The 72089-nt window shown below is 41.6% G+C and overlaps 2 protein-coding genes across 2 annotated transcripts in view; both read right to left on the reverse strand.

Moving 5' to 3' along the window:
- Positions 1-11290: 11290 nt before the first annotated feature.
- On the reverse strand, positions 11291-36830 carry TBX19 (T-box transcription factor 19; the record flags this gene model as incomplete). Its single annotated transcript, XM_082614610.1, has 8 exons — positions 11291-11676; positions 14695-14830; positions 17095-17286; positions 24563-24624; positions 25829-25890; positions 29088-29222; positions 30602-30866; positions 36634-36830. 8 exons carry the CDS (start codon positions 36828-36830, stop codon positions 11391-11393), a joined length of 1335 nt encoding a protein of 444 aa, XP_082470736.1. The 3' UTR covers positions 11291-11390.
- Positions 36831-59557: 22727 nt separating this feature from the next.
- The window catches only part of SFT2D2 (SFT2 domain containing 2), a 20606-nt gene continuing 8074 nt past the window's right edge, over positions 59558-72089 (reverse strand). The window contains exons 3-7 of the mRNA XM_082612267.1: positions 70777-70869; positions 69054-69089; positions 68908-68966; positions 66930-66959; positions 59558-65094 (exon numbers count right to left, since the gene is read on the reverse strand). Coding sequence (XP_082468393.1) covers positions 65055-65094; positions 66930-66959; positions 68908-68966; positions 69054-69089; positions 70777-70869 — 258 coding nt within the window. The 3' untranslated portion in view covers positions 59558-65054. The remainder of the gene's footprint in view (positions 65095-66929; positions 66960-68907; positions 68967-69053; positions 69090-70776; positions 70870-72089) is intronic.

The following is a 72089-nucleotide window of genomic DNA, read 5'->3' on the forward strand; positions in this document are numbered from 1 at the left end:
CATTGCAGGTTGACCAACTCATCCTGAGCAAACCCATGCTGTCTGGTTTCAAAATGAAGATCCCACATTCCAGGGAGGTCCTCAGTCCCAAGCAAACCAGGGTGGTCACCTTCCATGTTTGCCACTTCTATTTCCCAAGGACTCACTGACTTCCCTCTGGGACAAGAAGTTATCATTGGTGCCCTGTATCTCATCCTCCCTGCTGGGAGAGAAATTTATGGCCTCATCCTGCTCATGGACTTCCTGGCAGCAGACTTATCAAACAGTGGCATAACTGTGCCCCCAATTTGAAGTCTAGTCATTATAAAGGATTATAAAATCTTCTTCATCCATTTCATCACATTTGTGAATTTTAAAAATGCAAACTTAGTCCATCACTTCTGAATTCTTTTTTCAGTGCTTTGACTACAGCACATTTTTTTTCGATGTCAATACGTCTACTTTATAAAATCTATCCAAAATCAATGCCCTCTTTTTAATGACAATCAATATTTTTGAGACTTCATTAGACTTTGATGTCACATTTCCATTAATAATCCAAACTATAATAGATTCACACCTATATTCTACTTACTCCAGGAGATTCAGTCTTTTGCCAGACTCTGTCCCAAAAAGCTTTTGACAATCCCCTAGAGATGCTTCCCTGTCACCCAGTCCTTCCTGGAGGACAGCAATCAGCCAGCAGCACCCCTGGTCCTCGCTTGCCCCTGAGGCCCTGCTCATATCACAGTGTCCTTACCTCCTGCTTCTCTACTCCCTACCGCCAGCCTCCCCACAAGCGTGAGCACAGATCCCTTCCTTAATTGCCACAGTAGTCCTAGAGACCTGGTATACATTTGATAAGAAACCAAGAGGAAGCACAAGCAGAGCAAATAACTGCTCCTACTAGGTCCACTCTCAGTACAGTGGGGATATCGCATTGTGGATGGGAGCATGGTAGGGAGACCTACCATCATATGGTCTGAATTCCACCCTTTAGTAGTTGTGTGATACTGGGAAACCCATCTAAGCTCTCCAAGCCTGTTTCCTCATCTATAAAGAGGGGATAATGATAACATCTATCCAACATGAAAACTGGTACACAAATGTTCATAGCATCATTATTCATAATAGCCAAAAAGTAGAAACAACCCAAACGTCCATCAACAATTGAAAGGGTAGACAAATGGGGGTATATAGTGGAATATTACTTGGAACAAAAAGGTATGAAGTACTGATTCATGCTACAACATTGATGGACCTCAAGAACAATAGGCTAAGTGAAAGAAGCCAGTCACCAGGGACCATATCTTACCTGATTCCATTTAAATTAAATGTCTAGAAATCTATACAGAAAGAAAGTAGATTAGTGGTTGCCTAGGGCTAGGGATGGAAGGGAGCAGGAAGAAAATGGAAAGTGACTACTAATGGGCACAAGGTTTCTTTTTATTTTATTGGAGTATAGTTGCTTGACAATATTGTGTTAGTTTATACTATACAGCAAAATGAATCAGCTATACGTATACACATATCCCCTCTTTTTTGGCTTTCCTTCTCATTTAGGTCACTACAGAGCACTGAGTAGAGTTCCCTGTACCATACAGTAGGTTCTCATTAGTTATCTATCTTATACATAGTATCAATAGTGTGTATATGTCAATCCCAATCTCCCAATTCATCCCCTCCCCCCTTGGTATCCATAGTTTGTTCCCTATGTCTGTGTCTCTATTTCTGCTTTGTAAATAAGATCGTCTATATTTTTTCAGATTCCACACATATGTGTTAGTATACGATATTTGTTTTTCTCTTTCTGACTTACTTTACTCTGTATGACAGGCTCTAGGTCCATCCACCTCTCTACAAATGACCCAATTTCGTTCCTTTTTATGGCTGAGTAATATTCCATTGTATATATGTATCACATCTTCTTTATCCATTCCTCTGTTGATGGGCATTTAAGTTGTTTCCATGTCCTGGTTATTGTAAACAGGGGCACAAGGTTTCTTTGTGGAATAATTAAAATATTCTAAAATTAGATTATGATGATGGTTACACAACTCTATAAATAGAAAACCAATGAATTGTATGCTTTAAATAGGTAAATTTTATGATATGTAATTGGTTCATCATAAAGCTACTTAAAAATTAATAGAACCTACCTTGTAAGCTTATTGTAAGAGTTAAATTAGATAATGCATGTAAAGTGCTTAGCACAGTGCCTGGCACATATTAAGTGCTCAGTAAATGTTAGCAGTTATGGGCTTCCCTGGTGGTGCAGTGGTTGAGAGTCCGCCTACCGATGCAAGGGACGCGGGTTCGTGCCCCAGTCTGGGAGGATCCCACATGCCGCGGAGCGGCTGGGCCCGTGAGCCACGGCCGCTGAGCCTGCGCGTCCGGAGCCTGTGCTCCGCAGCGGGAGAGGCCACAGCAGTGAGAGGCCCGCGTACCGCAAAAAAAAAAAAAAAAAAAAAATGTTAGCAGTTATGATTAGCACACAGCAGTCCAACTCAAGACATTTCAGAGAGTCATTCTTAAATGGGACGGAGTGTAAACTACCATCGACAGTTGTGGGTAGGTTGTGCTGCAACAAGCCTGCCCAGTTTCTCTTTGGTTTGTTTGTTTGTGTTTACCACCCACCTCTTCCCCCAGGTAAGATGAAGGTCACGGCTTTATGAGCCGCTCCCCTCATCCATCATGGGGTGCTTTCATCAGCATCTGTAAGCAACACTTTAATAAAAGAGAGAAAGGAAAGAATGAAAGAGAGGGAAGAAGGAAGGAGGGAAAGTGAAAGAATCAAAGGAAAGAAGCAAGGTAGGAGGGAAAGCAGGATGGACAGAGGAACCTCCAAGGAAGCATGATAAGACTCCAGGTGAGTGGAGGTTAACAATATACAGACCAAAAACAAACCAAAAAAGTTCTGCCAAAGAGATATGATCTTACAGAGACAAAAACTTAACAAAAATATACACAAACAAACATGTTGCTTCCCCATCTAAATAATGCTAAGGATTATTTCTATAAATTCTGTGTTAATGTCTATGGAGTCCAACCATGTGCCAGGCACACGTGCAGGGTATTCGAGATATATCAGTGGAAAACAGTTTTTGTCCTCAAGTATAACCGAGACAATCACCCACCCTGGAACAGCAAAATAAATCATTTCTTTAATTTAAATCTCTAACTAGAGTGACTGTCAACATCTGCCAGCTCAAGTTAATAGAATTCGTAGGGGTGTCCTCACTTGTCTCATGACTGTCTGTGGTATGGCCCTGGACGCTCCTTCCCCAAGTATCCCACTCAGCAGTTTCAGCCCAGGCCCCAAACGTGGAAGCGCTTGAGGATCAACTCTTTCAACTCACACACCAGCCATTTTTCTCAGTACATACGAGTGTCCAGGTGGCTGCAGGAGTCCACATGGGGTCCAGAAGCATCTTTTACCTTTGATGGCTCTTGTGTAGAAACCAATCGTCCATTCAAGCCATCCCTCCCATTTGGTGCATTTTGTCTTAGAGGTCACACTATACTTTTCCTGCTGCTCAACCTTGGTCTGGGCTATCCCAGGCTACCCAATATATTTCACTAAATGTGAACCACAAAGAGAGAGTTAAGATCTGAATCCCTTTCCTTCTAAGACATCGATACATTCCTAACTACCTTTTTTTTTTTTTTTTTTTGCGGTACGCGGGCCTCTCACTGTTGTGGCCTCTCCCATCGTGGAGCACAGGCTCCAGACGCGCAAGCTCAGTGGCCATGGCTTACAGGCCCAGCCACTCCACGGCATGTGGGATCTTCCCGGACCGGGGCACGGACCCGTGTCCCCTGCATCGGCAGGCGGACTCTCAACCACTGCGCCACCAGGGAAGCCCCCTAACTACCTTCGTCCAATCTCTGCTCAACAACCTCCAAGCTCCACGTCATCCAATGGGTATGTGGGAGGAAAACCGCAGCTCCCCCTCTGGAACCAGCCGTGGTTCACCTGAAACTCCCTGTTATGCCCCTCCTCACAGCCCTGCTCCCCAAAAGTGCTCTTCTAGGACAGAGTGAGTCTGCACCAAAGGTTATTAACTTCTCCAGTAGGAACAGGAAACTCCCCGCTAAATAGATACACGGGTACATACACGTGCATGTAAACACACACCCAGTTACTCCCATGAAGCACTGCAAGTCAGAGCGGTCACGAACAGAAAAAGTGAATTTCAGATTTTTCCATGTTGAGAGCAAGAGTGTGACCAACGTCTCACTCCAGTCCCAGGCTGATTCTATCCAAGTCCTAACATGGGCCTGACAAGTTGTGCTGACCTCCAGGTCTCCCAGATTCCAGTTTTCTCTCGGTTGCCTGGGGTCCCCACCGCTGCTCTTTCTACACCCTCGTGCCTGTGAGAACAGAAGAGGGAGGGGCTTCTGTGCCTTCTCTTTTGGGATCACAGGCAGTTCCCTTGTTAACGATTCCTAGATTGACTCTCCGAGGACCAGAGGGCAGGTTTTTTCCACAGAGGGCTGGTGTCTCTACAATATTTTATTTGTTCCACATAAATAGTGCCCCAGGGATGTTCCCCCGGCTCTCAGAGGCTACAGCAAGGACAAGGAAAAACAAGCTCGGGTGCTGCGTTGGTTAGTTTAACGTGTAACTTGGCTAGGTTGAAGGTATTCTGTAGATGTGGCTAACATCATCTACAATCAATCGACTTTAAATAAAAGTGATTGTCCTCAGTGATGTGGATGAACCTCATCCAATCAGTTGAAAGTTCCTAAGAACAAAAGTGAAGTTTCCTTGAGGAAGGAGAAATTCCACCTGTGGACTGTGGTGTCCACACCTGCTTGAGCTTGCCTACAGAGTTCAAGTTTGCTTAACCCCCCTACAAGTGCATACACCAATTCCTTGCAGCCAATCAGTCCCCACATACACATATACATATACGATTTACTGGTTTTGTTTCTCCAGTAGAACCCAGAGCGTTGCAGATGCCTCATACTCTTTGTAAAATCTGCTACTACAGAATACTGTTTTATAGATGTGGAAACTGAAGTCCAGTAAGGTGTAGTAACTTGCTCAATGCCAAGGTGAGGTAGCTTGCTCGATGCCAGTGGCAGAACTGAATGTAAATTTCAGGTTTCTTCCTCTGTGCCCATTGCTCTCAATGCTCTTTCCTCTGTAGTTTTTAGACTGTCATCCATGAGAAGTGACACTGTATTGGTCTGCAAGAGCTTCACTACAGAGAATCCCTACTTTTTATAGCATTAAACGTCAAAATCTGCACAGGCCCAAACACCTACCTGTCAATGCCAAAAGCCCTACTGAGCTGCAGTGTCAAAGGCAGCCTATTGCTCCCAATCCAATTCCAGGTATTTGGTGGGTCTTGACACAGTAATTTAGAAATTAGGAGTTGGCTACCTGCTCACTTACCACGTCTGTCCCTGCTCCTCTCTGCCATCACCACCACTGCAGAGGAGTGAGAAGCACTGGGTCTTTGAAAAAAAATGATTGCTATAAAATGCCTTCCATATCTGCTGATTTTCTCCTCCCTCTGCCCTGCCACATATACTCTATGCTCTCTTATTGTCTCTTGGCTGACAAACATCAGCGAATTTTTATATGGTCATCAATAGTCTCTTCACCTCAGTAAGTCAGAAAGAGACAGACAAATACCATACGATATCACTTATATGTAGAATCTAAAATATAACACAAATGAACTTCTCTATGAAAGAGAAACAGACTCACAGACATAGAGAACAGACCTGTGGTTGCCAAGGGGGAGGGGGAAGGGGGAGGAAAAGATTGGGAGTTTGGGGTTAGCAGATGCAAACTATTATATATAGAATGGATAAACAACAAGGTCTGATTGTATGAGCATAGGGAACTGTATTCAATATCCTGTGATAAACCAAAATGGAAAAGAATATGAAAAAGTATGTATGTATATGTATAACTGAATCACTTTGCTGTACAGCAGAAATTAACGCAACATTGTAAATCAACTATACTTCAATGAGAGAAATTTTTTTAAGTAGTAATAATCTCTTCACCTCAGTAAAACTTACCTCTGATGTCCTTCTCTCAGGAACTCAATTACTAGCTAAATAATTTGATAATTTATATTGCCTGTGGTAATGTAGGCAACAAGTAAGTCAAACAGCTATTCTTCACAGATAATATTTACACAGTACGATGATTTTTCTTGTCTCAACCCAAAAGAAACACAAACTGGAAAAATAAGTTGGGGTAGGTCAGGCATCAGGAGATAAAAAGTCTTAGGGGATCCTAAGTCAGTGCCTTTCAAATCCTGTCACATACACTGTGACCTATTCCATTCATGGGTAATGTTAAACCAGTGTTTTCTCATCCCTAAACTGAATGGACAGCAATAAACGCTTTCTAAAGTCCTTGTAACAAAACAGTCCTTTAACTGCTAGAAGTGTTCAGAGGCTGAATTTACTATGCTGCCTTCTGGTGTAATTGTCCTGTGGAGGTGGGGAAAAAGTGAGAATCTACTACAAGAAGGTACATGTTGCCTCTGCCAGTCATCCAGAGAGAAGGTGGGAAACCTCAGAAAAGAAACTCCGACGCTTTTCTGGGCATCAGTCTCTTGGTTTGAACATCAAAGAATAGAATTGATATACTGAGGGTATTTCTACTAAAAGCTGAAAAGATGATCTGAATGGAGGGCTAGATGGGAGGTAGACAGAGTGCCAGAGACAGAGTTCCTACTATTTGATTCCATTTATATGAAGGTCAAGAACAGGTTAAACTAACATGCGGTGATAGTGGTCAGAGTAGTATTTATCTTGGGGGCAAGTATTGCCTGGGAAGGGGTACACGGAGCCCTCTAGGGTGCTGGAAATATTCTATATTTTGATCTTATTAGGAGTTTTACAAGTATGTACATATGTAAACATTCATCAAGCTTTAAGCTTTAAACATTAAGATTTGTGGGCTTCCTATCATATATGTCCATCTCAATACAAATAAAAATGTTAAAATCGATGCTAGTAAATTGAAGATGATTAACTTGAAAACCAAGTTATGTAGATGTATATAATATAATCCTTTCTGTTATCGAGTTTCCCTCTATAATCCTCTAGAAAAAAGACAGTACAACTTGGCTGGTGCATCCAAGTGGGGTGATCATGGGTCCACAGCTGAGGCAGTGATACAGCCCATTGCAGTGGAGACTGTAGTGATTTTGAGAGATTCCCCAGGAATCTAGAAGCTGCAAAATCTAACTGCCCCTCTCACAGAATATTCTTCCTCCATTGCCAACTGAGGAGGATCTGGGTTCACTTTGGTAACGGTGGTTTTCCTTGCAGCCCCTTCTGTATTTTTGTAATCATGATCCAAGATCCTAACCACAGCCTGAGAACCAAGATGTCGGTGGTGTTGCCAGGCAGACACGCTGACCTGCAGACGGCGGTGATTAGAACACACACACTAGGACCCAGCCACGTTACGGAGGTGACCTCCACTAGTCAACAAGGAAGAGCTGCATTTGCCCGAGTAGCTGTGTAACTAGTGCTTAGCACAGAATCCAGCCAGTACAGATCTGCAGAAACCATGTGTTGGATGCCCCAATGGGAGAAACTTCACTTAAAAGGAGCGTCTCAGTCCCTTTTCTAGGCGAGAATAGTCACATGTACTAACGAAGCTTGCTACTTGCCACAACTTTTAACCACTGGCCTTAACAGGTATTTCCAATTCCATTTTGTTTACGATAAATGCAAGCTCCACTGTTTCCATTTTTAAAGCATCTTCACAGGCCTAACATAGCCTGTAACATAGTGAAGCTTGGAATTCATGAGCCTGTGTGTGTTTGCCCATGTTGGGTGGCTTGTTCATCCCATAGCAGATGGGACTCTGGCAGCGAGTCCATCCAAACCAACCAGCTCGGCAGGATGGAGTATGGGCCTGGCAGCCCCCACTGCAGATGTAGTGAGCAGGTGGAGGGGAGGTAGTTCCCCCAAGTGCGTGGGAGGGGGTGTGGGAATTTGTACCCAGAAGGTTGGGGTACGTGGCAGACATCGTGGCTGTCTCTACAGCGACGGTAATGGGAAGGGTTTGGGATCTTCAGACCCCAGAGGCTCTTCCCTTATGCCTTTTCCAGCACTGCATACACCTTCCCTGACCTCTGCTCCCGGAAGCCCATATTCTGTTTACCAACCTGGCCAGGAGCCAATGAGTGGCTCAATGAGTGGAGAAAATAAAAGGGAGGGAGTTGAAACAAGTGCCACTGGGATGTCCCAGTTGCCCTTCCCCAACTTTGAATAACCTACAGTTCCATGAAACAGGACTAATAGTCTTCACAAATGTAACATGCTATTATTCACCCAAAGTTATTCCAGTCTTGGGGAAACGTGGCAAACATCTACCAGACTTCAGATATCCTTTACTGAGTTTTTCTCCTAATAACCCAGTGTTCTCACTCTCCTCATATCACACCTCCCCATCCCTTCATCCCAGGTCTAGGAGGTGCCAAAGGGAGTGAGCAGTGGCTGCAAACTCCTGGCCTAAATCCGGTGGGCAGAGGTGTTTGGTGATAAGTGGACAGGACACGGGAGAGCCACGGAGATGCCATGAGGTCCCACAAGGGGAGACACTTTCAAATAGATCAGGCCTTCAGGAGAGTTCAAATCTCTACCACCTGGCTAAAGGAATTGTATTAACTCTTTCTATCCAAGTGAGATTTAAATTTCTTTTAAATGTCATGTGATAGAAGAGGTGTAGAAGCCTAAAACCCTGAAGTGGCACTATTTTTGAGTCAGATAAAGAAGATGCATGAGCAAGGAAAAGATGTAAAAGGCTTCAAAGTCTGTCTAATATGTCAGAGACTCTATCATTTATTAAACTGACTTAAGCAATTAATCAGAAATTAGCCCTGGACAATCTGGAGAAAACACCAGAAAGTATATGACTCTAGCTGCATGGCTAACACCAAATAGAGATCCTCCATGTGGAACCAGCTATCACATTGTGTTTAAAAATCATCGCAAGTTCCAAGCTGAGCATCCAGTAAGACTGATAAGGTATAATCTCCCCAAACTCAGCTAACACTTACATTATTGCTTCACAGAGGCCCCAATTCACCTGAGCAATATAAATGAAGGAAGGAAGGAGGTTATTGGCTTCTTTCAGCTCTGTGCCTCTGGGCCACATCTTCTGGCTCCTCCAGGCTGGGAGGAGGCGCAGGAAGGTGAGACTAAACGTAGGTTTTCATAGACCTAATTGTACTTGCTAAGCACTTAGGTGTGTGACCAATCACTGCAGTGACTGGTGAAGAGGCCTAAACTTCTAACTTACCAAAATACCATCCTGCAGAAATGCTAGTATATTCATATCTTAATGGCCTCTAATGATATCGCAGAGGGACCAGGGAACCAAAAACAGTCCTGCCTCAGGGAGCTTTTCAAAGAGCAGTCATGTAGGTACATTGTGCCTTGGTCACTCGCACACCAGTTAGGGACCCAGAGCTCTGGCCAGGCAACCGTAAGTGTGGTCAAGTGACTTCCCAGGATACCATGTGTTGGGACTGGCATCATTTCTAGAGATCCAGGTCCAAAAATGGAATGGCACCAAAAGATCAGGGTAACCACAACATGTTAAAAGACCCTTCTCTGCAGAAAGAGCCATAGACTCAACAGGACGTCCCAGGCTAAGGCTTGGCCTGCGTGGGTTTACATGGGCTCCACTGATGGAATAGTGGTGGGAGCGGCTGAGCCATTGCCAGGCTCCGAGTGGACCCTCAGACTCCCTCAGGGATGACCCAAGAAGGCCACCCGTCAGTGCAGCGTGATGTTGATGATGGGAGAACCGCCCATCACCCAGGTCTGGAAACCTCACTCCTGTGGTGATCAGCACGTCCAGTGGCGGATAGAAAAGGAAAAGGAAAACCAGTGAAACCGTGATTCTGCTCATTGGCTACAGCAATGGTCTAGGCTGGGGCAGAGGTTGAAACTCTTATCTGATGAGGTTCCTGGAGTATTTATCATTCTCTTTCTCTATTCCAGGCAATCTGTTTCCAAATTTGGCTCTGAGGTCATTGTCTGGAGCACTTGTACGAAATGCAGATTCCTGGACTCCAGCCCCAAAGATTCTGACCCCAGAGGTATGCAGCATGCCCAGGAATCTGTTTCTAACAGGTGTTCCAAGTGATCCCGGCACAGGGGATCCAAGGCCCAGTGTTTGGGAATAACCGCTCTAGTCCACACCGACTCCTTATATCATCAATCACTGAGAACGGGCTGCATCTCATATATAACATCAAGCACGTCCCCGGGATCCCACTCTGACCTGCTGCCCTGTCTCGGGACACGTGTCTCTGAGCTCTGCCCCCTAGTGAGCTCCATAACTGTCCATTTAGCACATGCACTTCACACCCACACAACTCAACCAGTGTTTATTGGGCACCTACTATAGGCAAGGCACAGAACCAGATGCTGCTATGGGGAACAGAGACAAGAAGGCTGGGCCTCACCCTCGAGGGGCTCACAGTCTAGTGGGAGAGAGACACACGCACAGGTACTAAAAATACAAGGCAGAATGAGGTGAGCTCTAGAACAGAGGCAAAACCAGTGGGAGGTCAGGGAGCCCAGCAGATCGGATGCTTGATGCAGCAGATGGTGCTCTGGCCAGTCCCTGGGAGATGGGCAGGATTCGTACAGGTAGGACTGAACAGAGAAGGATATTTCAGGTACAGGAGTAGGTATAGAGCTGGGAGAGTACACTGAATGTTCAGAAGACAGGGGAAGAATGTATGCCTTGACTGAAATATAGGATGCTAAAGGGAAAACGGGTAGCTAAAGCTGGAAAAGTGGTTTGAGGGCAGATGGCAGAGGAGATCGACTTCAATCTGTAGGCAATGGTGAGCCATCGAAGGTTTCTAAGCCAGGGAGAGACATGATCTCAGTTCCTCAATTCTCAGTGCTGTAATATGTGATTAGCTCTATTTTTGTTAACTTCACTCCATGGACTTACACCCTTTCTTGGTCTCAAAGCAGAAGCTCTGTGGCCACACATACTTTCAGGGCTGCACAAAGCTCCAAAGCAGTGGCCTTAGGCTAAGTAAATTTTGAGCTCACTTAACAGCCTTGCACCACCTCCACAGAACAAGAAGGACAGCCTTCTAGAATCACTTGACAGTAAGGGGCAGGGCACAAGGAAAATACTCAACGAACTTTTGTTGCCTAAGCATAGCACGGATAAGTTGCAGAGAAAATGGGAGCACAAAAAGAAAATGGTGGAGAGATGCAGGTGACAAAATTAGCATCATCCAAACTAAACCACCTCCCTGTAGGCTTCTGGTATAACCCCGTTCACTGGGTGGGGAGACTGCAGTCTGACTCACTGGGATTAGTAGGTGAGACTTCTAAGAGCTCTACACCTAGCAGGTTCTCTGCTGACAACTTTCCTAAGATCCTGCTTAACTATCCAGTGAGGAGGGAGACTGGCGCCCACCCCCACCCGGGCTACCACAGCCTGGGAAGGGATGCGAGGTCACTGCTGTCCAGGTAGACACAGCGATGCTGGTCAGCGAGGGCTCCCCCAGAACCTCCACACCAGCCGAAGCAGGTGCCTGGGTGGAGAGGGGCGAAGTCACAGCTGGATTACCCAGGAGAAACGCTCCTGGGGAGCCGGCATGCACCTCTGAGCCCGACCCGGAAGGGCCCCCGCCACCGTTGCTGATGGTCCACAGGCACGGGTAGGGGCTGCAGAGAAACAGAGAGAGAGAGAGAGAGAGAGAGAGAAAATGCTTGTCAACACACCCAGGAAGGGTTGCCACCTGACAAGCATGAACACAGTGCTGAGAGGGGCACAGGTCTAGGAAGAGGGCATCTGACCATGGCGTTATTTCTAGCTCTGACACTCACTGGCCCAGTTTCTGCAGAGAAGCAGCAAGATGTAGTAGAATAAGCATATGATTAGGTGTCCTGAGACCTGCATTTTGATGTTGGCCCTACCTCTAGCAAGTTGTTCAGTTTTGAACATGGCATTTTATTTCTCTAGGCCTCACTTGCCACCTGTGTAAATGGACAGGGGAGTGAAAGGATGATATTTGGGCAGTATGATCTATGAGTAAGATCCCTCACTGACCAAGAGAGGTGATGTGGCCTAATAGCCAGGACACATTGTTGTCAGAAAACCTAGGTTTGAATCCTTGCACTACCACTTATTAGCTCTGTAACTTTGATCAAATTATTTAACGTATGAGCCTCAGTTTCCTCATCCTCAAGATTTGGAGTGATAATTAGACATACCTTACAGATGTGGTTTTGAGGATTAACTAAGAAAATGAGTATGTGATGTCTAACACATAGGACTCAGTTAATGATGGTTCTTATAATTAATTCTTCCATTTCAGGTTTCTACTTGTCAGCTCTGGTCCCTGGTAGAAAGGCTGGGGAGCTGTACCACTATCTTGGACTTCTCTTATCTTATGTCACTGGTTCACAAACTTGACTGCACACTGGAATCACTTAGCGAATTAAAAAAAAAAATACTGATGCCTGGGTTCTATCCCCCGAGATTCTGATCTAATTAGTCTGGCTTGTGGTATCAGAAGTTTTTAAAGCTTTTCTGTTGACTGTAACGTGCAGCCTATTTTATACCTTAACACAGAACTTAGATGAAAACGACCACAGCTGACACAGGCAGCATAACCTCCAGTGCTTTCGTCCTCACCATGTTCTGACTTTTCAGAGTCCCCATTTTGCCTGATACTGTATTGCTTGATCATAGGCTCATTACCTGATGTCAGTACTGAACACATTTGTTTTTCTCTAGCAAAACCTTTATAGCATCAGCAATGGCTTAAACATGCCACTGATGAAGCCAGAGGTAGCAATGCCAGCCTGCACTCTCTGCCGTATTTCAGATACCACAGACCTCACTGGACCATATGAAACCTGCAGAAACCCAGGCTTTGGGGTTTTGGTGTTTTTGTTTTTGTGTTTAGCCAGCTCAGCTTGCTGGGATTCTGACCCCAGTTCCCCAGTTTCCAGAAGAGACTCTTCTACAATATCTGTCAGAACCCCTTTCTGATGCCTCTTGGGCCGGTGGGTAAACCATGGGCTCTGAGTTACATTACTTACTGTATGCCCTTCAGGCAGTTTTTAATGCCTCTGAGCTTTAGTTTCTCCATCAGGAAAATAGGAATTTTAATAGCAGCCTTATGGATGTCTTTGAATCCTATAAATGACTTACATAAAAGATCTAGTACAAAACTTGGCACATGGTTGTTTAATATCTTCAAAGACACTCTCTCCCTCTCTTTCTACACAGTCCCAGTCAGTGCATTGCCCTGAGGTCCTCCAGTCAAGCACTGTCCAATAGGCTAAATTTTTGAGTAGCCACATTTTCCAAAAAAGAATGAAAAGAAAACAATGAACTTACTGCTAATAATATTTTATGTAACTGAGAATATTCAAAATATGATCCTTTCCAAAGCATTTGATATTAAAAAATTGTTGTGATTTTTATTCTTTGTTTTGTACTAAGTCTTCAAAATTCTGTATGTTACACTTACAGCACATCTCAGTTCAGAACCGCTGCATTTCAAGGGTCCAGAGCCAGAGGGGGCTGGGGGCTGCTGTACTGAACAGACCCTCAGGGGCCCCAGCAACATTAACATCAAAATCAAGATCACAGTTTACAGCAACATCAGCAACACCTGGAAGCTGGTTACAAATGCAGAATCTCAGGTCTCAACCCAAACCTATTAATCAGACTATACAGTTGAACAACATCCCAGGTGATTCTAATGCACATTAAAGTGTGAGAAGCACTGCTGTGGATCAAAGTTCTACCTTCCCCAAACTTTTTCTAGACCTGCAAGTCGTAAGTCATCTACCATCTTCCCCCTCCACCGCCAAAAAAAAAGGATGGGACGTCTTTTAATTTTGAATCCCTTTTTGGACCTTCTCAAAATTCCACATACTTATATTGAACATAACAGCTGACATGTATATATTGATAGAATGTTACTCCTTACAACGCATTGTAATGCTTTTTCTAATTTGGGTGCTCACCATACTCTACAGGGTAGCTCACGTTATTGCCATGTTACAGATAAGAAAGCTGAAGCTCAGTGAGGCTAAGAAAGTTGCCCAAAGTCACAAAGTCAATAAGAAGTAAAACTGGGGCTCAAGCCCACATTTGTCAGACTCCAGGTCCCTTCCCTTTCCCCTCCACCATGAGGATTTCCAGTCAGAACTGAATGCAGTCTCTGGTGTGAGATTTATGCCATGGGTCCTACAAGCTACACTCAGCCCTATTGCCTGGGTTGAGGCCCAGACACCCAAAATCTGTCCCCCTGTTAGAATGAACAGCTTGTAAGGATATGGACAATCAAGGGTCTTGAATTCTCAGTGTGTATTTACACTTTTCCCCTTCAGTTCCCCTATATTCAGTATCTATCTGCTACCATCGCAGTTCACAGTATTTCCTCCTGGTTCGAGATAAATGATTCCAGGCCATAATATCTTTTCCCTTCTAAAAATAAAATACGAAAGCTACAAAGAAAAGAGTACATGACTGAGCATGTGCTTTCCCACCACCCTTTCTCCAGGGATGAAAGGTTGATCCTGTCATTACTTTCACTTCCTAGTGGCTTAGAAGTCAGGACAATAGCTTAGACCAAGCCACCCCAGGAAGAAGAATGAACTCGAGTCCCCAGTGCTAAAGGAAACCCTCAAGACCAATGAGCAAGTTGCTGGTGTTGGTCTTACCTAGGCCCTGGATTGATTGGTCCGCTGGTGTGAGGTACAGACAGGATGCTGGCGTGGGGTGTGGAGGATAAGGAAGTCCAGCTGTCAGCTCCAGAGAAAACTTGCAGATTATTGCTGGAGCTTTCTATCAAATTCACTTTTGGGAAATAACAACAGTTCAATTGATGGAGCATAGAAAACATAAAGATGGTGACCAATGACATTATCCTAGGTCAAAATATAACTATGGCCTGTGCCACATGTGCCAACAGGTGTTAGTCCTTTCTGAAGGCCACAGAAAGGAGTGAGGAGCTTAGGTTAATTCAGTGTCAGCCATATGTCACGTACCGTTCATCTTTTCATCTTCACAACAATGACTTCTCATCTCCATTTTATAGATGAGGCTCAGATAGGTGGGAGGATTTTTCCTTTATGACACAGATCTAACTCATGTCACCACACTCACCTCCCCTTTAAAATGGGCCATGTCATCATCTCAAGACAAGCCTAAGGACCACCAGTGTCCCAGATGAGATTTCTGAGGACCAGGACCTATTTTCTCAGCAACCCCAAGGAGATGTAAACATCTCAAGAATAGTGCCTTCTGTCTTTGAATCGCCATTTGCATAAATAGTGCCTATACAATAGAGAGGAAGAAGGAAAAGAAGGAGGGGAGGAAGGAGGGGGAAAAGGAAACAGAGGAAGAGGATTCCATGTATATCCCTGGCCACATCACTCCTTTTCATGATGTGGCCCTTGCAACTTCCTCAGCCTCAGCTCCTTCATCCACCACCTTGTCCCCCCTCCCTCTACACTCTTTTCCCAAACTCTTCCCCAGACAACCTAGGTTCTCTCCTCCTTCTGTGTCTTTGCTCATGCCACTCTCTCACCTGGAATGCCCTTCACCTCTGCCTGTGTCCCATGTCATCCCTCTTTCACCCCTGCCCACTCCCACCCCTGTCCTTTTCTATTTATTCTTCAAATCTCAACTTAAACATTAGGCCCTCTGGGTAGATCTAGCAGCTCTTTTTCCTTCATTCCCATAGCACCTTGACTTGTGTGTTCTATAGAATGTTTCTCAAACTTTAATGTGCATAAGAATCACCTGGGGATCTTGTTAGACTGAAGACTCTTTCAGAAGGAGAACCTGAGAGCCTACATTTCTAACAAGTTCCCAGGAGATGCTGCAGGTCCGAGGACCACATTAGAGCTCCCACTACATTGTATTAGGATTAATTATTTATGTATTCATGTAGCACTGAGCTCCTTCAGGGAAGAAACTAGACCTTAATCACCTTCCTAACCCCATTGCCTAGAAGAGTGCCTGGTGCATAGCATTTGCTCAGAAGATGTGTTTTTTGTGCTGACCACGGGAAAGAACCAGAAAGTAGATGAGAACCCTGCTCAGTTTCTGATACATTAAGCTACATTTTCTCCCTTCCTGGCAGCTGCTGTCAAGGCTGCTGGGAGTAGCAGGTGATGGGGCACAGGGACAGGTAGCTGGTGACCAGCAAAGTCCTCTGCAGGTACAGAACTCAGGGTGTCTCTGAGGCTGGAACCTTAACACTCTCCTCCATCTCTCATGCCATGAACTTCACGTATTTGTTTCATTTAGTGTCAGTCTCCCCATATGAGAATAGAATCTCTATGAGAGGTAGGTATTAATCTATTTTGTTCATGGACAAAACCTGGCTCATAGTCGACCCTCAATAAATATTTGCTGCATGAATAACTGAATGAGAAATCAACCCTTGGTTTCATGTCTCCCTTCCTTCATACAAATCAAATAACCAGGCATGATCTGGGCTTACACAAGGCCAAGGCAGACAAGGCAGCAGTCAATGAGGAAGAAACTACACAAACAACAGCATCAGCTTAAAAAATAATCAGGCTGCAAAAATTATCAAGGTTGAATTTGCATGCCTCCAACTGAATCAGACCTAAGCAAGGATGTTGAGTCATCCACCTTCCCAGAGACCTTCCTAATAGCTCTCCAATACTGAGCCCAGTATTCCCTGGACTGAGCCATACACTACAAATGTAGAAAAGAGCCATGTGAGGGCAATGAGCTGAAGGTCTCAGAGTCCCACGACTTAACTTGGCTTTTAGAGATGCAGCCTGAAACTGCTCAGTACACCAGCGCCCTGGGAGGAGGACTTTCACAACCATTAGAAACTGGGTGTCTCCCAGTTTTTTTAATTATTTGAAATAATAATTAATACACTAATAATGTTGTAACTATATAATCAACTATTATTATATAAAATAAAAAATTAAAATATTAATACACAATAATATTACATATATTAGATGAAAGGGATTCTATCTTCAGATATTTCCCCATTTCTAGCTGTTTATCCATTTCTCACCACCACCACCCACACCCACACCCCCAAGGGTTTAATTAGCAGAGTCACACACCTGAGGGAGAATGGTTTCTGTGCATGTACGCAGAAGGGTATGGAGTCTGCCGGTGGTGTCCTCGGAGGCCAGGATAGTGCTCACAGCCATGGTGGGTGTGGGGAGCAGACAGAGGCAAAGGAGTAGCATACTGGTAATTGGTGTTTCCTGCTGTGCATACTCCATCCGGATTGGAAAAGATCCAGCCTCCCACTAGAAGAGACAAGAGGAAGACACAGAGAATGACTCTGTGAACTTCCACACCAAAATCAGGTTACCAGCCACTTTGCATAGTTTTGTTTCTGTGTGAATGACACAATGTCTGTCCATGTGGAGTTATATACCACCACCCCCACTGCCACTCCCCTTCTATGTTAGCAGCAAAGTTGGCTTCTTTGGAAGTGGATGACAGGTCCTATCACAGTTTGCAAAACCTCTTAAGAAATACTGTGGAATCACAGCTATGTAAAATATTATTTGAATGTATAAGTTAATAGAAGTGCAAAAGTTAAGTTGCTTCTGACTTAATTGGATTAAATTAAAAGTCAATCTAAGAAGGAGGTGTTAGATGTATAACCTACTCACTGATCTACAGCTACCGAATGTTTAATTTGGTTACCCAGAAAGAGTGAAGGCCTCCCTGTTTCTGCCCAGTGGGAAGGTATCTTTAGTTCTCACTCCAAGCATGAGGAGACATGATCCCTCCCATCACGACCCCACAAAGAGGATTCTGAAAGCAAAAAGAGAGGGAGCTGGCTAGACAACTTGACAAGAATCTTGTGACACATTTTGGAAAACTGCAAATATTTCACAGAAATGTGTTTGTGAATGACCATCTCAATTGATGCAGAAAAATCATATGACAAAAGTTAACACCCTATCGTAATAAAAACACTCAACAAACAAAGAATATAAGGAAATTGCCTCAACATAATAAAGGCCATATAGGACAAGCCCACAGCTAACATCATACTCAATGGTAAAAAAACTGAAAGCTTTTTCTCTAAGATCATGAACAGGACAAGAATATCCACTCTCACCACTTCCATTCAACATAGTACTGGAGCAAATTGGAAAAAAGGAAAAGAAAGAAAGAAAAGGCATCTGAATTGGAAAGGAAGAATAAAATTATCTCTGTTCACAGATGACACAATCTTATATGTAGAAAACCCTAAATATTTCACACAAAAAAACTTTTGGAACTAATAAACAAATTCAGCAAAGTTGCAGGATACAAAATCAACACACAAAAATCAGTTGCATTTCTACACCCTAACCATGAATAATCTGAAAAGTAAACTAAGAAAACAATTCCATTTAGAATAACATCGAAAAGAGGAAAGTACTTTGGAATAAACTCTACCAAGGAGGCAAAAGACTTGTACACTGAAAACTACTAAACATTGATGAAAGAAATTAAAGAAGATACAAATAAGTGGAAAGACATCCTATGTTCACGGATTGGAAGACTTAATATTATTAAAATGTTCATACTACCCAAAGCAATCTCTATCAAAATCCCAATTGCATTTTTTTCAGAAATGTAAAGCAATACTAAAATTCATATAGACTCTCAAAGAACCCCAAATAGCCAAAACAATCCTGAGAAATAAGAACAAAGCTGGAGGCCTCACACTTCCTGATTTCAAAACACATTACAACGTTACAATACTCTAAACAGTGTGGCACTGGCATAAAGACATATAGACCAATAGAAGAATAGAGAGCCTAGAAATAAACCCTGCTTATGTGGTCAAATAATTTTCAACAAGGGTGGCAAGATTACATGATGGGGAAAGGATAGTCTCTTCAGCAAATGGTGTTGGGAAAACCGGATGTCCACATGCAAAAGAAAGAAGTTTAACTCTTATATTACACCATATAAAAAATTTAACTTAGGGCTTCCCTGGTGGCGCAGTGGTTGAGAGTCCGCCTGCCGATGCAGGGGACACAGGTTCGTGCCTCGGTCCGGGAAGATCCCACATGCCATGGGGCGGCTGGGCCCGTGAACCATGGCCGCTGAGCCTGCGTGTCCAAAACCTGTGCTCCGCAACGGGAGAGGTCACAACAGTGAGAGGCCCACGTACCGCAAAAAAAAAAAAAAAATGAGAAAAGGACTTGAATAGACACTTCTCCAAAGATATACAAATGACCAATAAGTATATGAAAAGATGTTCAACATCACTATTCATCAGCGAAATGCAAATCAAAACTAGATATCACATCATACTGTTAAGATGACCATTATCCAAAAACCAAAAAAAACAAAATAGGAAACAACAAGTGTTGGTGAGAATGTAGAGAAATTAGAACCCTTATGAACTGCTGGTGGGAATGCAGAATGGTGCAGCTGTCATGGAAAACACTATGGAGTTTCCTTAAAAAATTAAAAACAGAAGTACTGCATGATCCACCAATCTCTTGGTATATATCCAAGAGAATTAAAGACATTTGCAAACCTTTTTTCACTGCAGCATTATTCACAGTAGCCAAGAGGTAGAAGTAATCTAAATGACCAACAACAGGTTATTAGATAAGCAAATTTGGTATATGCATGCAAGTAAATATTACTTCAGCCTTAAAAAAGAAGGAAATCCTGTCATATGACACAACATGGATGAGCCTTGAGGGACATTAGGCTAAGCAAAAGAAGCCAGTCACAAAAAAAACAAATATTGCATGATTCCTCTTACACTAGGTATCTAAAGGATATGCAAATAGAGATAGAAAGTAGAACAGTGGTAGCCAGGGGCTTTTGGAGAGGGAGATGTGAAGAGAGGTAGTTTGGTGAATATATGTAGTTTCAGTCATGCAGGAATGGGGGCGGGGTGTGGGCAGGTGGTTCTGGGAATCTGTTGCACTAAAATGTGCCTGTGGTTAACAATATTATACTGTACATGTGGAAATTGTTGTGAGGGTGCATTTTATGTCATGTTTTTTTGCCACAATAAAAAAAAATTTAGTGAACATTCTGAATAGAAGGCTCTGCTTCAAGTGAATTCATGGGAAAAGATTGAGACTTAGTAATACAGGCCCTGGAAAAAGAAGCACATCCTTCCACCGACTAGCTCTCAACTGAGGGGCCCACAGATAAGGATTCAGACACACCAGAGATGTTCCTTAAGAATGTTGACTAGGGATTGTCACCAGGGCTTCAGTAATATGGAAATGGAACTTTTATTAAAAACCATTTGCTTAATACTTTTTAAGTATAAGTAAGCAAATTGTACAGAATTCATATTATAAAATGTATATCAGTCATTCTCAACAAATCCTTTTGTTGTCTTCATTTTCTCATTTTTGTATAGACACATGGCCCAAGGGAGCCCTACCTGAATAACAGAATCAAGATTCAGGTGTCCAGTGAGCAAAGCTAGGCAAGTGGTCCCACAGAACTGGACTTTTGTCCATGTAGTTTGCCACATATAAGGTATATACCTTAAGAAGCTTACTGAGAAGACTGCAACATAGGAACTTTGAAAAGGTATGGTTCCACATGTGATCCTATCCTATACAAAAATGCTTTTTATTCCAGGTCACTTAAAAAGTGCTTTTTCTATGGATAAATTCCTAGAAATGTACAATCTCCCAAGACTGAATCAGGAAGAAATAGAAAATATGAACAAATTGATTACCAGTAATGAAATTGAATCAGTAATCAAAAAACTCCCAAGAAACAAAAGTCCAGGACCAGACCACTTTACAGTTTAATTCTACCAAATATTTTTAAAAGTTAACACCTATCCTTCTCAACTATCCCAAAAGCTGAAGAGGAAGGAATGCTTCTGAACTCATTCTATGAGTCCAGCATCACCCTGATACCAAAACCAGACAAAAGCACCACAAACAAGAAAATTACAAAACAAAACAAAAAGGAAAAAACAACAAAAAAGAAAATTACAGGCCAATATCTCTGATGAACATAGATGTAAAAATGTTCCAAAAAATTAGCAAACTAAATTCAACAATATATAAAAATGATTATATACCATGATCAAGTAGGATTTATCCCAGAGATGCAAGGATGGTTTGATATCTGTAAATCAATCAATGTGATACACATTAATAAACTGAAAAATAAAAATCATATGATCATCTGCATAGAGGCAAAAAAAAAAAGCTTTTGACAAAATATAACATCCATTTATGATAAAAACTTTTAATAAAGTGGGCATAGTGGGAACATACCTCAACATATTAAGACCATATATTGACAAGCCCACAGCTAACATCATACTCAATGATGAAAAGCTGAAAGCATTTTCTCTAAGATCAGGAACAAGACAAGTATGCTCACCCTTGCCACTTTTATTCACCATATTATTGGAAGTTCATAGCCACAGCCATCAGACCAGAAAAAGAAATAAAAGGAATTCAAATTTGAAAAGAAGAAGTAAAACTGTCACTGTTTGCAGATGATACTATATAATGAAAATCCTAAAGACACCACCAAAAAATTACTAGAACTAATAAATGAATTCAGTACAGTTGCCAGATACAAAAATAATATACTGAAATCTGTTATTTCTATACACTAACAATGAACTATCAGAAAGAGAAATAAAGAAAACAATCCCATTTATAATTGTAGAAAAAAGAATAAAATATCTAGGAATAAATCTAACTGAGGAGGTAAAAGACCTGTACTTGGAAAACTGTAAGACATTGATGAAAGATAGTGAAGATAACACAAACAAATGGAAAGACACACCATGTTCATGGATTGAAGTAATTAATATTGTTAAAATGACCATGCAACCCAAGGCAATCTACAGATTCAGTTCAATCCCTGTCAAAATACCAAAGATAATTTTCACAGAACTAAAACAAATAATTCTAAAATTTGTATGGAAACACAAAAGACCTTGAATAGCCAAAGCAATCTTAAGAAAGAAGAAAAAAGCTGTAGGTATCATGCTCCCTGATTTCAAACTAAACTGCAAACCTACAATAATCAAAACAGTATGGTACTGGCACAAAAACAGACACATACATCAATGAAACAGAATAGAGAGCCCAGAAATAAACCTACACTTACATGATCAATTAATCTATGACAAAGGAGGCAAGAATATACAATGGGGAAAAGATAGCCTTTTCAAAAAGTGGTGTTGGGAAAACTAGACAGCTACATGAAAAAGAATCAAACTGGACTACTTTCTCATATCATATACAAAAATAAACTCAAAATGGATTAAAGACTTAAATGGAAGGCCTGAAAGCATAAAACTCCTAGGAAAAAACATAGGCAGTACACTCTTTTGACATCAGTCTTAGCAATGTTTTTTTTTTTGGATCTGTCTTCTCAGGAAAGGGAAACAAAAGCAAAAATAAACAAATGAGACTACATCAAACTAAAAAGATTTTGCACAGAGAAAAAACAAAAAGGCCACCTACTGAATGAGAGAAGATATTTGCAAAGGATATATCTGGTTAATATCCAAAATATACAAAGAACTCATACAACTTATCATCAAAAAAGCAAACAAGCCAACTGAAAAATGGGAAGAGGAACTGAAGAAACATTTTTCCAAAGGAGACCTACAGATGGGCAACAGACACATGAAAAGATGCTCAACATCATTAATTATCAGATTAATGCAAATAAAAAACACAATGATATATTACCTCACACCTGTCAGAATGGCTATTATCAAAAAAATAATAAGCGTTTGTGAGGATGTGGAGAAAATGGAACCCTTGTGAGCAGTTGGCAGGAATGTAAACTGGTATAGCCACTATGGAAAACAGTATGGAGTTTCCTCAAAAAATTAAAAATAGGGACTTTCCTGGTGGTCCAGTGGTTAAGAAGCCACCTTCCAATGCAGGGGACGTGGGTTCAATCCCTGGTTGGGGAACTAAGATCTCACATGTCGCAGGGCAACTAAGCCCATGCACCATAACTACTGAGCCCACACACCCTAGAGCCCTCACGTCACAGCTAGAGAGAAGCCTTGTGCCACAATGAAAGATCCTGCATGCTGCAGTGAAGATCCTGAGTGCCACAACTAAGACCTGACACAGCCAAATAAATAAATTTTTTAAAAAATTAAATTAAAAAAATTAAAAATAGAACTACTGTACAATCCAGCAATTCCACTTCTCAGTATTTTTCCAAGGAAAACAAAAACACAAATTGGAAAAGATATATGCACCCTTATGTTCATTGCAGCATTATTTACAATAGCTAAGATATGGAAGCAACTTAAGTGACCATCAAGAGATGAATGGATAAAGAAGAGATACAGATATAGATCTATCTAGATCTATCTATATCTATATATAGATAGATAGAGATATAATGGAATATTACTCAGCCATAAAAAAGAATGAAATCTTGCAACAACATGAAAGGACCTAGAGGGTATTATGCTAAGTGAAATAAGTCAGATTAAAAAAGTTAAATACCATATGATTTCACTTATACGTGGAATCTAAAAAACAAAATAAATGAGCAAACACAACAAAGCAGAACAGACTCATAGATACAGAGAACAAACAGGTGGTTCCCAGAGAAGAGGAGGGTGGGGAGGAAATAAATAGGTGAGGGAGATTAAGAGGTACAAACTTCCAGTCACAAATGAGTCATGAGGATGAAATGTACAGCATAGGGAATATAGTCAATAATATTGTAATAATTTTCTATGGTGACAGATGGTAACTAGACAAAAAAAAAAAAAAAAGACTCCTGAGAAAAGTTTTTTTAAATGCTTTTCTGAGAGCTGCTTCTCTTCACGTGTCTATACTGCCACTTCTGCAATGAAAAATGAACTGAGGTTTAGGGGAAAGAGAGAGTAATGAATACCATAGCTGGAAAACTGCAGAAGGAATCCTAGCAAGCCACTCTCATCTAAATTAAAGAGTATCTCAGACACTGATGCCACTGACTTTGTGTTACTGTTGCAGGTTTAGAGGACCAGCTCCACCATGGGACCTTCTCTCTGATCTGAGACATGGAGAGAGTGGCACCCTGTCAGGAACATCCAACCTACCTGCAGAATCCCAGGTACATTACTCCACTAATACTGCAGCTTTCCAGTCAACAAATGCAGAAGCTTCCTCATATGCAAAGCGATGGCCTTCCAGAGGCATTGCAACAGTGACCAACTCAAAAACTAGCAAGTACTAAGAAGAAGGGAAATCCAAAACAGAGAGGCGAGAGCGGAGTGTGAGGGCAGGAGGTACACCCAGAATGCAATTTTATGAGCTCTTTAGCCTCACTGACACGAAAATGAGAGTCTAAGAAATTTACTATTTCCATTCTTCTCTCCTGCCTAGGATTTGAGTAAGCCGCCCAGGAGCACTGGTTCTCTCTGGGAATTCTTGCAAGGGAATATACTTGTCTTGAGTGGAAGAAATAACCTGTTGGGTCTTGATAAAAGATTTGGGACAAGCCTGAAGCAGTCATGACAGGTAAAAAGTCTGAGTGCGGTGGAGATGCTCCTTGTGTAGCCCCAGACCCCTCCCAGCCAGTGTTCACCCAACTCACAGTGAGAATAGGCCACATGCTGGCTCTCAGACATAGCTTCTGGAACATCTTTGAGGTGGTTCCTGAAAGAGTAATGAGAGTGCATCATGGCTGTCCAGCTTATTATACAAGCCTAGTATCAAGTACACCCAAGATTCTCTTTGGAAAGCAATACATTTCTTGGAATAAGAAAATCAAACACCTTTTTTTCCCTCAAAGCTATTACCTTTCACACAATATCCTTCTCCTACTTTATCTACTTGTGCAATTGCTATTTGAATTGCAATTTTATAGTCACTCCAGTTTACCTTATTTACACCTATCCCTATTTAGCTTGATCTTACTGATTTGTGGTCAGTGCTCCTGCTGACAAAATTCAAGCAACAATAACAATAGCTAAGATTTGCATAGGACTTCAGGGCACAATCACATCTGTGATATGCTAGATCCACCAATGATCCTGTGAGAGAGTATTACTACGCCCATTTCGCAGATTTAAAAACTGAGTCCCAGAAAAGTAAACTGACTTATGCAAGCCAGGAAATGGCAAAGCCAGGACTCAAAGCTAGGATCTCTCACTCAAAGTCCTAAATTTTTTTTTATTATACTACTTTTCTTATCTGAAAAAGTTATTTCTTCTACATCATCAAAATTAAATCAAGTATTGACAGGACAGACCCCTGTGACACATCACTGTAAATATCTGTCTATTAATCTAGAGACTCTAAGATGAAAAGGAAAAATTAGACAGTTATAAGAGTTAGTGTAAAGATTTGAAAACAGACAATAAAATCTGAACACTGCAAAGGAAATCATTCACACCCCCAAAAGTCTCTGACTTCTCTTCTCTCAGACCTGAAAGACATGAGCCTCTCACCTTTATGCATAACTCATATGAATTACTCACCTTTCCTAGGTGAAATCTAGTTTTTTTAAAAAAAACTATTGAAATCATATTATTCAGATAATTGTAGGAAAGACAGAGTGAATCATTAAAAATTTAAATCACTTATTTTTTTTTAATGGGATTGTACTACTTTTAAGAATCTGTAGTAAAACAGGGCTAATGAAACATGGCCAGTTCCGGGATCTCCTGGACCCATACTATAAGGGACAGGTAATTATGAGTTTGTTCTATTTTGGTGATTTTGTTGGACATTGAATTGAATATTAAAAACATGCTTCTATCAAAGGTAATGCAAGTGCTACTAGTTAGTTCCTTTCAAGATGATTATAAATTTCACATTTGCAGAAATCATAAGATTTCACTGAAATTTCTCTACTCACCTTTCCTTAGCATCCAAGAAGGCTTTGGCAAAAGGGTTGTACTTGATTTTGAGAGCTGTTATCTTGTGTTTACAAAGACAAGAAGTGTTAGTGAAAGTAGAACATGCATGGGCAGACAGAACCCTTTATCTTCACCTGTGAATTTCTGTAAAATCAGAATAATTCTCCTTTCTCTTTTTTTCTCCCTCTCCATGTTTCTTTGCTTACTTCTGCACAAAATCACTATTGCACTGTCCAACAAGAAACGTTTTATTGTCACATGTGGTAAAAATGCCAAATATAGTATAAAGTGAGCAAAGAAAGGACAAAGCATTAGAAATGCACAAGCCTTATGTGCCAAACCCAGCATTCATTCCATTACTCATTCATTCTTTTCAACAACAATTGAACACCTACCATCTGTCAGTTAGTTTTCCAGTCACTGAGACACAGAGGAGAGTTATACAGGTGAGAACCTGCCTCTAGAGTCTTGAGTACAGACTAGTATCAAATCCCTAACTCAAATAATCACTTACCCTTTGGGCCATGTTAACACAAAAAACAAACTATCACTTCCAACCACTGTCACTCTTTATCCCCCCTAGCCTTAGCCTACTTCATTTTTCTTCAGAGCCATCTGACCAAATATATATATATATTTGGTTTTCATCTCTCCCCACTGGGATTTAAGTGCCTTAAGGACAGTGCAGTATTACCAGCATGTACTAATACTCAGCAAATATTTGCTGAATAAAGGAAGGTTTTGGCTCCCTTATCCACCCCTGTGGTCACTCTCCTCTCAGGGTGCATCTACATCGAATTGGCAGGGATACGTCATTAGGAGACGGAGGCTCCGAGGTTAGATTTTCCTAAGCTTGATTCCCCTGAGGCATGTTCAAGACCAGAATTACAGCATCAGGCCGGTAGCTTGCTGGAGGTGTGGCCTTAGCCCTGCTTGTAGTTCAGAGGGAACTGTCCAGCCCATGTCCAGGAAAAGCTTCTGAGCACTTACCCAGAGGGCAACAAGACAACAGGTTCCACCAGCCACACACTAAGAGAGCAGGCAGCATGTAAGTGGATAAGGGGCATTGCCCGGAGACCAGAGGAGGCCAGGATGTGGTCCCCAACTCCTCCCTACTTTTGAAAATCGCAAAAGCCCATCCTCCCCTCATAGACCATCCTACAGAGAGTAGCAGAGGGGGGAGGGCAATCTGATGAACAAAGTGGTTCAGCCTATAAAAACTGAACAGTACTTGAGGGTCTATTTAAATTATCAGATATTTAGTTAATTTCTCTTCCCACTGACCTGCTAGAGGGGCTCAGCCAAGAAGCCAGATTACCTATAGAAGAGAAATTACATTTCCCTGCACATCTGTGATGTGAGTTAAATCTGCAACTAATTTCACCTGTAGGCACTACGGCAGCAGTTTCCAAACCTGGATGATCATCAGAATCCTTTAAGGAGACTTAAAACTACAGATTCTGGGCACCATCACTGGAGATTCTGACTCAGTTGGCTGGGTGGGATGCCAAAAATCTTTTAAAGCTTCCAAATAAAGAAATGCAAATTAAAGCAACAATAAGATACCATTTTTTTCTGCCCTATCGAATTATCAAAGCTGAAAAAGTAGGTAATCACAAATGTTGAGAATGGTGTGGGGATTGTAAATGGATATGCCCTTTGGAGGGAGGTGATGGGGCTTTGTCTATCACAGTTCTAAACACACACTCTCCTCAACAGAACAATTCCATTTCTGGGTGCTTAATATTCTCTGCAGTATTATTCATCATAGAAAATAAAACACCTGGATAGACCTAAATGTCCGTTGGTGGGGAACTGATTGCCTGAAATATGGTATATCCGTTGCAGGCATTTCAGAAAAGGAGATAAGCCTAAATCTAATTACACAGAAAGATATTCATAATACACTGTTAAATACAGGGAGAAAAGTAATTGCAGAGTAATATGAACATGAACCAATTTGTGTGAGGAAATCTATACACTCACATATATTTATAAATGCACAGAATATGTGTGGGGAAAAAAAAACCACACTGTAAGCTATTATTTGTAGTGCCCTGGGGGAGTAGGACTGATAAAGCAGGAAGGAAAGAGTACATTTTTACCTTTTATTTTTTTATTTCATTGTACATACTTCTGTACTATTTGTTTATCATGTGGGGTTTTTTTTAATAAACATGTATTACCATTAAAAAAATTTTTAGGGGTGGGGGAGGGATGGACTGGGAGTTTGGGGTTAGATGCAAACTATTACATATAGAATGGATAAACAACAAGGTCCTAATGTATAGCACAGGGAACTATATTCAATATGCTGAGATAAACCATAATGGAAAAGAATATAAAAAAGAATGTATAACTGAATCACTTTGCTGTAGAGCAGAAATTAACAACATTGTAAATCAACTAAACTCCAGTGAAAAAAAAATTTAAGTTTAATCAAAAAAAATCCAACCCATCAGGTGTCCTGGTGAGCAGCAGGCCTGGAAACTCCTGAAGTATGTGGATGGACCAAAAAATCCTGTTCCCAGAGTTCACGGAGACCAGAGTCTGGCTGCTCTGCTCTAACCACCAGAGTGGCTCAAGTTAAGCAGGAAAAGACCTACGTGTGCCCCAAAAAAGCTAACAAGTGGGACAGATAGCATAACACAAACCCAAAGAAGGTGCACAATTGGATCAATTCCCACAGACTTGCTTTAAAATAGGAGAGATGGGCTTCCCTGGTGGCACAGTGGTTGAGAGTCCGCCTGCTGATGCAGGGGACACGGGTTCGTGCCCCGGTCCGGGAAGATCCCACATGCCGTGGAGCGGCTGGGCCCGTGAACCATGGCCGCTGAGCCTGCACGTCCGAAGCCTGTGCTCTGCAATGGGAGAGGCCACAACAGTGAGAGGCCGCGTACCGCAAATAATAACAATAATAGGAGAGACACGCAGCTATTTGTAGGCCAAGGGCCTGGAAACAAAGACTTCTGCGTTTCTGCTAATTGTATTACAATACACAGCTGTGCCTTATTGGCACCAGGAGAAGAAGCACTGGTGGGCCTTTGGCAAACAAGGAGGAGGGTATGGAAAGCGACTACCGCACTGTTTAACTTCATCTCTGCTGAGTGTATCTGAGTCCTGGAAAATCTACCTTTCATCCAAGCTTGGTCATGGTAATAAAAGCACCACCATCCAGTCCTACCACATTCTCCCAGGTGACATCTACACACACACACACACACACACACACACACACACACACACACACACACTCACCTCCTCGTTCTGATAGGCAGTCACAGCTATGAACTGGGTTTCAGGGAAGGAGCAGTTCATCACCATTCGATGTGCACCTCCAACACGCACTATGTGAACCTGGGGTTCATATTTATGCAGAGAATTCAACATTATCTGTTGAGGTGGAAGGAGAGAGAGGACATGCAAAGCCTGGGGCAGCACAAGGGACAGATGACCCAGCGCCTTTGGTTAGTCCCAAGCTCAGTACCCACCTCGGTTAAGGCTACACACACCGAATCCCCAGTTGCCTGAGCTGCCTCCACCTCTCTGAGAAATTACTGAGGGGATATTTTTTAGAAGCTCTCAGGGAGCGTAACTTTGGAGCTGCTTATAGGAGGGTGAGGGGTGGGCTGCCAGGGATAGAGCTGGTCTAAAGAGTGTTCAGTTTTCTGCCAAAATCCTGGCTTCCTTCTTTTTCCTCTCCCATTTTCAGCACAATGATGTGGATTTTGCTCTGTTAAAACATACTGTTTTTCTTCCTATAAAGAATCCTAATATCTCAAAATCCTGACAAGAGCTGCATTACCTAAAGTGTAATGACAGCTGACATCTGCTGGCTACATAAAATCCACCCTTTGTGATTCAAACCAGAGGTTTATTGAAAATCTCATGCTGTGAAATCTGGGAGGGAATAATAGTTTAATCTTCAATTTCCTGTTTTAAAAAATAACTGGAACCTTCTGAATATTGTAGAGACTTAGGTGGATGACTTCTGCTCTTAAAACAAGAACCCCTATGTCCCAGCTAGGTAAGCACAGAGATCAGAGAAGGAGTGAAAACTCTGAGGGCTAAGAGGCTGGCCAAAGGGAAATCTGGGGAAACAAGACCTCTTCCTCCCAGCTGTGTCTCTAATCCCCCCAAACAGTCAACATTTTATAAACCAAATAACAACCATGCACAGTACACTAGTGTTCACCATCCTACCAGAGAAAAAAAAAGAATAAAAAGCCTCAAAATCGTGTTTACTCTCATTGGAGACCTTAAATAAAACCTTTCTTATTTAAGGTTTGTTTGGCTATTTTTTTCTGAAAACCCAAAGCTGATTCAATATTCTATTGATAATTATCACAAGGCCCAAGTGGAGAGTGCCATTATTTCATTTAGGAGCAGCTTTTTATTAAGGTCGTTGTCTATTGCCAACATGCCACTTACACCAAAAAGAGGGGAGAGGGAATAACAAAACCCTGGTACCCACAAACATCTCCCTCCTCCCCAGCTGGGTAAAAAGCACCAGACACACAAGACAAAACTCTGAAAGGCCCCCGATGATTAAGTAAACTACTGCGCTCCCTCACCCTCTCTTAATATCAGGAAGTCCATTAAAAACTGAAAGCACCAATTAAGAGCTGTTTATTCCTGTTCACATTTGGACTCCGGGGAATAATTGGCTTCCGTGAGAGAAGAGGTCGGTGAGGACCCCCTAATTGCCTAAATGCACCCTTGATATTTCTTGATGGTGTGGTGGGGTTAGGGTGGCCGGGCAACAGTCGTACCTGCCCGCCTCCATTGAGCTTGTTGGTCAGCTTCACTTTGCTGAAGGAGATGGGTGCCTTCATCCAGTGGGCCCCGAAGTTGGGGGAGTCCGGGTGGATGTAGACACAGCTGTGGCTCGAGACCTCTGGCTTGCCCGCGGGCACCCATTCCCCATTGACGTACTTCCAGCGGTGACTGTCCGTCGGGACAAAGTCCAGCAAGATCGAGTACATGGCATTGGGGTCCAGCCCCGTGACGCTAATCTTTAGGACCGGGAACATCCGTCTAAAAGAAAAGGCAGAAACTGAGCCACAAGAAGGATGTTAGAGTGTTAGGGACATCTCCCTGCTTGTCCAGCCCTCTCTCCACTCAGAGGAGACCTTCCATTTTCTGCCCCAGGGGCGCAGAAAATGCCCCGGGAGAGGCCAAACAAAGAGGAGCCAGGCCAGCGGCCCCAAGCCCAGCTGAGCCTCTTTTTACCAATGTATTTTATATTGGGGTTTTACTTTTAAATGTTGTGCTCCATTTTAAAGTCTGAAAACCACTGATATAGTCATTTGACTAGAATGAAGTACCTCCTGAAGCTTAAGGTATATAGTCAGATGCCAGGTTCTCACAGAGCGTTCTCCAGAGGTTTCCTCCCAGCCTACGTGAGATTCTCATGCTAACGACACAAAGCAGCCCTTTTCCGTCTCACAAAGAACACCAGCTCTGAATAATAGTAATAGCGTTATAGGGAAAACATGGGGTTTTTTTTTGTTTTTTGGGTTTGTTTTTTTTTTAACATCTTTATTGGAGTATAATTGCTTTACAATGGTGTGTTAGTTTCTGCTTTATAACAAAGTGAATCAGTTATACATATACATATGTTCCCATATCTCATCCCTTTTGCATCTCCCTCCCTCCCACCCTCCCTATCCCACCCCTCTAGGTGGTCACAAAGCACTGAGCTGATCTCCCTGTGCTATGTGGCTGCTTCCCACTAGCTATCTATTTTACGTTTGGTAGTGTATATATGTCCATGTCACTCTCTCACTTTGTCACAGCCTACCCTTCCCCCTCCCCATATCCTCAAGTCCATTCTCTAGTAGGTCTGTGTCTTTATTCCTGTCCAGCCACTATGGAGAACAGTATGGAGGTTCCTTAAATAACTACAAATAGAATTACCATATGACCCAGCAATCCCACTACTGGGCATGTACCCTGAGAAAACCATAATTCAAAAAGAGTCATGTACCAAAATGTTCATTGCAGCTCTATTTACAATAGCCAGGAGATGGAAACAACCTAAGTGTCCATCATCGGATGAATGGATAAAGAAGATGTGGCACATATATACAATGGAATGTTACTCAGCCATAAAAAGAAACAAAATTGAGTTATTTGTAGTGAGGTGGATGGACCTAGAGTCTGTCATACAGAGTGAAGTAAGTCAGAAAGAGAAAGACAAATACCGTATGCTTACATATATATATGGAATTTAAGAAAAAAAATGTCATGAAAACATGGTTTTGTGGTAAAGTGAGTGAAGGGAGCACTTGACTATACATCAATTTAGACCACTTCCTTCCCTGCAGGACTTGTCAGAGGCTTTAATGTACCAGTGTGCACCGTGAACCTTTGGAAAGGAGGTGAGGGGTTGTGCACACTCTGCACTTATGTACCAGTGCTACCTTCTTCTCACCGATCATCTTGTGGGAATTTGCACTCAAGAAATACACTTTGAGACAGGCTGATCTGGATTTGCTGGTCCTTCTCCCACCCTCTAGGGCAACACCAGCAAGCTTACTCTCACAAATATTTGGAGAAGCTATCTCACCTGGCTTCTGATTCTCTTTAGTTTCCTTTCCCTTCACCAAACTTTCTAAGTTGCTCCAATCTCCTCAAAAGACCTAGTTTCCAGACAGACCCTCACCACCACACAATTGCCCCGGAGGCTGTCTTATGTGTCAATACATCTTTTAAAATCTGAATCCCCAAGTTGAGAAGCTAACAATCTAGGGTCTAGACATGTGCTACTCAGAGTGGTCCATGAATCAGCAGCATCAGTATCAGCTGGAAATTTATCAGAAATGCAGAACCTCAGGTAGCACTCCAGACCTACTCAGTCAGAATCTGTGCTTTTACAAAATCCCCAGGTGAGTCATTGGAACATTAGAGCTTAAAATGTACTGGGCTAGGGAATCTTTAGCTTTTAAGACAATAACTAAGGAGATATCCAAGAGAATAAGGGGGAGTCACTCTGAGGATTTGTGGTTCTGGTGAGGCTGGGAGGAGAATGAAAAGGGGGAAACTGGAATGTGTCCACTGCTAAGAGAAGGGGTTGCCAGGAACGGAAGTGTTAGAAGCAGAATGGGCACAGATGAGGAACTGGAGGGTCACAAAGAGCACCTCCTGTGTCCAGAGGTTCCTGGTTTTGAGCTGAGGTACAATGGGAATTGGTACATATGTTAAGTGAAGAAATTGACCAACAGATGACAAAGGATGGATCTAGAGATGGACTCGACCCATCCAGGCTTCTCAGTCTCCTGAGTTCAAATTACATGGGCTCCCTGAGCTCTCTGGACAGAAAGGATTTTTTTCCCTTTGGTTCGCCCACCTCATCAACACTTCCTTTCCGACTCCTTTGCTGGAACCTCTTCCAACTTAGTCCTCCAGTTGTGGATGCGTAATGGGGATCCGTTTTCAGCACCCCCTCTTTTCTAAATGTCCTACCTTAGAGACCACTTCTAATCTCATGGCAGAATACAAACAGCCTGGAGGATTTTATACCAACCAATTTCATACCCCTGGTATGGCACTTAGCAATCATTTAATAGATAGTACCTTTGAGTACTAGAGGGTGGGTGACTGAGATAATGAAATTGAAGCTTGGTGAGTTTAAGTAAACTAGCTTAAGTCCATATATTCAGGAAGGGTGGGAGTTGAAACCAAACAAACTGAACCAGAACCTACCCTTGAAACCATTCTTCACACTCACTAAGATGGCTATAATAAAAAAGGTGAACAAGAGCAAGCATAGGTAAGGATGTGGAGAAATTGGAACCCTCATACATTGCTGGTGGGAATATAAAATGGTCCAGCCACTTTGGAAAAAAGTCTTGCAGTTTCCTCTGTTAAAACACAGAGTTGGGCTTCCCTGGTGGCGCAGTGGTTGAGAGTCCGCCTGCCAATGCAGGGGACACGGGTTCGTGCCCCAGTCTGGGAAGATCCCACGTGCCGCAGAGCGGCTGGGCCCATGAGCCATGGCCGCTGAGCCTGTGCATCTGGAGCCTGTGCTCCGCAACAAAAGAGGCCACAACAGTGAGAGGCCCGCGTACCGCAAAAAAAAAAAAAAAAAAAAAGAAGAAGGGAAGAAAAAAGAAAGAGGAAAGGGAAAATAAATAGTAAAACGGGGGGCTGTGGAGGGACAGGAGGGGGAGGAATGAAGAACCATCATAATCCCAGTTTCTGGGGATAATTCAATGATTTTCAGGGAAAATCTCTGTTTACTACTTCTGATCAATGTCAGAAGCAAGCCTCCTATTTATACACATAAGTCTCCATTTGAAAATGACTCTTTTAATTCATCAGCCCATCCTATGCTATTTGAAAACTTGCTATCACACAGAACAATTACACTCAAGTGTGCAAGAGCTCTCTGATTACCTTCACTGAAGCTTTAGAAAAGTCAGAAAGTCAACTGCCTGCAGGGGCAGGCGAGTAACACGAATGAAAAGGGCGAGGACTGGGTGTTAACAACCAGGAATGTTTTTCTCCCCAGAGAAGGGCCACAAATCCATCTACCTCAGGCTCAGGAGTTTGTGTGAAAGGCAGGGATGCTGCATCTAGAGTAGACATCATTCTACAGCCAGAGGAAAATGGGTAAAATGGATAGATACAGGAATAGTTGGTGAGGAGAAAAAAAGTGGGGGGAAAGAGATGAAGACGAGAGTAAAGAAGACAACAAAGCAAGAAAGATGTGTCTCTATCCAGAGCAGGAATGTGTTGTTAACAATTTATTCTGAGAAACTAAGAGATTGAGAGTAATTCCAGACCACGCTCATTCATTATCAATCACATCAATTTCTTAGAGATTGTCCTCCCTTCTTTATCTGAAGTACAAAGGGAACTTTCTATCTTCTGGCAAAATCTTGAGGCTAAGGGGTTCAGGAACCCTAAGAAAAGATTCAGTTCACTAAGGAGGTGAAATGTCACCAGTACTTCCACAGAAAATAAGAATAACCATGTTGACCATAATTAGACTCTTTCTACAAAGAATAATTTTCACATAGTTAATGACTTTAAACATGCGAAGACTTTTCAGTTTTAAATATGAAGAAAAAATTTATGGGTGCAAAAAGGCAAGAGAAAGCTCTTCTGAAATTATAAAAGTACATACTAATATGACATATTATTAAATTGAATTTTATAATGGTTTTAGAAACTTTTATTTATTCCTCATTGAAATAGATTAACTATATTTTTTCTTGACGGTTGTACTTATTTTACTTCCATATATGACTGCTTTGACAGCCAAACAGATAGTATGAGGCTAAGTATTAGTGTAACTACAAAGAATAATGAACAGAGAGCTCTACCTGTCATCAGACATCATAACATTTTTACCATTGTGTCATCGCTCATCTTTGAAAGGGAAGAAAGTAAATCCAGTTAGGAATTGGGGATGATTCTTTGAAATTAGAAGCATGTTTTCTATTTCTTTCTACCAAAAATAATGTGTCAATACAGATCAAGAGTAGGAACAGGTGTAATTATAATTACAAATATTAAAAGTAATAAATTCTATATATAAAATAAATATGGGACCCACTTAGAGAGAGAAAATAGAAGCATCAAGCAAGGTTGATATTCCTGCTACTATTAATAATCACAATTTATTGAAACACCCTTATTTCTGGAACACGTTTTACTTACCAAGCACTTTAATGTCACACAACAACACTCAAGTTCATAATTTGCCCGGATAGATGGGAATGGTTCATTCTCTATACCGTGCATTTTATGCAGAAATGGAAAAGTGAGACATCAGGAATGGAAGCATTTTTCACAAGGACAAAAGCCTGCCAGAAGTTCAGCTAGCTTGGACTTTTCTGTCATTGGAGAATAGAATTTCTCTCAAGGGTCACAATCAAAGTTCTGCTGAAACTAACCATATTGAAAATGCGTTTCCACGTTTTGTACTTTTGTGACCACGTGAACAGAAAGATCAGTGTCAACTGAATGTTGGGACCTGTTTGGTCAAGCTGGGAGCACTGAGCTTTTCTTTCTAAATATTTTTATCTCCTCTACTAAATAGAAGCTCCTAATATTACCTAGACGTCACTTGGCAGGGCTAGATTTAATAGAACCCAAAAAATGCCAACAGAGATCCATTTCAGTTCATCCCTAATTTGTTGCAATGAAAAAAAAAAGGAAGGCATCTTCTCTTTTCTCAGGTCAGTATATTATGGTTTCATTAACTGTTACTGCAACAGTTTTCACATCGTCATAAACACACACAATCTCAAATGAACACTCACCTCAAACACACAGGAAGAAGCAGATGCAGGGATAGGCAGTGAGATTAAATTTGCCTTTTTGCCTCTGAATCTTCAACTAGTCAGAAATGTCTGGCAAGTGCGCTATACTTCAGAGGAAACCATCCAGCTTCCAAATAAAGTTGCCTTTTACCTGATCTGAACAGAGTTGGGGCTCAAAGAATAATAATCTGCTCCAGGATATACAGTCAGTCAAAAATTAACATTATTTTCTGACATTTGAGTGCATTTCCCAAACCCATGGGACATGGCCCCCTTTATAATAATTTCCCAGAATTTCTTCATTTAAAATGCACGCAGGACAGGTGGCTTCACCCTCCACTTCTCTGATGATCTCAGAGAAATTAATTAAGTTGGCTGGGGGAAAGCCATGGGAGACTGTCCTTCTCGGGAGCATGTTTAATCAGACCCCGCTGCCTCTGAGTTAAGAGCGGCAGCCTCTGCAATATTCAAGGGGCTTCGCTTCCCTTGCCAAGCCCCGCCAGCCCAAGCAGGGCCGTAGATAAACTCACCTGCCGTTCTTGGTCACGATCATTTCATTAGTGACTTCCTTGAACCTCTGCCAGAGAGGGGCATCCTCCAGAATGATCTGAAGTTGCTTCTCCGTAGGGTCGCCTTTTTCCCTCCCTGCCTGAAGCTCACTTTCCACCACATTGAGCAGGCGCGAGACGGTGCCATCGCTGGCCTTCTGTGTGCCCAGTTCACTCATGGCCACAGGCCCCTCTCAAACTTTGCTGAGAAACGTTACCTACTTTGCCTGCTTCCACCTCTTTCCTCCTGTCACTTGCCTGCTTTTCAAATCCAGCTGGACACGCCTGGGGAGCTGGGGAAGAGACGCCCTGTCTCTTGCCTAAGCTCCTAGCATGACACCCCTGAAAGTCTCCAAATTATACCACCAACCTGTTAAGCTTTAGTTGGGGTGGGGGGTGGAGGGAGGGGAGAGATGGGGAAGAAAAAGCCCTCTCTTAATTACTCATTGGATCAGGTGGGAGACAGCCTGGCTTTCCCATTGGCTGCTGTGTATAGAGTAGACATTTAAGAAGAGTACTCCATCCAAATTATCAGGCTTTTATCTTGCTGTACCTGAAGAGGTCTAATCGGTGTATTGCGGACCATTTTCCTGTTAATTAAAATTGTTCTGGGCCCAGACTGCAACAATCAGGCAAATCATGTTTGTGTATAAATCATGGCATGTGGCACCTATAGGGAAAGAGGTCCTGGGGAGGATTGACAAACTTGATGCCAATACAGGCTTTCCTGACCCAGTCGAGAACCTAAATCCATAAGCTATTCACTAGCTCTGAGTAGAACAGCATATATGGAAGGCCAAGGGCACTGTGCCAAGGAATATGACAACTGTGTGTCACAGAATGAAGGAAGGTGCTCTGTGTGCCACCTGCTCAAGGGTCAGAGATCAGGAGAAAAGCGCTAAGGACCTCTTTCTCCCAGGGTATCCCCTACTGGTCATCGCTCTCCTGAGGAATCCTACACATTCACACCCTGCTCACCTCATTGCCTCTACAAGCAGACGAGCTCTGAAACTTGTTCCTCCTCTCTAGGATCCACAGCCTAAGTATTTCTTATTGCCAAACCTAGCCAGTGGGAGAAAAAAAATCATTTAGCATCATATGAATCTAAGGAAGCACTCTGCCCCCAGTGAGTGAAAATAAGCTTTTTACATTATTATGCAGAGCAATTTGAATCCCAAGTCCAGAAAGGCATTCTGGCTTTCCCCTTAGATGGTCCATGGCCTATCTGGCATTCTGGGGTGAATCCCCACTTTCCCTTGGGAGATAATACTAGTAGAAAACATTTCTTTTACCCATGACACATAGTACAACTGGGGAGGGGTAGAGACCTCCTCAACTCTGAGTAGATCCTGGGACTTGGGAGTTTTTCTCCTGCTACAGCAGAAAGCTGTAGAGGATCCAAACAAAAGGAAAATAGTCTAACTGACTCACTTTGCTGTACAGCAGAAACTAACACAACATTGTAAATCAACTATACTCCAACAAAGGACATTTTTTAAAAAATTTATTTTCCTTTAAAAAAGGAAAATAAAAGCAAAAAAGGTAAGAAAAAGTCAGGGTAAGGATAATATACAAAATGCATTCATTGCCTCCTAAGTGTCAAATACCAGTGAAGTATCCAATGATGAATGAAACAGAAATGGCCCTGCCTTCATGAAATTAACAACCTGAGGGAGAAGATGAATGACATAAAGTAAACAACAACTGAGTAATTACCAATAGCAGTAAGTCTATGAAGACTATGTAAAGGGGTGAGGTGGTGGAGAAAAATGGGTGCAAAGCCATGTGGGGTTGTATGGACAGTCATCTCTGAGGAGGAGACATTTCAGCTGAGACCAAAAAGATGACAAGGATTCAGGAAAGAGTTGGGGGAAGAGTTCAGGCAGAGGAACCACATGCAAGAAGCATGGCTTGGGCCATTTAGAGAACAATGAGGGGGCTGGCGTGGCAAGAATATAGTGGTGAAGAGAGCAGAGTGAGATGTGCTTTAAGAGGGGCCTTATGAGCTATAGGAAGGAGTTTGGATTTTATTCCATGTGAGAAAGGAAACTACTGTATTAGTGTGTATTAAAATAGGAAGATGGCATGTTTTGCTTTGTGGTTTTTTTTTTTTTCATCTGGATGATTTCTAGAGAATATAGTAAAAGGCAAGGGTTGAAGAGAAAAATTAGAGGGCTGTTATGGTGGTTCAGGCGAGAGATGGTGGTGGCTTAGCCTAGGGTGGTGGCCGTGGCCACAAAGACACGTGATTGGACTCTAGATACATCTTAGAAGTGGATATGGCAGAACCACATGAGGGACTGGATGTAGGGGGAGGGAGGGAGTGTCTGCGGTGAATGATTAGTAGATGGGAGGGCCATTTACTGAGATGGGGAAGGATGCAGGGAGAGGGGTTTACAGAGGTACTGCTTTAGTTAGGAAAAGAAAAATTTTCATTTTCACGGAATTAATATTGAGAAGATTGTGACAGTCTGAATAAGATGACCATGCCCTAATCCCCAGAACCCGTGAATATGTTACCTCATGTGATAAAAAGGAACTCTGCTGCTCGACATCATATGTCGTCAGGAAAATGCAGGTTAAATCAATAATGAGTTAACACTACGTGACTATTAGAATGACCAAAACCCCAAACACTGACAACACCAAATGCTGATGAGGATGCAGCACAATAGGAATTCTCATTCACCACTGGTGGGAATGCGAAATGGTACACCCACTTCGAAAGACAGTTTGGTGGTTTCTTACGAAACTAAACATACTCTTACCACACGATCCAACAATCACACTCCATGGTATTTACTCAAATAAGTTGAAAACTTATGTCCACACAAAAACCTGCACACATGTTAACAGCAGCTTTATTTATAACTGCCAAAACTTGGAAGTAACCAGGAAGTTCTTCAGTAGGTGAATGAATTAATAAACTGTGGCACATCCCAACAATGGAATATTATTCAGTGCTAAAAAGAAATGAGCTATCAAGCCGTGAAAATACTTGGAGGAAATTTAAATGTATATTGCTAAGTGAAAAAAGCCAATCCAAAAAGGCTACATACTGTATAATTCCAACTATATGACCCTCTGGAAAAGGCAAAACTATGGAGACAATGAAAAGAACAGTGGTTGCCAGGGGTTGGGAGAAAGAGATGAACAGGCAGAGCACAGAGGAGTTTTAGGGCAGTGAAAATACTCTGTATGATGTCATAATAATGAATACGTCATTATACATTTGTCCGAACCCATAGAATGTACAACACCAAAAGGGTACAACACCAAGAACGTAAACAATGGACTTTGGTTGATGATGACATGTCAGTGTAGGTTCATCAGTGTGACAAATGTACCACTCTGGTGCAGGATATTGATAGTGGAGGAGGCTATGCATGTATGGGGGTAGAAAGTATACGGGAAATCTCTGCTTTCTGCTCAATTTTCCTGCGAACCTAAAACTGTTCTAAAAACTAAAATCTATTAAAGGGGCGGGGAGAGGAGGCTTTGCAGGTATGACGAAGTTAAAACTTTAAGATGGGGAGATTTTATCCTGGATTATCAGGGTAGCCTCAAGGTAATCACAAGGGTCTTTATAAGAAGGAGGAAAAAGGATCAGAGTCAGAAAAGATGTAGGCACAGAAGCAGAAGTCAGAGAGAAGATAATGTGCTGCTGGCTTTGAAAATGGAGGAAGGGGTAACAAGCCCAGGAAGTTGTAAAAGTTAAGGAAATGGATTCTCCCCTACAGTCTCCAGAAGAAACACCTGCCAACACCTGGATTTTAGTCCAGTGAAACTGATTTAAGATTCCTGAGCTCCAGAACTGTAAGATGATAACTTTGTGTTGCTTTAAGCCACTAAGTTTATGGTAATTGTTACAGCAGCAATAAGAAACTAATAGAAAAAACACAAGACATCTAAGCAGAGATTTCAAGAAGGAACTGCTTAGAACTATAGCACAATTGTGGCTCTGAGCTTCCTAGCAGCCCGTGCAAAGTGGGGGAAATACAATCTGGCATACATTACATTGTGCTCCTAAACTAAAAACAAGCTATTTGCCCAAGAGAAATTTCTCCTATGAATCTTTAGAGGAAAACACTGTGTGATACACTGAACAGTGTTTCCTCAAACAATCCATAAATACCAGTAAGATGAGGATCCCTACCTTCAAAGACTGTCACAATCTGGAAGAGAGAAAAAGGCATATGCCCAGGGAATTCTAATACAGATATGTGTGAAGCATACAAATAAGGGAGAAAAGAAGGAAATAATACTATTTTTCTTATCAGTTATATCCAAATCAGTGTGCTGCTGAAAACTAGGTTAGCACATGAATATCTTCAACCAGAGGGCCCAGTAAAGAATGGCCCTTGGAGAATAGCACAGGCAATGGCTCTGGGGTGAACCCCAAGAGTCACCTAGCAATAAAAAATGGTTTACATTCTCTTGACTTTTAATCTGTCCTGCGTAGACAATGGCTTCACTTTCCAGGCTATGTCACCTCTAAGGTCTGTACTATATTAGATAGTTTAGATTGAACCATATGAAATTACTGTTATTCAACCTTTGTTTTATTTGAAAAAATAGCAATTTCATATGGTTCAACTAACCATTAGATTTGAAACTAATATAAAATGCTTTGACTGAGACAGCTATATAATAATATCATTTTACTTAGATCATTGTTTTCTAGTTACTAAGTATCTTGCTATAGATAATTTTGAAAAATATAAGCAAGTAAAGAAAAACTACCCATAATCGCAACACCCAGAGATGATCTCTGCTAACAAGTTTGGTGTAGATATTTTTTATTTATAATATATGCATACTTTTTCTTTTAAAAATGGAATTTTATATGCTTCTGAGTAGACATGGCAGATTGAACACATTCTTTTATATCTGCTCTCCAAACAGCTCTAAAATGGTACTAAGGTAAAATGAAATGTAAACCCACAAGGTTGAGGAGTACAAGAGAGGAAACAACAGCAGATAAGATATGCCAACAAAATTTTGGAAACTGACAAAACAAATGGTTGAGTGGTAACTGATGAGGCAGATCAGAGAAAGTTGAAATCTAAGTTTCAAGGTGAAGAAGCCAATAAGAAGCAAGCCAATTGTGCCACAAAACTCTGAAATATCTCAGGGATTTGATGCATCATATACCTCTGAAAGGAAGAGTGGGCAGGTAGTTCTGGCTAGGACCAAATAGGAAAATTTCTTGAAATTTTATTTAAGAAACAGTTAACTTTTGAGATCTTTACCCCTCAGCCAGGCAATTGTGCCTACCCATTGCAGCAGAAAACAAGAGAATGACTTTCAGAAGAGAGGGGATTTGAGAGGATTTGTACTCAAAGACAGCAGTCGCTGGTGGGGGTAGTGGTGAGGAACATACTGAAAACAGAGTATTATGACACACTCCTTAGGTAATAGACTTGGTGATTCCTCAATGCAATGACCCATCCCCAATTATCATCAACCCCAATCAAATGGGAAAAGCCAACCTTTGTAAAACTCTGCCCATGCACATAGGTATTCCATTGACATTTACAGGCACACCTCAGAGATATTGTGGGTTCAGTTCTAAACCACCACAACGAAGCGAATATTGCAATAAAGAGAGTCACATAAATTGTTTTGGTTTCCCAGTACATATAAAAGTTATGTTTACACTATACTGCAGTCTATTAAGTGTGAAATAGCATTATGTCTAAAAAACAATGTACATAACTTAATTAAAAAATTCTTTATTGCTAAAAATGCTTTATTGATAAAACAAATACTTTATTACTAAAAAATGCTAACCATCAGAAAATGCTAGTCTTCACGGACTTGCCTGGTGGTCCAGTGGCTAAGACTCCATGCTCCCAATGCAGGGGGCCCATGTTTGATCCCTCGTCAGGGAACTAGATCCCACATGCTGCAACTAAGGCTTCACATGCCGCAACTAAAAGATCCCGCATGCCGCAACTAAGACCTGGAGCAGCCAAATAAATAAATATATATATATATATATTTTTTTTTTTTTTTAGAAATAGTGAATTTAGAAAATGCTAGCCTTCAGAAAGTTATAATCTTTTTGCAATAGTTACATCACACAGATCACAACAAATATAATAATAATGAAAAAGCTTGAAATATTGTGAGAATTAACAAAATGTAACACAGAAACATGAAGTGAGCAAACGCTTTTGGAAAAATGGCACTGATAGACTTGCTCGACACAGGGTTGCCACAAACCTTCGATTTGTAAAAAAAAAAAAAAACCCAGTATCTGTGAAGTGCAATAAAGCAGGTATGCCTGCATGTGCCTCATCCTTAAATATGACAGTAAGAGACCATCAGACATCAGATGTGGAAGTCAGAGACCAAAGCAAAAAATAAATAAATTTAAAAAGGAATTCTGAGTAAACAGAGACCATGCAGGGAGCAAAATATAATAAAAGAAAACTATAACTATTTTCCAGTTAAACATAAAAGAAAATCTTGCATTCATGAAATAAGACAAAGAGGAAGGAAGGAAGGAAGGAAGGAAGGAAGAAGGAAGGAAGGGAGGGAGGGAGGAATTGTGGAGGAGAGGAGAGAAGGAAGGAAGGAAGAGAAAAGGGGGGCAGAAAGGAAGGGAAGGAAGAACTGGAGGACAAAATAGAGCTCTTGAAAATTAAAGACATCAAAACATGAATTTAAAATTCAATAAGAGCTTGGAAGATAGAGTTGATGAAATCTCTAAGAAAGTAAAACAAAGTGACAATGAGTTCCAAAAAGAAAGAACAGAGAAGACAAAGGGGCAGAAATTCTCCAATAAATAATACAGGAAAAGTTCCCAGAATTGAAGAACATAGGTTTCCAGAATGAAAAGTCCATGGAGGGCCCAGCACAATGAATAAAAAATACATCTGCTCCAAAACACATGCATCATTATGAAACTTTAAACACTGGTGATAAAGAGGAAAAAACCCATAAAAACCTTTTAGAGAAAAAAAAAAACAGGTCATATACAATAAATCATAAATTATAATGCCATCAGCCTTCTCAATAACAACCTGAAAGCTACAAGAAAATTAATTAATGCTTTCAGAATTGTGATGGAAAATTATTATTCATTCAGGATTCTATACCCATTCAAACTATCCAGTGTGAGACTAGAATAAATGCATTTTCAGACCTACAAGGTATCAAAAATTTTACAATACTTCCCATGTGCTTTTGCTCAGAAGTTGCTAGGTAACTTCTTTTAAGTGTTCGCCTGATTAGGCCAGACCCACCTAAGATGATCTTCCTTATATTAACTTAGAGTAAACTGATTAGGAATCCTAATTACATATGCAAAGTCCTTTTTGCCATATAATTAGCATAATCACAGGAGTGATGTCTCCTCATATTTAGAGGTCCTTCCAACACCCAAGGGGAGGGGATTATACAGGGCATGTCCACCAGGGAGCCATCTTCGAATTCTGCCTACCAGAGTATATTAAAAACAAACAAGCAAGAAAACAAATGAAATAAACTGAAGCAACTATGAACTACAAGGGAAAAAACAAGTTGTCCAAGAAAGGAAATGTAATCACAGTATATAACAGCTCGGCTGGAACCAAAATTGTAAAAAAGTAAATATTAAATGTTGATTTAGTAGAATGATGACAGTTGAATGATGAGAAGGGGAAGCTTGTATTGTGAGAGGAAGGGGATGCTAAATTCTCATCTTCTATGGTAGGAAGAGAGTAAATACTGCCTAAAATTGAAAAATCAAGAAATAGCAGTACAAATATGATGTTTAAAAATCTGGAGATAAATGGCTGAAGAAATAGTAAAAAGAAAGGAAAGTGACTACTTTTGGAGAGAGGGACAGATGAATGCTGGGGTTTTCCTTAAAATAAGTTTTTAAACATATGAGTAAATAAAATACTAATAAGATTTATTATTTTTAACAATGTATAAAGAATATCTTCCCATATCATCAAATAACTTTCTACATTGTTATTTTAATGCTTGCAACTTATTCCATCTTATGAATGGGTCATGTTTTATCTAACCAATCTTTTATACTTACATATATGCTGTTTCTCCATTTTTTATCATTTTAAATAATTAGATAAGAATTCTGGACAACAAATATTTGGGAAAACATGATTGTTTTCTTACACATTCTAAAATTACACATGTAATTTTAGAAGCAGTGCTAATTGACAAGAACAAAATATGCTAAGTACGTTATATGCATTATCTTATTTAATCCTTATAACAATTCTATAAGGTAAGTGCTATAATTATATCCATTTTTTAGGTGAGAAAAGTTGAAACTCAGAGTGGTGAAGTAACTTGTCCATGGGCATCTAGACAATGAGTAGTAAGGCCAGTATTTGAACCTAAGGATAGTTTATTCTCTTAACCGTTACATTATACTGATTATTTACTATAGACCAGGCACTGTATTATGTGTTATATGCGTGACCTCATATAATATTTGTAACCTTGTAAAGAATCATTGCCATCTCCTTTTTTTAAAATGAGGAGGGCACTCCAGCTCTGAGAGATTATGTATGTTGCCCATGTCACATAACAAGTAAATGGTAAATCCATTTCAGTCTGCATCATTCTCGTTCTGAAGGCTGAGTACCACTTTATAGTCCAAATAGATAGACTTTATTTTACCCCATCTATCTCCAGAAATTTATTCATTCAGCAATTTAATGATGAAATCAGGAGATCCTAATCATCTCCATATTATAGTAGGTGAAAAAACTAGGTAAAGAAGGAAAAATGGGGCTCCCCTGGTGGTGCAGTGGTTGAGAGTCCACCTGCCGATGCAGGAGACACGGGTTTGTGCCCCGGTCCGGGAAGATCCCACATGCCGTGGAGCGGCTGGGTCCGTGAGCCATGGCCACTGAGCCTGCGCGTCCGAAACCTGTGCTCCGCAACGGGAGAGGCCACAACAGTGAGAGGCCCGCGTAACGCAAAAAAAAAAAAAAAGAAGGAAAAATGATTTGTCCAATAAGACATGAACCAGGGAAAGAGTTAGAAAAGAAATGACCCTCCCACCCACAGTGAATCTCCACCTGAGTACAGAGCATCCCAGTGCACAAATAAGTGCAATTTTAGGGATCAAGGAAAACCTCATGGGTGGTCCTCTATCCCCTTGCTAGGCTGGATGGTTAACAGGAAACTAGCAGGTGGGAATCTTCACCCCACCTTCCCCTTGCTCCACTGAACATCCTTCAATCACAGAAATTTTTTCTACATTAGATAATGGGCTGCCATGGAATTTTTTGTTTGTTTGTTTTTTAAAGAAAAGGTGGGAATGTGTTCTCATATTTTAAGAATAGATATATAAACTTTAAATATACATTTCAAAATCCTTGGACTAAATTGATGCCAAAGGTGTTTCCCAGCTCTAGCAATCTAGCATTCCCTCTGATATATATTGGTGGTAATACTATAACTGTTATTATTTTACGTACTAGCAAAGGACCTTTTTTTTGGGCTGCATTGGGTCTTCGTTGCTGCACGTGGGCTTTCTCTAGTTGCAGCAAGCCAATTATTTTACATATTAAAAAAAGCTCAAAACCCCTCTTGGAAGTCTCGTCTTCCTCAGATATAATATGCTATTCCAGCTTTCCATGACAGTGAGTTGCCACTTTCTGAATTATTTTCTAAGAGCCTCACATTTGGGTCCCTGGCATATTTTATAAGTAGGGGTTCTGGTCAAGCTTCTTAGAAAACAAACCACTTGGTTTTTTCTCTCTTCAGGTGTCTTTACAGCACAATGCCTTCCTGTAGAGTTAAATCTTAGACAATATGTGATTCGGTATCATATCTTCAATAGTTTAAAATAGAGCTTCATATCTACACCTTAGGATTAAATCACTAAATTGTTTTGCCTCCAATATCATAAGCCCTTACTACTTTTAACCATAAAGTCAAGTAGCTAGCATATAGTAGGTCCTCTATAATTAGTGCTTGATTTATTGTTTAATATGTCAGATGCAATGAAGTAAAAATTCATATTTATTAAGAAAAAACCATTGTGTTTATTTAATGACATACTTTTAGAGGCATCATAACATTTTTATTAAAGTATAGTTGATTTACAATATTATATTAGTTTCAGGTGTACAGCGTAGTGATTCAGTATTTTTACAGATTATACTCCATTAAGAGTTATCACAAGATAATGGCTACATTCCCCTATGCTATACAACGTATCTTTGTTGCTTACCTATTTTATACATAGTAGTTTGTATTTCTTAATCCCATACCCATAACATGCCCCTCCCCCTTCTCTCTTCGCATTGGTAACCACTAGTTTGTTTTTTATATCTGTAAGTCTGTTTCTGTTTTGCTATATATATTCATTTCTATTATTTTTTAGATTCCACATACAAATGATATCATACAGCATTTGTCTTTCTCTGATTTATTTCACTAGTATAATATTCTCTAGGTCCATCCACATTGCTGCAAATGTCAGAATTTCATTCTTTTTATGTCTGAGTAATATTCCATTGTATATATATATCTTCTTTATCCATTCATCTGTTGATGGACACTTGGGTTGCTTCCATATCTTGGCAATTATAAATAGTGATGCTATGAATGTTGAGGTGCATATATCTTTTCGAATTAGCATTTCCTTTTTTTCTGGATATATCCCAGGATGGGATTGCTGGATCACATGGCAGTTCTATTTTCAGTTTTTTGAGGAACTCCCATACTGTTTTCCATAATGGCTGCACCAATTTATATTCCGACCAATAGTGTATGAGGGTTCCCTTTTCTCCACATCCTTGCCAAAATTTATTTGGAGGCTTTTTCATAATAGCCATTCTGACAGGTGTGAGGTGATCTCTCCTTGTTGTTTTGATTTGCTTTACTCTGATGATTCACAATCTTGAGCATATTTTCATGTGCCTATTAGCTATGTGTATGTCTTCTTTGGAAAAATGTCTACTCAGATCTTCTACCCATTTTTTTTTTGATTGGGCAGTTAATTTTTTTGATGTTGTATTACATGAGTTGTTTATATATTTTGGATATTAACCCCTTGTCAGTCACATCATTTGCAAATATTTTCTCCCGTTCCACAGGTTGTCTTTTTCTTTTGTTGATGGCTTTCTTTGCTATGCAAAAGCTTTTAAGTTTAATTAGGTCTCATTTGTTTATTTTGTTTTTATTTATTTTGCCTTGGAGACAGATTGCAAAATATATTGCTATGATTTATGTCAAAGAGTGTTTGTTCTATGTTCTCTTCTAGGAGTTTTATGGTTTCAGGTCTTACATTTAGGTCTTTAATCCATTTTGAGTTTATTTTTGCATATGGTGTGAGGAAATGTTCTAATCTCATTGTTTTACATGTAGGTATCTAATTTTCCCAGCACCATTTATTGAAGAGACTGCCTTTTCTCCATTCTTGCCTCCTTTGTCAGAGATTAATTGACCATAGGTACATGGGTTTATTTCTGGGTTCTCTATTCTGTTCCATTGATCTATGTGTCTGCTTTGGCTCCAGTACCATGCTGTTTTGATTACTGTAGCTTTGTAGTATAGTCTGAAGTGTGAGAGGGTTATACCTCCTTTTTGTGTGTGTGGTTTCGTATGAATTTTAGGATTATTTGTTCTACTTCTGTGAGAAATGTCATGGGTATTTTGATAGCAATTGCTTTGGGTAGTATAGCCATTTTAACAATATTAATTCTTCCAATCAAAAAGCATGAGACATCTTTTCATTTCTCTGCATCATCTTCAATTTCATCAATTTTTTATAGTTTTTAGAATATAGGTCTTTTGGTTAAATTTATTCCTAGGTATTTTATTGTTTTGATGTGATTTTAAATGCGATTTTTTCCTTTACATTCTCTTTCTGATAGTTCATTACTAGTGTACAGAAAAGCAACAGATATTAATCCTGTATCCTGAAACGTTGCTGAATTCATTTATTCTAATAGTTTTGGGGTGGAGACTTTAGGGTTTTCTATATAAAGTATCAAGTCATCTGTGAGTAGTGACAGTTTTACTTCTTCCTTTCTAATTTGGATGGCTTTTATTTCTTGGCTGACTGCTGTAGCTAGGACTTCCAATACTATGTTAAATTGGTGAGAGTAGGCATCCTTGTCTCATTCCTGAATTTAGAGGAAAGGCTTTCAGCTTTTCACCATTGAGAATGATGTTAGCTGTGGGTTTGTCATAAATGGCCTTTATTATGTTAAGATATGTTCCTTCCATACTCACTTTCTGGAAAGATTTTATCATGGATGTTGAATCTTGTCACATGCTTTTTCTGCATCTATTGAAATGATCATATGATTTTTATTCTTCCTTTTATTAATGTGGTGTATCATATTGATTGATTTGTGAATGCTGAACCATCCTTGTGTCCCTGGAATAAATTCAACTTGATCATGGCATATGATCCTTTTTATATATTGCTGGATTTGGTTTGCTAATATTTTGTTGAGGATTTTTGCACCTATATTCATCAAAGATATCATTGTCTTTTTTTTGTAGCGTCTTTGTCTGGTTTTGGTATCATGGTATTGGTGGTCTCACAGAATGAATTTGGGAGTGTTCCCTCCTTTTCAATTTTTTGGAATAGTTTGAGAAGGACAGGTATTAGTTCTCCTTTATATGTTTGGTATTATTCCCCTGTGAAACCATCCAGTCCTGGACTTTTGTTTGCTGGGAGCTTTTATTACAAATTCAATTTTACTACTAGTGATTGGTCTGTTCAAATTGTCTGTTTCTTCTTGACTCAGTTTTGGAAGGTTGTATATGTTCAAACAATATCAAGGAGTCAAGCCTGTGGAATATTAGACTAGAGAGGAAATGATAAATGGCTTTGGATATTCAGTATTTCCCACAAGGCAACAATTTTAGGTGGCACGCAGCCTAACACTGATTATTATAGTAGTTACAGCAGAGAACTAGCATGTGAAACCCATGCCTTTAAGGATAGTATTTCCAATGACAAGTAAAAAGTAAAACTAAAAGGAGAGATGTGGTTTAAATTAAAATAATAACAAAGCAATAGTGAAGGTAAAATTTGAACATCACAAAGATGGTAAGAAGATGATTGAAGATTAGCAAAAGCAGCTATAGGTGATTAGGAGCCACTGTGTAACTTTAAGCAAGTAGACAACCTGATGAGATTGACACTTTAGGAAGAGTGCTTTGGTGGCAATGTGGAAGCTGGACAGGAAAGTGATGGGATTGCAGGCAGGCAGGGAGAATGCTGCAGAAACCCTCAAGAGGGATGGTGAAGGAGAACAAGGCAGGTGCAATGGAAGAGAGGATGCAGTAGATGCAAGAGCTATTTAGGAGGTAGAAGGCATATGCAATGATATCAAGCATCTGGCTGGATGACTGGGCAGACGATAGGACCATTCTCAAATAGAGAAAACACAGGGGAGACGAGTTGGGAGGAATGGTGTTCCACATTCACCATGAGCAGGGGCATTAATTTCCAAGAACAGCCAGTAGCTCACAGGCTGTCTGTGAACACACCCTTAGACACCAGCTTGAATATTCGGAACTGGGAACTTGAGAAAGCAGATGCCCAGTTCTGTGACCTCTGGTGTTGAACGCTGCTAAAGGGATTAAGAGGGCTAAATGTTCCTCTTCTTCCAGATGACCTAATAGTTATACCCCACAGGCCCAGCAGCTGCCCTGCTGGAGGTGGGGGGCTACTAATTAAGGTGTGCAGCCTAGCTGATACCTGATAGCACTGCTATGTCCTCTGGCACACGGCAGCCCATGTCTCAGACTTAAAGGGCAGAAATTGAACGCCACGCAACCTGAGCTCATGAGCTTGAGCTCCCCTGAACAGTGTCCACATCCCTGGGCATACACCAGGCAGAATTCATGTCTGCACATTCAGTCCTTGCAGCGTGCAGAAACCTAACACCTTTCTCCACCCACCTACAGTGCCACCAGGAAATTAACACTCACCCAGGTACTGGGTCATAATTAAACTGAACAAAAAGACAGCTGCTCCTACCTTTCTTTTTTAATCACCAACATGCAGCCCTAGGGATTACTAGCTTTGGGGTGATTTAGGGAGGATTACTCTTTCATTAGTGTCTAGGGTCAGTTCCAAATCAACGTCACAAGAGCTTTTTAAGATACCCTCCCATGCCAACAGCTCATCCCTTTTCCATGTCTGAAAGTTTCGATTTTACAAAGCCACTGGCAATCTATTTGTCAGACCCCCAAATATCTGTGATTTTTCACCAGAAACCTCACTCAAAAATTAATTTGGCCCTGAGTTTCTAGGTGACAAATGGCAAGTTGGAGCCCATGATCATAAACACAATTTGGGTTGCTTTTCACTGTATGCTTAGTCATCTACCACTTTTGTGACAATTCATAAGATTTGGTTGGATTTTCCTGCATTTTTGCATCAGCTTAGAATTTTTACTTTTCAGATGGATTGTGCATTATCTACAAATTTCTCAATTTCACCTGTAATTCCTCTGGAGGAATATTTATGAAAATGTTGAAATAGAAGCAACCTCAAGTTAGATCCTCAATGGACCTCACGATTTGACATATTCCTTTATTTCTTACTTTAATCCCCCAATCCCATGATAATTGAGTAAAGTTTTACTTGCTTGTTTAGAAAATAAGACATTTCTATGTAGAAACTTATTACTGATTTTTGGAGATATTGCCCATTGGCTGATTGGCTTATCTACCTTAAATCAAGTTCTCTGATGTTCTTCCTAGAGGCCAACATTCTTCCCTTCTTCCTAAGTTACCTTTAGGATAAACATAACTCCAGAAAACAGAATCATGAGTTCCATGAAATAATTCAGGTGAAAATAAATTGAAAGTAGATTTTTATTAATTACCCACTATTAATATATATGTCTAATAAGAATTTTTTAATTATATATATGAATAACCAAAAGACAAGTTCTTTAAAAATGTACAGCTCAAGCATTTTACCTAAATTACTAAATATTATAGTATCTTCTAATACTAAATTCCCAAACAAAAAATTTCTAAGGCCCAACAAACTACTCTTTTTATGAGGAAGACAGGAAGAATGAAAACAAATTTTACCCTGCATATATAGACATATTCACAACACAATTTTTTTTCTTTTGCATTCAGCTTTGATATAACTCGAGAAAAGATGCCAAATAAAAAAAGAAAATGTGAAAGTTGAATAAAAATTGCAAAAAAAATTAAAAAGGCAGGGAAGGAGGCTAAATAAGGTCATTACTCTTATTAGTCAAAAGCTTAAACATCATAAAAAGCATGAAAAGGCCATTTGTGACTATGATAGAGGGCATCACAAAAGTTGATAGGAGGGCATTTTTGCTTCCATTAATAGCAAGCCAAATAATCTGAACCAACCCTCATCCTGAGGACAAACAGAAAATCTGGACAAAATATAATTATCTACTTGAAAGCATCAGAGATCCAACAAAGTGGCGAGGAATTATAGTCAGGATAGGGGAGAGTCTGGGGAAGTGATCTGGGTGTTTGGAATGCTTTTTCTGGGAAGGTTTTGCTGATTCCAAAAGAAGAGACTAAGGGTTTGGCAAGCACTTCTGAAGGCTTCCTGAATCTAGGTAGGGGCAAGGAGACTAGGACATAAGGAGGGGAACAAGTGATGGATCCTCCTTATCTTTGGGTTTGGCCTTGAAGAGCTGTGCACCAGGAGATAGAGTAAACCAGGAGTAACTTAGCTACCAATCACCTTGAAATTACCCTCAGTGCTGGTACGCCCAACCACTTCCCAGAAGTAAATATAAATTATCTATGGAAGATTCTAGGCTTCAAATTATTTCAAAAGCTTTCTGCAAATGCAACACCTAGCACAAAATAAAAACAGTCAGGCAGGGGCTTCCCTGGTGGGGCAGTGGTTAAGAATCCACCTGCCAATGCAGGGGACACGGGTTCGAGCCCTGGTCCGGGAAGATCCCACATGCCGCAGAGCAACTAAGCCCGTGCACCACAACTATTGAGCCTGTGCTCTAGAGCCCGTGTGCCACAACTACTGAAGCCTGCATGCCTGGAACCCATGCTCGGCAACATGAGAAGCCACCACAATGAGAAGCCCATGCACTGCAACAAAGAGTAGCCCCCGGTCACCGCAACTAGAGAAAGCCCGTGTGCCGCAACGAACCCAACACAGCCAAAAATAAGTAAATAAAATAAATAAATTTATTTAAAAAAAATAGGCAGGCAAACAAGGGAACAAGACACCATGAATGAAAACCAGAAAAAACAAAGACACTATAAACAGAACTATCGGGGCCTTCAGAAAATGGATTTAACAGACACGTGCTGACCATTTTCAGGGAGATAAAAGAGAGTATAGGGATTTTTCAGCAGAAAACTGGAAACTATTTTTTAAAGTACTAAATGAAAACTCTAAAACTAAAAACACAACTGAAATTAAGAATTCAATGTGGATAGGTTCAACATTATATAAGACACAGCTGAAGAGCAAATGAACTGGAAGAAGCCAGAAGATAATACCTAGAATTAAATGTAAAGAAATAAAAGAACTAAAGCACACAGAAAATAGGGTAAGAGATATAAAGTATAAAGTGAGACTGTCTATCATATTAATTAGTCCCAGAAGGAGAGGAGAAAAATAATGTAAGAGATAACAGCTAAGACCTTTCCAAAACTAATGGAAGACACCGAGGGAAGGTTCATGAAGCCCTAAAAATTCTAAAAAGATAATAAAAGAAATGGACAATTTAATTACATCACAGTAAAATACTGAGTACAAAGAGCCAGGTGGGAAAAAAACAGATTGCTTTCAAAGATGCAACAACTATCATAAAACTGATTTTTTAACAGAAACAATGAAAGTACAAGATAATGAAAATTCTGAGAAAGTGGCAGAGTAGAAAGCACCAGGAATCTGTCTCCCCACCTAGACAATAACTGGACTGGCAGAATCTGTCTCATAGAACTATTTTGGAACTCTGGGGTCTGTTGAAGGCTTGCAACTTTGAGGAGAAGGCTTGGACAATAAATTGTGGTTGATTTTAGTTAATTTCAGCTCTTACACAGTAATGGCTACCCATCACCCATCTCCAGCCACCTGGAAGGCAGCTATGCAGTGTTCCTGGAACAGCCTGCACACAGCTTATGGGAGCTAGGGTGGTAAAAAGGATTCAAAGTTGGATTTAAGCAGGCAGAAGAAAGAATCAGTGGATTTAAATATAAGACAATGGAAATTATCAATGCTGGGAAACAAAGAAAAAAAGATTGAAGAAAAGTGAACACAGTCTAAGGAACCTTTCGGATACCAGCAGACACACCAACATATGCATTGTGGGTATCCCAGAAGGAAAAGAGAGAAAGGGAAAGAGAAAATATTTGAAAAAATAATGGCTGAAAACTTCCCAAATTTCATGAAATACATGATTATAAACATCCAAGAAGCCCAACAAACTCCAAGTAAAGTGAATTCAAAGAAACCCACACCAGGGGCTTCCCTGGTGGCGCAGTGGTTGAGAGTCCGCCTGCCGATGCAGGGGACGCAGGTTCGTGCCCCAGTCTGGGAGGATCCCATATGCCGCGGAGCGGCTGGGCCCGTGAGCCATGGCCGCTGAGCCTGTGTGTCCGGAGCCTGTGCTCCGCAATGGGAGAGGCCACAACAGTGAGAGGCCCATGTACCGCAAAAAAAAAAAGAAACCCACACCAAACTTTCAAAAGCCAAAAACAAAGAGCAAATATTGAAAGCAGCAAGAGAGAAGCTAATCATCACACACAGGGGATCCTCAATAATACCCTCAATGAGATTTCTTATCAGAAACTTTGAAGGCCAGAAGACAGTAGGCCAATATATTCAAAGTGCTAAATGAAAAAAACTGCCAGCCAAGAATCATATTCAGCAAAACTGTCCTTCAAAAGTGAGAAATAAATCAAAACACCCAGAGATAAACAAAAGCTGACTGAGGGAGTTCATGACTACTAGACCTGCCCTACAAAAAATGCTCAAGGGAGTCCTGCAAGGTGGCATGAAAAGATACTAAACAATACCTCAAAGCCATTATGGAAAAACAAAGATCTCAATAAAGGTAAATACCTAGGCAATTATGAAACTACTTTTATTGTAACAATGGTTTATAATTGTATTTTTGTTTTCTACACGATTTTAGATACTAATACGTTTAAAGAAAAAAAGCAATTATTAGTATAAGAGCTTATATTATTATAACTTTTGTTTGTAACTCCAAATTTTGTTTTCTACAGAACTTAGGAGACTAATGCATTTAAAAGAATTGTTAGGGGCTTCCCTGGTGGCACAGTGGTTGAGAGTCCGCCTGCCGATGCAGGGGACACGGGTTCGTGTCCCGGTCCGGGAAGATCCCACATGCCGCGGAGCAGCTGGGCCCGTGAGCCATGGCCGCTGAGCCTGTGCGTCCAGAGCACAGGTTCAGAGCCTGTGCTCCGCAACGGGAGAGGCCACAGCAGTGAGAGGCCCGCATACCGCAAAAAAAAAGAATTTTAGTTTATGTTTTCAGGCACACAATGTATAAAGGTGTAATTTTATGGCGTCAACAACCAAAAGAGGTGACAACAAGAGCTGTAAAGGAACATAGTTTTTACATGTTACTGAAGATAAGCTGCTATACATTCAACTTAGGATGTTAAACATAATTCCCATGGTAACCACAAAGAAAATAGCTATAGAAAAGCACCAAAGGAAACTGCGAAGGTTTTTAAATAATTCACTACTAAAAAATCAACTAAACACAAAAGACAAAAATGCAGGAAATGAGGGGCAAAAAAGTTGTAGGGCATATAGAAAACAAATAACACAATGACAAAAATAAGTTCCTCTTGTTCAGTAATTACTTTAAATGTAAATAGATTAAACTCTCTAGTCAAAAGACAAAAATTGGCAGAATGGATAAACAAACATGGTCCAACTACATGCTGTCTACAAGAGACTCACTTGAGAGCCAAAGACAAACAGGTCGAAAGTAAAAGGATGGAAAAAGATATTTCATGCAAATGGTAGTAAAAAGAGAGGAGGAATGGCTATACTTACATCAGACAAAACAGACTTTAAGCAAAAAAGTTTACAAAAGACAAAGAAGTACATTATATATTAATGAAAGTTTCAATACAGCAAGAGATATAACAATTATAAACATTTATGCACACGACAGAACATCAAAATATACGAAGCAAAAACTGACAGAACTGAAGGGAGGAATAGGCAGTTCTACTGTTATAGTTGCAGACTTTAATATCCCACTTACAATAATGAATGGAACAACCAGACAGAAAGTAAGGAAATAGAGGACTTAACACAATAAACAAATGAGATTTAATAGACATACAGAACACTCCAACCAACAACAGCATAAACATTCTTCTCAAATGCACATGAGACATTTTCCAAGATAGCCCATATGTTAGGCCATGAATTAAGTCTCAGTAGATTTTAAAAGATACATATATCATACAGAACATCTTCTCTGACCACAAAGGAATTAAGTTAGAAATGAATAACATAAAGAAGACTGGAAAATTCACAAAATTATGGAAATTAAACAACACACTGTTAAACAACCAATGAATTAAAGAAGAAATCACAAGGGAAATTAGAAAATATTTAGAGATGAATGAAAATGAAAACACAACATACCAAAGTTTATGAGATGCAGCAAAGGCAGTCCTGGGGGAAATTTACAGCTATAAATGCTTACATTAAAAAACAAGAAACAGGACTTCCCTGGTGGTCTAGTGGTTAAGAATCTGCCTTCCAATGCAAGGGACACGGGTTCTATCCCTGGTTGGGGAACTAAGATCCCACATGCCGCAGGGCAACTAAGCCCGCATGCCACAACTACTGAGCCTGCACACCACAACTACAGAGCCCACGTGTCACAACTACAGAGCCCACATGCTCTGGAGCCTGTGTGCCGTAACTACAGAGCCTGCACACCACAACTAGAGAGAGCCTGTGCACCACAACTACTAAACCCATGTGCTCTGGAGCTCGCATGCTGCAACTACAGAGTCCGCTCACCACAACTACAGAGCCTGCATGCCGCAACTAGAGAGAAGCCCACATGCCACAATGAAGAGCCCACACGCAGCAACGAAAGATCCCGCATGTCTCAACTAAGACCCAACGCAGCCAAAAATGAAAGGGAGGGAGGGAGGGAGGGAGGGAGGAAGGAAGGAAGAAAGAAAGAAAGATCTAAAACCAACAACCTAACTTTACAACTTAAGGAACTAGGGAAAAAAAGAACTAAACCCAAAGCTAGTAGTAGAAAAATAATAATAATAAATGTTAGAGCAGAGATAAATAAAATAGGGAATAGAAAACAATAGAAAAAAATCAATTAAACAAAACAGATCAACAAGATCTACAAAAGAAAAGAGCAACAAAAAGATCAACAACAAAAAAGATCAATAAGATCAACAAAACTCTAGCCAAATGAACTAAGAAAAAAAGAGATAACAGGAATTACTGAAATCAGATATGAAAGTGGGGGCATTACTACCAATCCTACAGAAATAAAAAGGACAAGAGAGTTCTATGAACAATTATATGCCAAAAAATCAGATAACCTAGTTTTAAATGGACAAATTTCTAGACACAAAACGCTTGGTAGTCCTTTACCAAGACTAAATTACAAAGAAATAGAAAATCTGAATAGACCTATAACTAGTAAGGAGGTTGAATCAGTAATCAAAAATATCTCCACAAAGAAAAGCCCTGGACATGATAGATTCACTGGAATTCTACCAAACATTTAAAGAAAAACTAATCCTTCACAAACTTTTCCCAAAAATTGAAGAGGGAAGACTTCCTAACTCATTCTATGAGGCCAAAGACACCATTAAAAAAACCTAGAGGCCAATATCCCTTATGAACATTGATGCAAAAATCCCCCCCCAAAAAGAAAAAAACAGCAAACTGAACTCAGCATGATATTCACACACACACACACACACACACACACACAAAGGAATACTATTCAGCCATAAAAAAGAAGGAAATCCTGCCATTTATGACAACATGGGTGACCTTGAGGACATTATGCTAAGTGAAGTAAGTCAGACAGAGAAAGACAAATACCGTATGATCTCACTTATATGTGGAATATATAGGAGAAAAACATGGTTCAAAAGGATACATGCATCCCAATGTTCATTGCAGAACTGTTTACAGTAGCCAAGACATGGAAGCAACCTAAATGACCATCTACAGAGGAATGGATAAAGAAGTTGTAGTACATATATACAATGGAATATTACTCAGTCACTAAAAAGAATGAAATAACGCTATTTGCAGCAATATGGATGGACCCAGAGATTGTCATACTGAGTGAGGTAAGTCAGACAAAGAGAAATATCATATCACTTATATGCAGAATCTAAAAAAATAATGATACAAATGAACTTATTTACAAAACAGAAACAGACTCACAGACTTAGAGAATGAACTTATGGTTACCAGGGGGAAGGGTGGGGGGGAGGGAAAGTTAGGGAGTCTGCGATTGACATGTACACACTGCTATATTTAAAATAAATAACCAACAAGGAAAATAAAAAATAAGAGACTGAACCTTAGTCCATTGGGTTTTATCCCCAAAGCCTCCATTTTTTTAACTAAATATGTTGAGTTTTAAATGTTTATAACTTGAATGCTGGATGTGTAAGAATAAACAGGAAAAATGTAAATAAATTTTTAAAAGCTGGAAAAGTAAGATAAACCTAAAGTAAATATAAGAAAAGAAATAATAAAAGAAATCAATTACTGTCAAAGCAAGCACAATAAACAGTTATTGGACCAAAAAAAAAAAAACCAAAAAAATCAATTAAATAGAAAACAGACAACCAATAGTGAAAATCAATGAAACCAAAGCTGGTTCTTTTATTATAAAATATAACACATCACAAAAGTGCACATACACAGAAAACACACAGTGCAACGATTTACCAGCGAACACCTTGTAAGTACCACTTGATCAAGAAATAAAACACAACCAATACCCAGGGTCTCCCTCCACATCCTGTCCCTTCCCAATCATTAACCTCTCCATCCCTCTCAAACTAATCTCTATGCAAACTTTTTTGCAAATAACTTCCTTGCTTTCATTATAGTTTTACCACCTAAGAATGTGTCTCTGAAGTCTAGAATTGAGTTTTACCTGTTTTCATTAAACTTCATATAATAACACAGTATGTATTAGATGTGTTTGCTTGCCATTCACATATCTTCTTTAGTTAAATGTTCAATTGTTTTTAACTGAGTTATCTTTGAAACTATCAATACAATTGATAAACCTCAAGCTAAACTGATCAAGATACAAATAACCAGTATCAGCAACGAAAGGACTGGCATAACTACAAGTGCTACAGACATTAAAAGAATAAGGAAATATTATTAAAAACCTTTTAGTAATTAATTTGACAACCTAGTTTACATAAAGTGACTTATCCAGCTAGGTGTGTGGGAATATTCCAGAATAAACACTTGAAATGTCTTACCTTTCAAAAACCTTCAGAACTGTCCTTAGACCTGTGTTTATCCTGAAGTCAATTTGAAAGAGAGGCTAAACATATCAATTTATCTCAAAAAACATCTTTGGGCTTCCCTGGTGGCGCAGTGGTTGAGAGTCCGCCTGCCGATGCAGGGGACATGGGTTCGTGCCCCGGTTCGGGAAGATCCCACATGCCGCGGAGCGGCTGGGCCCGTGAGCTATGGCCGCTGAGCCTGCGCATCCAGAGCCTGTGCTCCGCAACGGGAGAGGCCACAACAGTGAGAGGCCCGCATACCGAAAAAAAAAAAAATCTTTAAGTGCCTACGACGTACACTACCATTAAGGATTCATATTAAAGACATGGTCTTTTCTCATAGTCCTGCAATCTTCATTTGGCTCAGTGACTCCTGGAAAAACAAACATGAATAAGAGACAACACTAGATTTATTAAAGATCATAATGCTATCATTTATTGGAGGAAAAAAGCAAAAAAAAAAAAAAAGAATTGTTTTGTGACATTTGGGGGAAAAAACAGCTTGCTTAACAGTAAAATTCTTTCTCTGAAATGAGTTAGTAAAAAGAAAACAATCTTCACTGTATGAAACAGCATCTCAAGGTAGGAAAGGCTGCACACAAGAATATATTTTGCGATATGAAAATTTAGGTATGCCACCAGCAGCATTCAAAATTAGCTGAGTATCTATACAATTACAAAAACTGACGTTTTAACAAAGTGTTTTAAAAGGTCATCATACTAAAACAGGCACAATGTTCTGAAAGCATATAAATTCCCCATGGGCTTTTGAGCATCCTTACCCTCAACTGCACAATCAGAATGTACAAAAGCAGTGAAAGATCAGAGTTCAGAGGTTTTAATTTTTTTGTTTTCCTTGTTCCAAATGGCAAAGTCAAGCACAAATACTGAAAAAGGCAAAATAAGCACTTCTCATAGCAAAAAGACCACAAGATTGCATGTAAACTATGGTTCTCCTTTAAGACATTACACAAGGTTCATCTGTACTTAAGGCTCATTATTTCTTCTTGCAGTATGGTAGTTCAACAGGCAGAGGGCAACATTCTCTGACAAGTCTCAGTTTGGTCTCAAAGGATACCTCCCAAGGAGCCACAAGGATATTAAGTCTAGGCAGCCATTTATATAAGGGAACTTTTGTCCATGCTATGTCTATTTTTTGGTGCTGTTTATTAAGTGTAGTGTCATCACTTTGTTGTGAATATCCACATCAGTAGTAATTGTTTATTATGATGCTGTGGACTGACCTTTCACTCCAAATAGCTGTGTTCCTCCTGTCTAGTGAACACACTCTTCCCTGCTTTCAGCTCATCCCGTCTATAGAAAATGTTTTGTACATTTCCAAGCCCATCATCAGTTTATCAGCTCCTGCTAAGAAGGACATAATTTTATTCAGTCAATTTACATTAACAAAGGCTCTGACGGACCATGGGCTCTGCTCACAGGCTCTGTGGTGAGACCTCTGCCGGTGCTTTGCGAGGCCCTTTGTGAGGTCAAGGGACAGAAATCTGAGCCATCAACAGCAAAGCTTAAGTGTACCAGGGGCTTAGGAGTGTCACCTATGCGTTCAAGGTAGAACTAGAAATAACCGAAAAGGGGGACTAAACGCCCTATCTCAAGTAAACTGGAGGCAAAAACACTGCACGGCACTCTCCTCTTCACTTGACAAAAACTCCTCCAGATCTCAGAATTCCATAAAATTATGAATTAGAAGGTGCTTGAAAGTCACATGATTTAATCCCCCAGCTTTTTAAATAGAAATTGCTAAAAAATTTAGACTTCTCAATGTAAATTCTTTTGTTAATCTTACCTAGAGCTACACAGATATCAATCAGTATTTAACTTCAGGTGAAGGTCTGTTCGCTTCTTTAAAAATGCTATCTGCAAGGAAGCTACTGCACATCTTCAAACTTATCTTAAAAAGCCTTGGATTTTTAAAACCAAAAGAACAATGCCTGTAATCTAGCAACATGGCTCTATAAACCTTAAACACTGATTTCTGTCGTTGTTGTTGATTTGCTGAACATGAAGTTGAAGGATGGATTGTGGATTTTGAAGTATCTGTAATCCTACAGCAGACTCTAGTCAGAAGTTAGCTAAGGAAAGAGACAAGAAGGCAAGACTGGTGTAGGCGGCCCCATAGAAAACGGACTCCACAGCCACAGGGCTGCAGCTCCATTCCCTAATTCATTCCACCAAGTCTCATCACACGTGTCCTAACACGTCACTCTCGGGGAGCTATCAAAAGCAGAAGCAGCCAAACCGGTATGCCCACACCCCTTTTGGTTTTTTTTTTTAAGGTATGACCCACTTCTTAATTATCTTTTCTAACAGAAGTATCCAAAGGTAATTTTATTTAGAGGCATTTCATGATTGTATTTCCTGCTCCCTGAGCATGTACTGATTAGGGTGGAAGGTAGCACTCAGGTGGATAACCCACAGTCACCATACAGGTGTGATGCACAGGAGCTCCAAGCGCTGAGACAGTGAAGCTGGTGAGAATGCCCAGCTGCGGAGAGTGGTCGGTCCTTCCCAAGGACAAGACAGCCCGCCTGTGGGAGGGAGGGAGAGCAGGAACCTCGGCCGGGTCTCAGCAGCAGTGGCCACAGGCACAGCCACGCAGAGGGGCTGGAGAGCCAGAGGTTCCCCCTGAGCACATCGGGCAAAAGGGGAGACCTCTTAGACAGTGAGACAGGAGGAGATGGGACGCAGCGAGTTAGTAAACAGACCCGTCCAGTCTCTAAGGGGTGGGGAGAAGGCAGAGAGGGCCAAGAGCACTGGAAGCCGGCTCTCCAAGTCTGGAGAGCAGTGCTGCTCTCAACACAGCGGTCACAGGCAAACACGGCCAGGGAAGAGCGTTCAGGCCAGCGCTCCCACCCAGCTGTTGGAAGCACAGCCTTGCACAAACACGTTCCTTGTCTACAAAAGAGCTGCCTCAGCGGTTCCCTTCATTCCGAAACGCAAGGATCTCTCCTTCACCCAGCAGTGAACGGGGTAGCAGACGAGGCAGGGGAGCAGGGAAACAGAGACCACGACCAACCACAGGACCTAAAACCCTAACTCTCCACTCCTCATCTCACCCACGAGGCTGCTTTTAACCAGCACAGTTGCTTGGTAACAGCTTTCAGCATATCTGAAATGGATTTCTTACTCCTACAGGCCAGCAGACAAAAACAAGTAGGGAAGCAACCAATGGGTAAGGCGGCAGAAGGAAACATTTCGGAGTCTGGAAGATCCTGGAAAGCGGGATCACCCACAAGCTGCCGAGGCGTCCGGACTGGAGCTGTCTGAACAAACTGGCCACAGGCCTCCAGAGTTAAGGCAAAGCAGGAGCTTTCACGCAAGAGCTAGCGCCCTCGGCTGGTGAGATCTGGTACAGACCGCTTACCCGCTCTGAGACTGTTCCTTCTCTAATAATGGACACAAGACTGCTAGCCTGGCAAAGTGATTGTGAATATTCTACAAGAGAGTGCATGGCAATGTCTACAGTGCCGGACACGTACTACCAAATAAGCTTTTTTAGATAAATTAATGGCCAGAGATAGTCACCCTATCACCTTCAATGGTCATCCATTATTTCCGGGATGAAATAATAATACCCACCTTTTAGGGAGATATCATTAACCTATGCTGGGCTCCGTGCTAAGCACTTGACAAGTTTCTCATTGACATCCTGTGATGATCCAGCAGGAATCATTATCCCCATTATTTTTAAACAGATGAGCGACGTGAGGACCAGAGGTTAAGGAACTTGTTCAACATGACACTAGCAGGTGACTGAACCACAATTCACACCCAGACCCGTTTCATAGCCCACATTCACCACTACATTATACAGGCCTGGTGACATCTTAACCTCATGTCTCACAAAGTCAAGTCCAGCCTCTGAAAAGGCCCAGAGGGGTCAGCCTTTTAGGTGTATTACTCCAGGCTAGCCTCACATCAGCTCTAAAGAGAAGACGACTTCTGACCGCCTTCACAGAGCCCTTCTGAGATCTGAGCTGTCTCCTGGAAGCACCTGGACTGTGAAGGAACCCCACACAAGCCAGACGGTAGCATATACTTCCTACTCCTGGCTGAAGGTAGGTTAGGGGCCTCAGCAGAAGACAGGATGCCCTCAACAGCCTAGAAAAGGACCCAGTAACACTGGCTCCACACTCTGGCCCCGTCAGGCCTGTTCATACCTCCCCAGTTCAGAGGAAAAGCCTCACCGGTCTGAGGTCTTGGCTGCAGCAGGAAAATGAATTCAGCGATCAGCCACAAGCAAGGAGACAAGCAGTGGACCACTGCCTTTGGTTTGAAGATTCCCAGAGCAAGAGCCTGAGCGGACCGGCCAACCTAGGAGAAGAGAAAGGCAAACCCAGACTTCTCCTCTGGAGGTGACTTTGGAGGTCCTGTAATGCCAAGAACTCCAACGATCAAGATAGAGCATTCTGATGGTCAGGCCACAAGGAAGAGCTAAAGGGCACAAAAGGCCTAATGGAGATCCTACAGATCCAAGAGGAAGCTTCCCAAAGGGAGACTGAGCAGGAGAAGATACAATGACGTAGAGAGATTGCAACCAGAAAAGGCACAGGCTTGGCTGATGAAAACAGGGAAAAGAGTTACAGGAGGTAACACCAGAGCCACACCGGGAAAACACGGTGTCATGAAGGGGACCGAAGCTGGGGCACCCAGGCTTGGGGCTCAGTTCTGCCGTCGACTGTGGCTTTGGGCGGATCTCGTAACTTCTCTGAGCCTTGATTTCCTTGACTTGCCTAGTGGGATAACAATCCCTGCTTCATCACAAGGCCCTTACGAGGAACTAGACAAGATCAGGGACATGAAGCACTTTGTCTGTGGCCAGACATCAAGCTGCAATACGGCCACCCCACAGCCCCTGGTGTCTTCTCCCCCTGTTTCCAGCACAGGCTCCACTGCAAACGCTGGACTGTTTAAAGGTCACTGGGCAGGCGTGCCTACTTCCTGCTGGCTCCACAGTGGGGGTCTGTCTTCCCACCTACTCTCCCCTGGCCCCGTTCTAGGGGAGAATGGAAAACAACATCAGTTTAAAAGCAAACATTTATAAATAATGGGGGAAAAAATACAGCAGAGAGCAGCAAGATTTTTCACCTCCTACCAGGTCTCGTCCAAAAGGAAGCAGTAGTGTTTGCTGCTGCTGCTTTGTTCTCTCTCAATCTCGTTCCAAGAGGTCAAGAGTAAAGATACGTGGCGGGGAGAAAGAAAAACCCAAGAGAAAAAAAGGGTGCACTGAAGGTTAGAAAATACATTCTATGGGCAGGTGTGGAATCAGGACAGCAAAAGAGCCACGGCTCAGGTCTAAAAACAAGACACATCACCAAAAAGTGCCCCTTTTCTACTTCAGTCCACGGCCAGACTCTCCACGGGCTCGTGTGCTGCTGTCAGGTGGGCAGAAGCACTTGTTCCCAGACACCAGAGCAGAAGCGTGTCCACACTGTGTGGGGCAGGGGTGACGGATGCCACGCTGAGGAACGAATCTACGAAGTCCCTGTAGACCCCCAAACTCTATCCCTTCCTGTTGCACCCCTGAGACTCCAACAGGGTGGCCTGTTGCCAGCTGGGAATCACTGGCTCCCAAGGCTTATCTGCTGCTGCTGAACAAGGTTTTTATTTACGAGAACTCAGTGGAACCCCATGCAAAGGCGCCTGAGGAAGATTCCACTCCATCAGATACAGAACCCACCTCTCATATCGTGTTACAGACAGTTGGGTTTGGGAACACGCCGTTGCCTCCAAAAGCAACGCTCAGGTGTTCAGAATGCAAGCAGCATGTCGCTGCAAGATCAAAGGCACATGTCTGTGAGACAGAGATTTAGAAGATATTTACAACACAGTCCACGAGCTTCCATCCACCATGCCTTCCAAAGCTTTGCAAAACCGGCCGTATGTTATGCAAGACATACAGCAAAACACTTCTTCACAGCATCCCTAGGAAGAAAAAACACAAAGATAAATGGGAGATCATCACTCCAAAGGCTCCTGGAAGTGGTAAAGACCTTCCTTGAGATTTTCTGGGCACCCAGAGTAGCACGCTGCAGGGCAGAAGGCACCCAGACCGTGGGGTCAGATCTACATGGCATCAAACCTCAGCTTCAACATCTACTAGTAATATTATCCCAAGGAAGGGACTTGCCTTATTTGAGTATCCAATTCCTCATCTGTAAAAGGGCACATCCCCACTTACCCTGTAGACCAGTCTGGGAATTAGTGCATTGAACAGAGTAGGTATTTAATAACGAATAGCTACCATGACCATCAGAGGAAAAGATAGGAAGAAAGTGGAAACTATCTAAAACCAAGAAATTAGTCAGGACCGTATACTTTAATATCAACCAGAATCACAGAATGCACCAAAAGCATTAAGTCAAATAGGTGCTAGGGCCTTTCTCCTTTCTAAGCAGGCAGCAGAAACCTGTTAAGGGACATCTTGCAGGAGTTCCCTAGCACAGGGACCTCTCTATAGGTACCGAGCACTTGCTACCCTGATGTATGAGCCCTATCCCAGGCACCTGCTCCTTGGAATTCAGTGTAGAGTGTGCAAGGAAAGTGTGAGGGCTCAGCAAATCACTCTTCTACTCAAGCAGGCACATCCATCCCACCGCCATATCGGCCATGTTCTAGGGCTTCTCCCCCCAGTTCTACTCCTTGTGTTCTCAGCTGCATTTGGGCCAAGGACACTGGAGTCACACGAGGGAGGGAGGGAGGGAGGGAGCATGAGAGAATGCATTCGCATGAGTGGGCACTGCATTTTACTATCAAGGTAATTCTAGGACAGCATGTCTTAAGATACGCTCTGCACTGAAGTCCCAGCAGATGCTCTGCACGAGAAAGGGTTTTAGGGACAAATAAGATCCCTTGTGGCAGCTCACAATACACATAGTAAAGGACCCGGAAAGCCTACTCACAAAGCCACCCAGCCGCCTTTAACGTGACGGGCTGGTTAACTTCTCATCTAATTAGTCACTCGCCACCATCTCCTGATCGCTGTCAGCAACAGCCTTGGAAGGCCTAAGCCTGCTCTACCTGCTTCCCAGCTCTCGCACATTTCTCATTGCCTCAACACTGTTAAGGAAAAGCCTCTTTTTAGTTAACAGGTCAGGAAAGAGAAGAATGGAAATTAAATGGTGACATGAGAACAGAGTCAGAGGCAAAGATCCCTGAAAGTGCTCATTAAAGGAGGTTTGGAGGTCAGAAGCTCGGAGTGAGAAGGGGCCAACCCAAGTCCGTTATCACGAGTCCGTTCAGGCGGGGGTCAAGTGAGTTGCTCAAGGTCACACTGCTAATTAGGAATCCCTGGTCCTCCAGAGTCCTGGCCCTGCTACTTTCCCTTTATGAATTCTTGTCTGAAATGTTCCCATCAGTGGGATAGTATAAGAAAACAAGCATGAACGTACACCCCCTCCATCCATTGCTCAGCGATATTAAGGTGATATTCACCTTTAGGAAAATCTCCTCACACCTAGAGGTGAAAAGAGTGATAATGCGCATATACATACTGTCTATCACAGCAGAATGTTCCCAGCGCCAGGAATCGGCAGACCTGGGTCAATGCCCATCACTGGTTGTATTATGGGTGGGGGGTGGGGGGGGCATTAGCTCACTAATCTATAAAATAGGTGTATAACATCTGCCTATTCGTCTCAAAGGATTTTCATAAAGATAAAACAGCATGAACTCTCTGAAAGCACCCTAAACTAAAAGGCCCCATGCAAACTATCATCACCCCCAAATGACAGACATTATAATCCTAAAGACAGTCTTACCTTGCGAATGGTATGTAGGAAAGGCTATACCTACAATGAAAAACAAACAAAAGATCAAGTCAAATGAAGGGAGTGGAAGATTACACAGTGGATTGGGTGTCTGAGCTGCAAGACCACCTGCAGCGATGTGTCCAGACCCCCTCCCTCCTCAGTGTGGAGGGTGTGTGCGCACACGCACACACACACGCGCGTGCGTGCTGTGCCATGTGTATAACAGGGAAGGGGGTGTCATCTGTAGCCAAAGTAGGAGGGCAGAAGGCCCGTATGGGGACAACTCTGTGACCTCAGCCTCACGGGGTTACTGCTTTAACCACATGAGCCGGCAGCATGACCTACGACAGGCAGATTCCGGATATCCAGATGACCTAGAAGCCCTGTTCTAAAGGAACCTCAGAGAAAATCCAGATCCGCTGTCCTCTAATATGTTACAAGTTCGCAACAGAATACAACTTCTACCCCATTGGGATACATTTTCCGCTCTATGCCTATTAATTTTAAAAGAAGAGAAAAGAGAACAGGAAAAGAAAAAAAAAAAACGCACTACCAACTGCCCTATGGATGAAAGTATAAGCAAGCTATGATTCTTTAAGAACCCAAGCCCACAGGTACCTTGGCGGTCCCACTTAGCTCCGCCTCCTCGCCCAGATCGGAACCACAGTGGGGAGGAAGCTGGCCACGCCCCCAAAGACCAGGCCTGGGTGTCAGGCGGGCTGGAAGCCAATCAACTCTAAGAAGGCACATATAGAGTTGGAACACATCAGGGTTGGAATAGGGCCATCTGCCTGTGCACATATGAACGCTGAACCTTTAAAAAATGGCTTCAGAATCAGTCTACGTGCGAAGAAAGGCATGTGTATGTAGGGACTAATTTCTGCCCCGAGAAGAAAACCAAAATATAAACATAAACCATCACACCAGGTCCTTTCAGTACCCACTACCACACTGTATGTGTCACATTAAAATCAGGCCATCATTCCCCTCCGTAGCTGACACTCACCACTTGGAATCAATAAAAGCTGACTTACTTGGAATAAATTCCAAAGGGCATTTTGAAAGTACATTTATTCAAAAGTCCAAAATTACTAAAAGGAAGGATGGGTGTTAAGCTTGCAGTCTCAAGATCCATTTCTATCAAATAAGACAACATTTGATCCTTGGAAGCTTTAAAACTTTCACAGTCTTTCTTTCTTCGCATTAGAGCCAACATTTTTTCCCAGAGTAGATCAAGTCACATTTTTATGAAACTGTTCTGGCAGATATAACCCCTTGATAAACTGTGAACATATTATAGAAACGTCTCAGAAGCTATTGATTCCATACGTGCCAGCACCCCCTTACTTTGACGTTGGACAGTTTGAAATGGCCATGAAGCTACAGCCCCATCCATGGCTTTGAATGATGATGTCTCCAGTGGTCCTTTCACTATGCATGGCCCCTAGGGCACAACTCCCTGGTTTTGCTATGGCACACAGCCACACGGTTTTCCATTTCATCAGTCACCACTCCTCATCTACTGCTGACAATTCACTCTTTGTCCTCTGTTAAATGATTCATCCCACCACAAATGTAACACTCGCGATTTTCCTTACCAGTTTCCTTTTTCTTTAATGCCTGTTTGACTCACAAGCCTCTTTTTACCAGCCCGTACACAACTTCATTGTCCTTGTCCTTACCAGACGTGAGTGGTTGCATAACGTTTGTAACATCTCAAAATCAACCCTGAGCCCAGCAAAAATGCCACAGTGGGCAAAGAGCCTCCCACGACCACTCCAGGCCACTGATGCCACCTACTGGCGGTGGGCTGAGTCGACAGGCTTTGGTGCTCTGTGGTGTGATTTGATTTGCACCATTAAGGATTCTTCAGTTGAAAAGCTTCTGTTTTCCTAATCCTCCTACCCACACCATGTGGGATTTTATCTCCTTCAGCTGCATGAGTCAGAGATCGATGTGGGAAGGGACTGTTGAAAAGGTTACTTACCACGTCAGGGCCAGAGACTGCAAAATGCAGAAGATGAGAGCAAGCCCTCTGTTGTGCCACTGGAAGACAAATGATATGGTTACAGGTACGTGTGTGACAAGAGGCACACACCAAAAAGGTTAAGGAAAATTAAAATACACACTTACCCAAAAGGCAGAACACAGGGTAAGCACAATGCACAACTAGAGACAGAAAGGAAACATTATTTAATTAATACAATGACAATGATAACAGGGAGGGGAAGAAACTGTAAAGACATCATTCTTGACAAACTTACAACAACACATCAAACTGCAGCAATCCGATTCTGTGGTTATCACAGCAACCAAATGCATCCTTCATTTCAAAGCACTGAATCTACCCGAGCACCCATCTTTGGCAGAGGAGTTCAAATCCCAGTGAAATGAAACTGGCCAATAAGGATTCATGTAGATTAAAAAGAGAAGGATCGGGCTACCCTGGTGGCGCAGTGGTTGAGAGTCCGCCTGCCGATGCAGGGGACACAGGTTCGTGCCCCGGTCCGGGAGGATCCCACGTGCCACGGAGCGGCTGGGCCCGTGAGCCATGGCCGCTGAGCCTGCGTGTCCGGAGCCTGTGCTCCGCAACAGGAGAGGCCACAACAGTTAGAGGCCTGCGTACCACAAAAAAAAAAAAAAAAGAGAGAAGGATCCTCTTCTACTTTCAAATTTTCCCAAAATCTCTGCCCAGCAAACAGAAGCACATTTCTGGTCCGTCCACCCATCCATCCTTCCATTCCAACATACACTAAAGTAGGTTAAACACACACCTCTTTAACTCCTGCCAAACACTAGTGTCTGGAGTAGAAAGGGCATGTGAGGACAAAGGTTAACACTAGATGTCAATCTCACAGCCAGAGAGTCAATTATTTGTTTACATGTCACCTAACACTGTCCCTGAGCCCTTTCGTAGTAAGTTCTTTTTGCAAGAGACTTATCCAGGCCATCTACATCCAGGGGTGGCCAAAAACAATCAGTAGTCCAGCTGGCAGTCATGCCTGTCCTCTCCAGCCTGCTGTATCAGTAACTACTCAATAAACATGACCGAAATAATTTCTTGGTGTGTAGCATGGTGCCTGACGCTCTGAAAGGACACAAAACAGTAGCAAGTGTGGCCACGGCCTTAGAGAACTTACCCACCTGAACAAATGAGATGTACACAAATGAAACTACAAAGTATGTTGCTCAAGGCCTGGACAGTGCAATACTGATAACTGTAACAGCAGTCCAGAGGACGTGGTCTGGAATGATGGGACGGTCCCGTGGAAGGAAAGGGCCCAAGGAAGGGAGAGGCATTCTGGGTTAATGGGACAGGAAGATAGGACAAGACTGAAGACACTGTGGTGAGAGCAGGGAACGGGGGTGCTGGGCCATGAGGAAACCAGACCTGCTTCAGGAAAACGGACAAAGGCAAACAGGATCCCAAAGTCAGAGAATGACAAGGGGAAAAAGCCCATGCTAGGAGACTGGACATCCACTTGAGAGAATGAACCCTGTGTTCCCCAGTCATTCCCTCTAAGCTCTCCTTGTATGTGGCATCACCCACCACCAGGAGGGTGTCAGAGCTCTCTTAGTACCACGTGAGTTTGCCAAATTTAAGAAGCAACACCTTCTGGAGGGGCTTTATAGAACTGGCAGTACCTTGACACCAAGTGAAACACAAGTCGGCGGAAGAGAGGAAAAATTATTAGATGAAGAATGCTCCCTTCTGCCACAGTGGTTACAGGCATCAGATAGTAAGTCAAGATGAAAGGGAAAAGGATAGAAGTCTTTAGGTTTAAGAGGAAAAAAACTGCAAACAGCAGAAACAAACACTCCTATTTTAGACATCCAGGTAACAGGCAGACCTTACCAGCACCATGATGGTTGCAATCAAACGTGTAGGCTCTGTCATTCGCTTCAGCTGCTTCACTGGTCCCATGAGGAAGACAGTGCTAAGAGGCAAACACACACAAGCCGTTCAGACCAGAACAGAACCACACGAGGTAAACCAAGGTGCCTCCCCCAGCTCACCTGTGGCAATAATAGCCGTAATAGTAACTGACACTTGAAAAGCTCTGACTGAGCTAGGCACTGGCTTCAGGGCCTTTTGTGCCTTATTCTTATTTAGTCCATTAACAACTTATGAAGTTGATTATAGGAACAGTCATCATACTTATTTTGCAGACAAAGAAGCTTAAGTCCAGAAGGGCCTTGTTACTTATCTAAGGCCACCCAACTAGAATACGGTGAGGTTGTAGATGCATGTAGGTCTGACTCCGGAACCACGTCCATAACCACTAGGTTAGAGGACCCCCTCCCTTCCAGGTGCTACCTTGCCTCCTTAACAACCTACCCATGGAAACAAACAAACCAAAGGGACTCAGGTAATGTAAGAAAGAAAAACCACATCTTACAGGCTTAGGTAGTTTATGTTAAAAGGTACAGCGTTTCATTTTCTTTTGTAATCTCCAGAGGATAATTCTAACGCTGATAGGAATATCATCTGTGATGTGTGGAACACTTGCTAATTGCTAGATATCACGTACATGATCTCATTTCATCCCCTCAACAACTCTGTGAATTAGGTATTATGACACTTATTTTAGAGCTGAGAAAATAAAGCTCAGAAAGGTTAATTTACTTATCCAAGATCACACAGCTAAGCCCATAAAAGAGCTGGCATTCCAACCCACATCTATTGGATTCCCAAGCTCCAAAAGACAGCCCCAGCATGCCTTCTGTAGGGATAGAACTTGATAGGTGGCTAGTGAGAAAGAGTAAACACAAATGAAGCAGACACTCACGCCTAACACGGCAAGTGCCAGGGCCAGGTATAGGTCATGCTTCCCGACTCCCGACAGAAACGCCCCGTGTGGCATCACCCCAGGCGTAGTTGGTTTACAGCCAGCATTTAGTACAAGCCAACCAGCAGATGACATTAGCTACTGAGTGTTCTAAAAACAAAAATTTGTTAAATATGTCTACCTCTCTTGGAAGTGCCATTAAGTTTCCATTTGAATTCAAAGCTGCACTCCCAGGTCAAGTGTTTGTGCTGAGTGCACTCTTGAGCCTACGCTGAACAAAAAGCAATAGCCAAGGGTGGCCTTAAAAATTAAATGCAGCGTATATACAAAAATATAAAAGATTACAGGTAGAGCCACAAACTCCTAGACACACCCTGGA

Source organism: Mesoplodon mirus (assembly GCF_964341445.2).
Source record: "Mesoplodon mirus genome assembly, chromosome: 3".
NCBI classification, from domain to species: domain Eukaryota; kingdom Metazoa; phylum Chordata; class Mammalia; order Artiodactyla; family Ziphiidae; genus Mesoplodon; species Mesoplodon mirus.